At 39.4% G+C, this 60,948-nt stretch overlaps 1 protein-coding gene across 1 annotated transcript; it reads right to left on the reverse strand.

Moving 5' to 3' along the window:
• Nucleotides 1–3,530: 3,530 nt before the first annotated feature.
• MST1R (macrophage stimulating 1 receptor) lies at nucleotides 3,531–60,733 on the reverse strand. The gene is made up of 21 exons (XM_034440937.3): nucleotides 60,364–60,733; nucleotides 57,374–58,687; nucleotides 42,054–42,242; nucleotides 41,526–41,651; nucleotides 40,370–40,540; nucleotides 36,755–36,933; nucleotides 31,725–31,899; nucleotides 30,797–30,942; nucleotides 28,250–28,411; nucleotides 27,371–27,464; nucleotides 24,944–25,171; nucleotides 23,983–24,129; nucleotides 19,544–19,697; nucleotides 19,210–19,302; nucleotides 17,263–17,457; nucleotides 12,436–12,516; nucleotides 9,446–9,627; nucleotides 7,349–7,458; nucleotides 5,504–5,669; nucleotides 4,843–4,979; nucleotides 3,531–4,117 (listed from the first exon to the last, which is right to left on the reverse strand). The coding sequence occupies exons 2-21, from the start codon at nucleotides 58,577–58,579 to the stop codon at nucleotides 3,883–3,885; spliced, it is 4,176 nt and encodes a 1,391-aa protein (XP_034296828.2). The 5' UTR covers nucleotides 58,580–58,687; nucleotides 60,364–60,733; the 3' UTR covers nucleotides 3,531–3,882.
• Nucleotides 60,734–60,948: the final 215 nt, after the last annotated feature.

The following is a 60,948-nucleotide window of genomic DNA, read 5'->3' on the forward strand; positions in this document are numbered from 1 at the left end:
TGCCCTTATGACTGATTCCAGAAGCATTGCAAATCTCTCCCACTGCAGCTAGCAGGACTCATCTAGATAGGCCCACTGGCCAAGGGCTGAGAGGTCTCAACTGGTAGGCCCAGGGTGCGGACTTCTCCCACCCCAACACTCTCCTGGAAGGCTTGGGTCTTTTTCCCACCCACCCATGTGGATCCGCTTACCTTCCCTTTCTCTGCAGCTGCTGACAAGCACACCCAGTTGATGTGAGATGTAGCTACTCCAGAAAGCTAGCCAACACAATGTTTCCAATGGTGGAAAGAGCCTTAGAACATCAAGAAGGCTGATGGTCACCTTGAAATGTTTTAAGGCTCTTTCTACCTTCAGAAATATTTCAACCCAAGCCTTCCAGCAGTGGTGAATAGAGAGGAAGACCTGTGTGCCAATGAGTGCTGGTTCTCCTTGGGCCTCCCCCACGCCATGAAGCATTCATGAATGGTCACTTAATGACCCCAATGGGGAGAGCTGGGATTGCAGTTACTGAATGGGAGAGTCATGTGGGTGCCTCACTTAATGACTGCAATGACTTCTGACCCAAATTGTGGGCTGACTAATTATACTATACTTATAGAGCACTGTAAGAGATTAGGATTTAGAATCTGTATAAACTCTATACAGTTCTTGGTTTTAAGTCTTTCCTGAAATGTATACAATATGTTTCATTAAATAGATTTAAATTTACAGAAGCAATTTCAATAGATGTAACTTGATGGTTAAAATTAAAAGGAACATTATATTGACATTAATTTATATTTTAAAAGTAATTCCAGTATAACTTTCACCTAGACAACCTGTAATCCATTGGGACATTATTTCAGAGATTTTTCCTTATCTAGACCTAGACAGAGAAACCGAATGACCATGGATGGGCAAAAAAGCAGTAAGAGAAGGAACAACTTCTAACTTTCTGCTGGCTTCCTCACTGACTTCTCTTTTGAAAAGCTGGCAGGGAGCATCTTCCCTCCCTCCCTCCTTCCTTCCTTCCTTCCTTCCTTCCTTCCTTCCTTCCTTCCTCCCTCCCTCCCTCCCTCCCTCCCTCCCTCCCTCCATCCCTCCCTGTTCCTCTCCATTCCTTCCTTCCATCTCTTATTTAGGAAAGTGCAAGAGTCTGCAGGTCAGGGACAGCCCTGGAGGGGATAGTGGAGTCAGGAAAGGTGTGTGGGGATATGCAAGAGGCGCTACGCAAATTAGGGAAGGTGCATATGTGCTGTGCAGGTTGGGAAGTGTGCATGGGGACATGCAAAAGGTTCTGTATGGGTAGGGAAGACTCATGGGAGTGATGCAGGTCAGGGAGGTTTGTGGGAATATGCAAGAGGTGCCACTTTGGATAGGGCAGTGCAGGTCGGAAAAGGGACAAGGTTGGGAATCTGTATAGAATTTTTCTGTCAATATTTTGGGGGGGGGATGGTCAATATTTTTAGGGTTTTTTTCATTGTACAATCTTTGTTTTCTTGTGGTGATGGAGTATTGTACTTCACTATTTTAAAATACTACAAAATATGCTATTTCATTATATATCAGAATGCTCAGAGCATTATTTTTTTTAAAAAAAAAATCAGCAATAACATTTAGAGTTCAAGACCTGAGCTATATAAGCTTTGCAATCATTCTTCAAATAAATGAATATGATGCAGAGAACAATTGTTTTGGGGCCTTCTATCTCTAGTCTACCCAGGTGCTCCTTTGAATGTCTTTGTTACCTCATCTAAAAAAATTATTACTTAGTTCAGCACTACAGCTAAGGAGCTCATTTATGTTTCAAAAGCAAAGCAAACAAATATTGTGCCAAAATAAATGTGAGCACTTGCAGCACATTTGGGAATGTTCAGGTGAACGTTAAATTGGCCTATGAATAAATAGTTAATTTCCAACTAAAACCAATTTGATTTGACCACATTAATAGACTGATGATGACAGCCTCCCTTGTCAAATCATACTCATCTACTCCAAAGTTTTTTTAAAAAAGGTCTAGGATGTATCCCTCTATATGAATCAGGGCTGAGATGGTTGCCATGGAGGTTATGAAAATCTGAACCCACTTCGACCTTATATCCATGGAAATGGAAGAATCACAGCACTAAAATCCACGGAGATTTCAATACCAGCCCTGAGTGCAGTCCAGAAGTTAAGAAAAGGACATTCCTGGGAGGGGGGAATAGATGGACTCCCACATCCACTTGGTTTCTAGAATCCAGTCTTACCTCTAAGCCCCAACTAACCCTAGAATAATCATTGTTTAATTGTCCCAAATGATCATGGTACCAACACCACCCTTCCTTGTTGAACTGGTGAAGAACTTGCAACTTACATTCTGCTCATTGCTGCATCAGATTTTAGCAGCGCATGTTCAGTAATACAACTCTGCACATTCTTCCGGTTGGATGAGTCAGCTTCTGTACAGATTTATCAACAGCAACCCAAGTTCAAAGTGCCCAGTGATCTGTCTACCTGGGCCCAAAGATGAAGCCATGGACCTTCTCTTCTAACTGCCCACCCTGTGCCCCCCCCCGCATGACTGCAAACCATACAACATGTATGCCCTGACTTTGCCATCCTCAACTGAATTACTTCAACCCCCTCCCCAGCATTTTATCATTCAGCATCCTCAACACCCAGTGTACACCTCCATGTCCGGAGACTGTAGCCTGCAAGAACAGACCTTCAGTCCCCATCAGCCATACTTTTCCCATCCATCAACATGCTACTACTTCATGGGGAGAAGCCACTGCTTCTGAGAGAGTTGCCTTCTCTGCGACAGCTCCACCACCTCTTCCTACACTTCCTGGAAACAAATCTGTCAGTGTTTCAGATAGACTTCTCCTCCAGTGACATCAGGCAGTTCTTGTTCCTGCCAGTTTTCTCCTCTTTTAAAATTTCCCTCTCCATCCATTTGCCTACAGCGACTACCTTAACTACCTTTCTTGTCTAGTAGTTATTCCCCCTTCCCCTCTCTCCAATTCATAGTTATTTTCCTCTTCTGAATTTTTTTACTTTTTGACAGTACCATCATCTAACAGACAATCCTTCTGTCACCACTTTCCAACTCTGAACATGTTTTTTTCAAGGTTACCACAGACTTAAAAGGCTTGCTCTTCCTCAAGGCTGCTTCCCATGGGATATTTTTTTAGCTCCTCCATCATTTTTGACAGTTAACAGAAGATTTATGAACAGCAGTGAACAACATGCCACATCGAAACCGTGTTATGCCCTAACACAAGGTCTAAGACCAGGCTTTGAAAGGAGGTTGACATGATGTTCCTGGAGGAATTCTTCAGTGTTATAAAATTGGAGCAATGGAGTTTATCATAACAGTAGAGCTATTAAGCAGCATACTATAGCTTGCTTGTTTTCAAGTTAATGCAATGTGTGAACCTACCCATTAGGTTGTGCTATATGTAAAGGAGGCAATTGTGACTTATTTAACAAATCATGACTAAAATATTCTTAATAACGTATTAGATGAGAGTGGCTGTAAAGAGATCATTGCATAAAACAGCCTGATAGAAATTCATAACAGTAAATTTATTTTTCTCTATATACAGATGCAGCCACAGGCTGCCACATTAAATTACTTCACAGTAAAAACATATTCCCACACTCAAATCACCGGGTATTCTGAAAGCATCTCTTTCCTAAAGCTGTAGGGAACCTGCCCTACCTTTTACAGAAGGGATGGATTTATTTCCACCTTTTCTGAGCACAGGATTCGGCTCACAGAAGTCCTCAGATTACAGCTTTCATGAACTCACAGGATGAGCAAAATTTATCCAGACGTTCCAACGCCTGAACAGTCAAAGCCTATGAAGTGTCCTGCTTAACCCAGCAACGTGCATCCTGGCCTGTGTAAGGTATCACTTAACACACAGAAGCATCCTCTTCCTCACTCAATCCACTAGAATCAAATGCTTCTTCCTGGCTGATTAAAGGTGGAAAGGGATGGCCGTGATCAAGGTTGACGTAAGTGACGTTGAGGTTAATGTAATGGTCTCCCTTTAGACAAGCTAGAATATGCTCCACTTCTTTGATCAGGCTGGAAAAAGTTAGACGCTCCTCAGGATTTGGTGTCCAGCAGTTAAGCATTATGGTATACCTGTCCAAAATAAACAGAGTGAATTAAAGCTATGAAAACATCAACCTTGGCCTTCGTTTCTCAGGATACTGTAGTCGTGTACACCAGTGTCTATGTCACTGACATTCTCACAGTAACTAAAGGCAGAGACTCCCTTCAGTTCTGCGCTGTAGTGTTGTGGCCTTATCTCTTGACTTTTCATTCCTACAGGATTCTAGTCAGAGGTTTTATGTAACACTGTTCTAACTCAGCAGGTGAATATGCGACAAATATCATAATGATGCTATGGTGGATTAGGAGCCAAATGGGAATTGTTAGCACTGGAAAATGTAGAAAATGGACCCAACAAGTTATAATGAGGAGTGCAAAAGGGGAAGGATAGGCTAAGATCCAGGTGATCATGAGAATTTCATGGAATACTGCAGCTTCTCTTAAATTAGCCCCTTAAGATATGACCGCATTTAAGAGATACAGCATAGGTACTTCAGTGGGTTAATAGTTTGGGGAAAGCTGCAGTAAGAACACAAGTTTCAGCGAACTAAGAATGAAAAACTAATTAACTTTCCCATTGTGCTTTCTTTTTTTTTAAGTTAATGAATTGCAGTACTTAATTGAAATTTACAAATTAGTTTATCAATTAAAGTTCAGGAATCAGAAGACCTTTTCCGGTACTTCCCATACAGTTTCATCTCTTTCACAGTTCTCTCCTTGGCTAAGCTAGCAGAAGGGTCCAATTGAATACTCACAGAGAATCTGGGCAGTACTCAGGCTGGGGCAACCTTCTTCCTTGCAACAGGTAGCAGGTAATATCATAGGGATCCACTTCAGGATATGGAGAGGCCCCTCGTGTCATCAGTTCCCACATGAGGACCCCGAAGGACCACTGGTAAGACAGCAGAACAGGGAAAGTACAGACGTCATTATGAATGGGATGCAGAGAAAACGCAAGACGTCACTAGGGCAGGTAACATCTCCAGCCAGACTATTCCTCCTCTGCAAATTGCAAAGGGGAAAGGACTCTGTTGCATATACATGTCTTTCTGAGACTAGCATAAATTGGAGTCCAGGTAGATTCTCACACTAAGAAATGAGTGCTAGGAAAGTTGCACAGTCTTAGCAGGAGCTTTCATAATGGCCTATTTTACATATCCCTTACATAAAATTGTGGCTGTGTTGCCACAACACTTTAACAAATCAAGGCAAATCCAATTAATTCAATTCTGTGGGCTGAACAACACTATGAACCAAAATCTATTTATAACATCTGGGTTCAGCAAAACACTAACATGGAGTTGGCTAATTTGTGGTTCACTGTTTCCTGTGAATGCAGACAATGTGGCCAGGACAACAACAACTGGGGGCAATGTTTTAGCAGCCTGGGCATCGGGTGCTCTTGCTTGCACTTACTACATCTGACTTGGTGGTAAATTTTTGAATTTTCAGGCTCTCAAGGGCCATCCATTTGACAGGTAGCCTTGCCCTGCGGTGTTGCCGGATGCTGTAATATTCCTTGTCAAAGATATCTCTGGCCAGCCCAAAGTCTGCCACTTTCACTGTATAAGTCTCATCAAGCCTGGATAGAAAAGGAGAATGGGATTAGGAGCAATGCAGCAGTCATGTGAACTCATCTTATTTGGCACCATTAAGGAATTCCAGAACCACCCTGGCTTAGCATGTGACGAAAACCAGGCTGTCCCCCTAATAGAGATTATTGCTTAGGCATAGCATGCCACATGAACATGGCAATTGTATCTCCTACCCCCAACTTAGGCTTTACCCTGTTACATGCAGTCAGACAATGGCTGTTTGTACAATTTATTTAATCACATCTGTTAAAACGCTAGCAAATACGCACAGTCCTGGAAAAACGAAAATGTACCAACAGAGGAAGAAATAATTAAGAAAATTCTGGACTGTGCGGAGATGGACAAATTAACCAAAGAAATAAAAGAAAAGGAAGATACAGGATATTATCAAGTATGGAATAAGTGGTACAATTGGTTCGAGATTAGGGAAAGTAAATGTGAACAAATGATGGAGTGGAGAATGTGACAAATGCGTAAAATATTGTAAATGAATAAAATTAGATATAAAGGGACAATAAAGATAATGATAATAAAGGATGGGAAAAATGGGGAATGTATAAAGTAGAAAGTAAGAGGAACAAAACTGATATGTAAAAAGAAACACGTGTTTATGTTATGTATGTTGTGTTGTGTTGTTGTAAAATCAATAAAAAACTTAAAAAAAACACTAACAGGTATGCATCAAGCTAAACTTGGTTCATTTTAACTTTAGCTTGTGCTTTGTAGCTTAACAAACTGTGTGGATCAAACCCATTTGGTTATCTTATGGATTAGTGTCTTGTTTAAATCATAAAATTGTAGATTTTGAAGGACCCATTTAATCCTTCAAGTCCAGTTGCCTGGCTAGTGCTAGTGGGTCATTGATTCCACTCTCAAACTACAGGAAGTTTTTCCTAATCTGCCTTCTTGTCACCTCAATCCATTATTGGGTACATTGCTCCATAAGGGTATAAGAAAATTGGTCTCGACCTTTTTCTGAGTATGCCTCCTCAGATACTGGAAAAGTACTAGCATAGTGTCCTCTTCCCCCACCCCCCCTAACTAAACATTCCCATTTTCTTCAAACTCTCTTCAGAGAATTTACTTTCTATTTACCAGAAAAATAAGTCAGAAGATTGAGCATCTTGTATAAATGGTATAAAGTTCTGAGGGAAAAATCAATTGACCCAAAGGAGGAATCGAAACAAACTAGTTTGAAAAGTATTTCTGATAGACTGAGCGTGTCGATCAAAAGGTCGGCAGTTCAGCGGTTCGAATCCCTAGTGCCGCGTAATGGGGTGAGCTCCCATTACTTGTCCCAGCTTCTGCCAACCTAGCAGTTCGAAAGCATGTAAAAAATGCAAGTAGAAAAATAGGGACCATTTTGGTGGGAAGGTAACAGTGTTCTGTGCACCTTTGGTGTTTAGTCATGCCGGCCACATGACCACGGAAACATCTTCAGACAGCGCTGGCTCTTCAGCTATGAGCACTGCCCCCTAGAGTCGGGAACGACTAGCACATATGTGCGACGAGAACCTTTACCTTTTTATACCTCATATGAGGAGGTATATTTTCACACAGGCACCTGCCCACAGCACAAACAAACCTTAGCAACCTCTCTGGCTTGTCCTTGCCTGATTCCCCATGTTTTATTATTATGTGTAGATACACCCATGTTTGTACTTACATGCAGTTTCTGGCCGCAAGATCTCTGTGCACAAACTTCTTCTGGGCCAGATACTCCATCCCCTGAGCCACTTGTAGCCCAAAACCTATTAAATCCTTCACAGTGGGGTTCTAATGGAAAACAAACAAACAAACAAAACTGTCTGACACCGAGGAAACTGGAGTTTTCCATCTGGCTTTGAAGTTTATGCACCTCGAGAGAGCAGGGCTGCTCGCTTGTGGTTCCCACAAGATAACACAGCTGAAGTTAATTTCAAGGCTGCTTCAGATATTGGACAAATTTTCTAAGAAATTTGGCTGAGAAACTGAGTGTATCCCATTCACATATAATAGATGACAAAGAACCCACGCCTATAAATATAAACAGCGGAATTGGGGCCAGGGGAATCTTCTCTGCTCTGTGCACACGTGGCTAAGCAGACACTTGCTCACTGCTTGGCAAGATAGGAATAGGATGTGCATAATCAAACACCTAGACTTGAGATTGAAGAGTCTTCTGAAATTTTCTTTCATAGCTTACAACCTTCTCTTTCACAGTGTGCCTGCATGGCCCCCTAGTGATCAGAAGCATTCACTGTCTTGCACATATTCAAAAGAACATGTCCCATGCTTAACCTATTGTCCCTTTTCCATGAATAATGTTTTCATGTGATCCTGGATTTGAATATACTAGCTTCAAGGAAAATCTTGGGAGGATAAATATTGTTGTTATCAGCTCTGCAAAGTGTGACTGATATGTTTAAGCTCAAAAACCACCTGCAAGGGAAAATATCCATTTTTATCAAGCAAGAGGGAGGCATTTTTGAGCTGATCAGCAGTACATCACAAGTGGAAACTGACAACTGTCTAATATTTCACAGTATGTTTACAACAGGAATGAAATGAGGCGCAGAAAAGATGAGTTGGAAATTATTCCTTTTTCAAGGCCCAACTGCAATAAAAATATGAGGTGAAGCTTATATGGACAGTTCCTTAAAATAATGTGGTGAGAAAATGTTTATAAGATAAATTTTGCCACCGGCCACAGTGGCAATAGATTGGAGGCAGAAGAGAAGCCTGCCAACAGCAAGAATGCTACCTCTGTTTGTTTCTCTAGGGGAAAAAGAGAGACTGTAAGATGCCAGCATCTTTCAGCCACTTGCTCTGTGCCGATTAGATGGAGGAAGCTGCATCAGATATCAGCTCATGTTCCTTCTGTTCTACCTTTCTCAGAGTCAGCAGAAAGACCCAAAGCAAAACAATCTCTCTTCTGAAAACCCAGAGCTCCCATCTCGTTTCATCAACAGAAAGTACCACTAATAAGATGATTAGTTTCTTGTATGTGTCTTTCTGGAACCTAACCTAAAAGTCTTACCTTACAAAGGCTACAAAGCTATAGGATAGACTTAAGGACTTCTATCTGCTGCATCCAACAGCCAGCCCCACTCTCTGCACCAATATAGTGAGGTTTAACAGGAAGGGTGTGCAAAGCCTGCACTGATTTACCAGAAGGCTCTGTCAACTGTGTACCAGCACATGGATGAGGATGTCACAAACAAAACAAAAACACACCACAACTGAAAGAGATAAAAAAGGGCTGAATGCATCATCTCTGGGTAAGCTCTTCCTTAAAAACAATTTCATGTTGCAAAGAAGAGATAAGTAACTCCATACCAAGGGGCAATTCAGAAACAGGAAAGTGACTGACATTGAGCGCCACTCTGTCAGAGTATGAATGTTCATAGACTGGAATAGACATGGCAACAGGTCAGCCAATGGGGACAGTTTGGAAACTGAAACATAGTATTTGTTGTATGGGGCCATAAGAGACAGTTTGGAGCCTGGGTGTGGCTTAACTGTTCTGTATATAAGCTTGAGGGCACTAGCTTCTCCCTCCTCCATTTTGCCTTCTCCATCTTGAGCTTCCATTTTGTGCTGTGTTTGTACTTGCTATTCTCTTCTCGACAATGTGAAAAAACCTACAAGGGTATTGTATACATGCCTTATGTGTTATTATGCATATAAAGAACTTTTGAATCCTGCTGAATTGTCTGATTGTGTGTGCTGCAACAAACTCTGACACACACACACAAGGACCCCAAGATCTGGCACCACGTACCCTCTGCTCTGAACGGATAAAATGTCGAAGATCTCCATGCTTCATGTAAGGTAGAACCACCAGGGGGAGACCCTCCTTAGGCAAGGTGATCCCAATGAGAGAAAGGACATGGAGATGATGGAAACTCTTCATCAGAATCCCTTCCTTCAGGAATTCTTCCACTTCCTCCAAGTCAGTAATTCCTAAGAGGAAAAAATGAAGAGATTGGATCAATATTCTCAGTAGCAACTCCCCCTCCCCTCCAAGACTTAAGGAATTGTGAAACTGTGAACAAAAGTTTCTGAGAAGTGATCTTGCAAGCATATAAACTGGAGCAAGCAATCTTAGGGAAAAACAGCATATTGAAAGCCTTTTCGAACTTCCCCATTGGTAGAGGAAGTCTGCCAATGGGAATATGGATGGAAGATATTGCCAGAGTAAAAAACAAGCATATGTTATAATACTGGACTGGGTTGGCTTGTAGGCATCTCTACTTTTTATGTTTGAAAGGACTAACAAAGGACGAATGGCTCCACAGATTGCCTTGTGTTGATTTAAGGCTTAATTCAGATGATTAGAAACAGAGTATTCTTACTTCCCTAGGCCAACCCTCAGTTTAGAATTAATTCTTTCTCTCCTTAAGAGCTTCTTCAGAGATACGTTAATGGTGTTGTCTTACAAATACAAAGCTGTGAGCTAAAGTATTTGTTTGTTTGTTTGTTTAATCTTGCTGTTATTATTTTAAAGTTGAGTGAATTGGTACTTCCCCATTCCCCACTCCTATTGCTGTATTCAAAAACATTGATTGGTGGGGCATTGCAAACTGGCAACAAAACTCTGCTGCAGAAAATGCCATTAAAATGACTGATTAAGTAGTTTTAAAAATTAAGAGCCACTTGCCATGTCCTGGTTAATGTGTTATTTACCTGCCGATGTGCCAGAACAAAATGTGTTTCTCCTATTGTCAATTTCTCTATAAACTCTCTCTGGCTTGCAATCAAACAGCAGATTCTTGGATTTGGGCATGCATGACATGTTAAGCAACATTGATTACACCCTCTGGCTTTGTTATCCTCCCTCCACTGACAAGACATCACAAGACTGCTGGGCTTGATTGGTGCCTTGATGGATAACTGGACTCGTGGGGTTAAGCTTCTGTCAAAACCAGCATCTCCCCAAAACCTACTGAGCAGACAAAAAGCAAGCAAACCTTGTTATTTTAAATGTACCCCTTCCTGGAAGTGGGGATGAGTTAGCTGGTGTTAGTTAATAGTTAAACCTATTAGACTGACTTCGACAAAAAAAGCCACCAGAGCAGACAAGAGAGCAGGTATGCTATGCTTTTCGGTTAGCTGTTTCTTCAGAAGTCTGCTGGCAGCTGTGCCATATTTCCCCCTCTGGAAGAAAACAAATGGAGGAAGAAAGCAAACTGTTGGGAAGAAGTGGGCACTCAGCAGCTCAAAATGTCAATAAACACTTGGCTTATCCTGCCTGCTTTTTGGTCAGCTGACTTACACTGCTACCAGCAGCTACAAGTGTGACAGGCCCTGGAACTGCCATTGATTGTTGCTGGCTGGAGGGAAGAACACTGATTTAACACTGGTATATTTAAACAGGACTTAACGCTACCTCAGATATGAACTGAGGAAGAGGTAGAGGTGGGCTGCTGCTGGTTCAGACCGGTTCAGGCCGGTAGTTCCGACCACCAGCTGGGCCTGCCCACCGGCCCCGATGCTATCCCATCCTATATATCTCACTCTCTGGCTCGCTCGCCCTGCCCATGCAGCCCAGCTGATTCCTGCTCCTTGCCTGCTCTACTCACTGTGGCTGCCAAAGAAGGTGTGCTGGAAGCTGTGCGCATGAAATCGCTGTGTGTTTGAAGCCACGCGCAAGGGTGGAAGATGTGTGCGCAAGCGAAGCGCGCATGGGTGCAAGCGAAGGGCGCATGGGCGCATGCACTCACAATTTTGGTTCTGCACTAGGCGAACCGGTTGTTAACTTATGTGAAGCCCACCTCTGGGAAGAGGTGAAGACAATATTCTTAATGCTGAGAGCTGTTTGCATTAGTGACAAGACAAAATGGAAAAGGCTCTACGACAGTCTTCTCATGCTATGTTACAGAACAAACTTAAGAAGAATGCACAGAAACTCAGTGCTCCCCAGTCCCACTTTGCCTCCTTAAAAGTTATCTCAGAATTTATCTGGTAGTAAAAATGCCAGTCTTTGCCTTTAATACAGAATCTGCTTTAGTCTAGCTCTAGATGCATGACGTCTCTTTGCTCAGAAGAGTGGTAAAAACTTTTCATAGTATAACATAAGCAAGTAAGCAAACAAACAAACAAACAAACAGGACAGCACTGATGTCTGTAGAAGTTGTTTATGCCAAGAGGGAAGATACTTTTGTAGATAAGTATGTATGTATGTGTGTGTGTATATATATATGTTTGTAGATAAGTATGTATGTATGTGTGTGTATATATATATATATATGTATATGTAGGTCTTTGGTTATTCGGGTTTTCTCCCACGTAAAATTGGAGGTGTCTTGGCAACGTTTCGATGAAGTCTCATTCGTCATCTTCAGGCTGGCAGTTAAAAGGAAGAAACAGCTACGATCACACACATTGCTCCTAGAAGCACAAAGCCGAGAATACCAGCCTGAAGAGAAAACCCGAATAACCAAAGACCTACATACAAACACCCGCGAAAACCTCAGAAAACATATATGTATATATATATATATATATAGTGTTGATTCTTGGCAAAGGCCTAAGGGGGAACAAGAATTCATGGTGCCCTGGTTTCTAGCCTTATGCTTTAAACCACTAAACCAAACTGGCTCCTTATAGATTAAGGAACACTATTTTTTTGAAACAAGATATGATGGTGTCTTATACTTTATCATGAGCCTATGATTCCCTTGATTTCTTTTCTACGTTAATAAACTAGTTCATTAGTTACTAGTACCAGGTTTATTAATTAGTTTCATAAAAGGAAGAGGAATTACTTACGGTTTAGGGATTTAACAGCACACCGAATTTCTCTCTGGGATGAATCTATGTAAGTTCCATGGTAAACGCTCCCAAAATGCCCTGGATGGAAAAAAGAACAAGTTTTACACATAGGCACCAATATCGACATTAACAAACCCAGATGCTATGCAACTTCTCTCTGTGCTGGAGCCATCTTAACTTCAAACAACAATACTCTAAAGAGAATATAATTGTTTTAAGGGTTAACAATATACCGAATTTGAAATAAAATAAAAACAATTACTGTCAGAGACATACTGCCCTAACTAAAGGCAACCCAGTGCCAACACAATTTATATCCAACTATATCAATGCCCAATCATATTATTTGACTTAATAACATAAATTTGCCTCAGTTTTAAGGTATCTAATTTGCTTTTAATTTTTTCCAATTTAGTATGCCTACACATCATCATACTTTTGCCTGCTTGTATAGTCAAGTGCAATTGCACGCAAAAGTTTAAGCACCTTCATCAAAGTGTATGTTTCAGTGATTTCCTAAGTGAAAGAAATTAATAAAATATCTACCTTGTACAGGTAGTCCTTGACTTATGACCACAATTGAGCCCAAAATTTATGTTGTTAAGTGAGACATTTGTTAAGTGAGTTTTGCTCCATTTTACAACCTTTCTTACCACAGTTGTTAAGTGAATCCCCATTGACTTTGCTTGTCAGAAGATGGCAAAAGCTGATCACATGACCCCAGGACATTGCAACCGTCATAAATATGAATCAGTTCCAAGAATCTGAATTTTGATCACATGATCATGGGGATGCTACAAAGGTTGTAAGTATTGTAAGTGTGAAAAATGGTCCTAAGGCACTTTTTGCAATGCTGTTGTACCTTTAAACAGTCACTAAATGAACTGTTTAAGTGGAGGACTACCTGTACAAAGTTAAACACAACATCTTTGTGTATATTTTAATTTCATACTTATTATTTTTGCCTAGCTACTGTATTTACAGGTTCAAAATAAGAAAAGAGAATACGTTAAGCACAGAAATTTGGGCACACTTCCAGTTCATTTAATGTTATTTTTTCTTGTATTTCTCTACTGTAAACCTGTTAATAAGGTTAAAAAGGTGATTGATTCTTTTAGGTTAATAATTAGCCAGATAAAGACATGAACAAATATTTGCCCATTCTAATCTTTCAGATTGTGATTGTTATTCTGTCTACTTTCAACAACCATGGACTCTTCTATCAGTTCTTAGAACATCTATGAATGAAGATAAAATGAAAGCTCTAAAAAACCTCCTAAACATTTCTAATTACAACTGTCAAAACCATTGTTAGAAAAATGGAAATTACATGGAATAGATATAAGTCAAGGCAAGATCTGGAGGACCAAGAAGGTATCAGCTAGAAATGAATGAAGACTTTGTGAAACATAAAACAAAGTAGTAGGAAGGGAATAGAAAGGCTTGAAATAAAAATAGGATTTTAGGAAGTATAGTCATTTTAGTCATTTATGTTCAATGAAAGTTATTGCCCTTACTTAAATTCCATTTTAATCTTGAGATGAAGAAGTCATAATTATTTTTAAAATTGATGCCAACTGATGATTTGTAATAATTACTGTTAGATATTTTATATTTTTTTCTAAATGATGGAACCTATTCAATTTCTGTTTTTAAAGTTTTGATCTATATGGTAAAGACAGGCTATATAGTTAATATCCTTTTGGAAATCAAATAAATATGCATGCTCTCATTGAATTCTAATATGACTTTTGGATGCAAACCGCCAAGTCTTCGCCATTTCTCTTCCCCCCCCCCATTAACCTGTATTCTACAATCAATACCAATATAAACCCCAAAAATTACAGAAGGATTTAACCCTACTAACCTTATTATAAGAAATCACACAGTAGAAACATCACACAATAAAACAAATATGTGCATATTTAGACACATACACTATACTGCAGTTACTGAAAAGGTATTGTGGTGCTGCAAGAATGCAGGAAATAGCCATTGTATTTCAGTACAATACAGTACAATAAAAAAATAAGCCAAATTGGAGTTCTTATTAGAAAATACCAGACAGTGAAGAAATGTCAATCCCTATTTTATTTTGTCACATGAAATTGATTCCGGGGAGATGGTTTAAAATAATGTGCTCATTTAATAAAAGAGATACAATATTCTAAACAATATTTGGTATGAACTACTAAACAGTCCAAAATAATCTTTTGTAACTACCATACACAGGCCTATAATGATCTAAAGAGTGAAGAAATGAGGAACTTTAAAAGATGGAAGAACTAGGCATTTCCTGACATATGGATGCAGTGGAATTAATGGAATTGGCTGGAATTCATGTAAAATAAAGAGAAATGAAAGAACTGGGGCCTAGTTTGTAAGTAAATCCAGATCTCTAGACTTCGGAAAGTGCTTCTAAAATCAAAAATAGTAAACAAATGTGGTCAGTTTAAAAATAAGCAAATAACTAAAAACAACGAAAAAAAGTTGTGTCCGACAAACATTTCCTGTTCTTGATACTCAATCTTGTCAGATTGAGCAGAGAAATAGATATTTGTGCTCAAGAGCAGTGAGATATATTATGCAGTCTTTCAAATTGATTTAGATTGCAGTGAAGTACACTTTTGGACAAAGCATAAGAGTATGGCAACAACAAACACATTTTCTTTCAGTTCCTCTCACATTTTCACTGTGCTTTCCATTTTTATTTGACATCAAGACAGATTCTCCAATGAACTAGCACGGTATAAGCTAGTTCAGAGCAAACCTTTGATTTAATGGACCACTCAGGGAAACCAGTTGTCCTGAACCTGAATATTTATTAAATTTGAATCTAAAGTGTTTCCAACAATGTAAATAATTTATGCAATTAGGTTTTTGCCATAAATTGTGTCATTTGGAGTGAAATCTCAATTTCACAGACAATCCTTTATCTTCACCTCCAGGCCCTGAGCAATCTTTGTTGCTGTCATTCCTTATTATCCCATATATCTCAGAGGCTGCCACAAAGAAAAGGAAGTCAAAGTATTCTCCAAAGCACCTGAGGGCAGGACAAGAAGCAATAGGTGGAAACTAATCAAGGAGAGAAGCAACTTAGAACTAAGGAGAAATTTCCTGACAGTGAGAACAATTCATCAGTGGAAAAAACTTGCCTCCAGAAGTTGTAAATGCTCCAGCACTGAAAGTTTTTAAGAAGAGATTGGATAACAATTTGACTGAAGTGGTGTAGGATATCCTGCCTAAGCAGGGGGTTGGACTAGAAGACCTCCCTTCCAACTATTCTATTCTATTCTATTCTATTCTATTCTATTCTATTCTATTCTATTCTATTCTATTCTATTCTATTCTATTTGCAGTGAAGCAGGCTGAATGCATGCAGAAGAGTCTGGCTTCCTCAAAACCAGTCACCTCAACAAGTCTCTAACAATGTTGGTCTCTTTCTTGGCCATACAGAATTCAGCATCTTATCTGAACGGTATAGCTTGGTGATGGTAGGGGATGGGTGGTAAGTACAAAAATTGTGGCTTCAGCAAGTCAGAAACTGCACACGAGCTCTAGAAAAGTTTGGGGGAAGTGCTCGTCCCCCATGACTAGCTGGTTTTTTTTGTGTGTTTTTATAGTGTGTCATTCTTTGGGGGGGGGGGAAGTTCTGAGCACTTATGCAATTATAAATCCTGTAAACATTAACTTTTGCCTTTATATGGGGAAAATGACAGAGATCCTAGTTAAGACCTCAATTCCCACCCCACCCTCCATAACATATTCTGATGTGTGGATCAGTGGTGAAATCCAATTTTTTTTACTACCAGTTCTGTGGACGTGGCTTGGTGGGTGTGGTGTGGCTTGGTGGGTGTGGCAGGGGAAGGATACTGCAAAATCTCCATTCCTACCCCACTCCTGAGGGGAAGAATATTGCAAAATCTCCATTCCCACCCCACTCTGGGGCCAGCCAGAGATGGTATTTGCCAGTTCTCCAAACTGCTCAAAATTTCTGCTACCAGTTCTCCAGAACCTGTCAGAACCTGCTGGATTTCACCCCTGGGGTGGATTCTTCCCATTGGCTGATGAGGAGGAGGAAAGAGGGGAAGGCAGCAAAGCCACCAATCCACCAATGGTAGGAAAGTAAACCATCATCACAAGATTCTTCCATTCATCAGCAAGGCAAAACACAGCAGAAGTAAGAAACGGGTTTACAGTGGTAGCAGAGATTTTCATCCCAGCTGATAATTTGGATTGTAGATACTTGGATTGTGCTTTAAGTGGGGGCAACAGCCTCCAAACATTTTTTTTTCCTGAGCGTCTTGGATAAAGGGCTATTGTACAAAATGTACAAAAAAAATCAACTGTCACTTTAAATGAACAGTTTTTAGATTTAAGACATCTCAAAACTGTACTGGAAAGGTCATGTGAATGACTATCCAAGAGTCCTTGTTTAAGAAGTACCTGGCTCTTTTTGTCAGGTTGTCCTGTGGGAAAGACATATTACTAACCTGCTTTGAATAGCATGCCTGCACACTACTTAGCTTCTTTGTTTTTACTTGCCCTTCAAATGCTACTTATTCCTTGTGACTATGGCAATCCTCTCTTCTCTTCTCGCTGCTTTCCTGCTTTAGCAGGGAATTGGCTCAAAGAGGCTCAGATACTAATGCAGAGCAACAGGAAACAATCAAAGAAACATCTGGCAAAGACACTAATGAAGAGCAACAGGAAACAATCAAAGAAACATATGTCAGGGAGAAAGTAGCATTCTTTCAACACAGACAGTAGAAAACAACAGTTTTGTGTATTATTGCTGACAGGCACAGCATAAATGATACTTGCCTTTCCCAATGATCTGATCCTTGTGCAAAATCAGCTGCTTTTCTGGAATGAGGACATCTTTCACTTCTTCCAACAATTCTGGCCGAAAATTGTTAATGGAGTATGAAGGCACTCGCATGAAAGGCATAGCAGAACCGTCACTGCTGCCTGTGTAGGAGGCGCTTCCAATTCGCACTCCAGAAGAGCTTCTGTTTACTACAGAAATACCACAAAGAGATGGTGGAGAGATTATTAAACAGAATTCTTGTTTATATTGACCACCAGAAGGGAGTACATGAACAGTTTCACTCTATTTGAAATTCATCAGGTGTACATAGTCATTGATCTTGCTAAGGAGCTCAAACTCTCTTTTGGGAATCCAGACATTAGTACAAGTTCCAAACTGTTATATCATGTAAAAAAAAAGAGAGAGATTCCCCCCCCCCAATCTCTGACAACATGACATAATATAGCACTTGTTCCTCCTCTCTGTAGGTGAGTTTAAAAGTGGATATACCATTCTAAAATAAAATAAGATGGTGAGCAAAGTTCATTCATTGTCCATTTTACATTTTTCCCTTTTCTGAATCTTTGGCAAGGTAGTATCTGCAATAGTGGTGAATATCTGTAGCTCAGGTGTAGGATGAGGGTGAGGGCAGCGGTGAAATGCACTTACCTTCGCTACCAGTTTGGGAATGTGAGCACGCATGTGCACTCGCTACACTCACACTGTGCCTCTTCTGCAAATGCACAGAGCCTTCTGTGCATGTGCAGAGGGTCAAAAACAGGATGTAATGACGTCCCAGTGGGTGGGCAGAGCCTCCCACCGCCGGTGCTACAAAGAGCCGGATAGATCCAGCCGGATTTCACTGCTGGGTGAGGGTTTTTTTGTTTTATTTTGTTTTGTTTTTTATTTATTTGATTTATATGTTCTCTGAGCTTGTGGGTTGGTTTCTGAATGTTTCATTACCAAGTTAGGTAACATCTTCAGCAGAGTTTAGGGAATATCAGTGTCAGTGTTCTTCTGTTTATAAGGGCTTCAGGTGTGTGTGTGTCAAATGAGAGTCAGCTGTGAGTCATCAGTGAGTCTTGTGATAAGGAGATTATTTCAGGTCAGGGTCATTGGGAGGTGAACTTCTGGTGGAGGGGTTGGTTGAGGGTCAGTGCTGTCTCTGGTTGGCTGTGCGGTTAATTTGGATCCTGAGGGATTCATAGGTTGGTTGTAGGTCAATGTGTCCATTGATGGAATTGCTTATAGAGTGCCGGCCTTCAAGGAGCTCACAAGTGTGGTGGACGGTAGCATGGCCAATGATTTTTGTGTTGTTCCAATCGAATTGCTGCTGTTTGGTGTCAGTGTGGATAGAGATTAAGGATTTGAGATCATGGCGTTTGACTGACAGCCAATGTTCGTGGATCCTGGTTTTTAATTGTCATGATGTTTGTCCCGTGTAGAATTTGTTGCAATAGTTAAAGCTGATTTTGTACATTACATTGTTTATTTTATCCTTCTGTATTTTGAATACAGAAGGAAGACCTTATAAACAGAAGAACACTGACACTGACTTCCCTTAAACTCCGCTGAAGATGTTACCTAGCCTGGTAACAAAGCATTCAGAAACCAACCCACAATCTCGAGAACGAACCCTCACCCTTAAAATAGTATCTTTGCATTGTAATGAAATATTGCAGGTTCCTCCCATCAAAGTAACTGGAAGAATGAGGGCAGAGTTTTAGTATCAGAAGGGCATTAACTTATGTAGTTCTTGAGCAATGTATTTTTATTTATAGAAATATTTAGAAGGAATTATTCCTTTAGGGAAATATGTCAGTCTTGGGGGGGGAAAAGAAATAATAATTTAAAGAAAAACCCTCTCAACCAAACACATTTGTGTATCAACATATTGGAGCAGCATATTCTGTCTCATTGGCTCTAAAATACTAGTTCCAAGTCCTGTCATGAATTCTTACCAGAAGAAGCCACATATCCAGTATTAGAAGGAAGAAGAGGAATTCCGATTGTGCCCCTGTTGAGGCTGGACAGCCTTTCTAAATTCTCAGTTCCTGCAAGAAGAAAACAAAAAGTTTATCCAGCAACATTCATCTCCTCACTATTCTAGAGTTGGTCCATTATCCATTCTTCCCTTATTCACCTTGTGAATCCAGTGACCATTTTCTGACAAAGTGTCAAAATTAAATGCAAGCAGGTACTGCTATGACTGTGAAGAATGTATATGAAATAAATAAACACCTCTACCGACAGTATTTTTCTGGCCAGAAAGTATCATAAGAAACTTGCAGTTACCTGCCTTCTTCTTTTGAATATATTTCAAAGGTAGAAACACCAAACAGGAAAGGAGCAGAATGCCTAGGACAGCTCCCAATACAACAGCAAGGGGAGAGATCAGGGAGATTGAAACCACAGATCCTAAGTCTTTGCAGTTTCCATTCACACAGATCTACAAGAAAGAAAAGACATGTGATTATTAGCACTAACCAATAGCAGAATCTGGGTCTAGGAGATCAGAAGGAAAGAAGGGCATGGGAAATGGACAGCTGACATTTCCATCTTTGCACAAGAGGTTTAAATGTAGGCAGAAGCACTACATCACTGCTGGTGTAAAAGATGAGGTTGGTGATCATCTAGGTGGTGGAATTTCCTGACAAAGAATGGACATTAACATAGGGGAAGTAAGATATATATGCATACATATAGAAAATAAGATATTTGAAACAAGTGGAGTCAAAGGGTAAATTTGAGTTGATAAACTAGTGGTAAGGATTTTGGGAATGGAGAAAAGTAAAACAATTACTCTCTTTCAGCTCAACTCACCTTGCAAGGTTATTCTTGTGTGGAAAGGAGGAGGAAGGAACGAGTTTAAGGTATGTTTGCCTCAAAGGTATGTTTGCCTTCCTCCTCCTTTCCTCTTCCTTTCCTCCTCCTTTCCTCCTCTTTGAGGTATTTATAAAAATAACAAAGGCAGGATAAAAATAAGTGAAAATGATTTCTTACGAGATGACAAAGTGAAAGTAAATGTAGATTTTGAGAATCACTGAGAAACGTATTATTAAAAATATGGAATAAATATAAACCCAGACTGCTTCTAAATATATCCTTACTGACATCCAAAGAAGAAGCATTTTATAGAAGAGAAAAGGCAAATAAAGAATGATGGTTAACATATGAGGATTTATTAATACAAGAAAGAGAAGTTAAGATTAAAATAAGGGTATAATTATATAATTTTATAATCATAATTATATGATTATAAAATTATATGATTATAAAATTAAGCAGAAATGGCAAAGCTGACCAATTTGATCAGAGAAAAAACAATAAAGACTTTGGGTTGTTTTTGAAAGACTGGAATCCTCATGTGGACTTTTTGTTGAAAGAAGACGAAATTGAATTGATGATTTCAGGATTTGGGGATTAAAGAGGGACAAAGGGATCAGGAGAGGGCAGAAGATTAAGATAACAATTACTTGAGAGAAAGAAGGGCGGAAAGCATAATTACATAATTCCTCCCTTTCCCCCCCTTATTTCTTTCCCTTTTCTCTATTTCTTATTTTCTATCTTTGCTTTTGTTACACACACACACACATTTACAGGTATTATGTTTACACAAATATATTGTGTGTGGGTTTACAGAAGATATATACAGTATGGATGTATGGATGTATACACAAACACACACACATTCACACACACACACAAACTGTGAAGATAGCTTTGCACTGTTTCATCTGGAGCATGGAATGGATGATTGGCCATTCTCAGGAAATCATGTCCTGTCCTGCCTTCCTATTGCAGTGAAGGTGCCACTGTGCCTTGTAACATCTCCCATCCTTCCCATGTGATCTGAGGGGTGAGTTTACAATTCCCTCAATAGTGGGGGTGAAGAAGCAACAAGGGTGGAGTGCAGTGAATCCACAGTGTTTTTCTGCACTAACCCACTGCCCACATGAAATTGGGATCTGTTTAGGGTTAACTCACCAGCAAGGTGAAGACAAATGCAGAGTGACATGACTACAACGATAAAAATGTAAATGTGAAAAAATGGTGGTTTGGGGGAGATGTCCCCCATAGCCTGTGGCAATTATGTGAGAGGAGGAAACACCATGCCAGCATAGATTAATCCAGAAAAAGTTAAATTGGGTTGCCAGCTGGGCAATCTGGGAGGTGGGTAATGAGGCGATGAACGCATGAGCACTGTTGCTATTTTTCAGTGTGTGCAGAAAGCCAGAGAGCTGGAACTGATTGTATAACCAAAGGTTTTAGTACTCTTTGGAGATTTTCAGGATATTGTCTCCTGACTTGCATCTGTCTAAATTCACACTGATTGAGAATGTTAAGAATACAAAGTAAATTGAATATAGGAAAGGACTGTAGGGATCTTTAGCGAATCCAGGTTGGAAAAACAGTTTCTGGGTGACAAAACGCATCTAAGCATCAATGCCAAAGGAAGTCAGGAACTGTTCCCAATATTCTGCCATCAAAATGTGCATTTGGTGTGTACATAACTAATACATCCTTTAAAAATTTACCTTAATGGTCAAAATCAATCTGACCCTGAGTGCACAAACTATTAAAAAGTGGAGCCAGTGAAGGAACCAACTCTCTGAATTCCTCTGGAGTCCTTGGTGCTCTCTGAGCTTAGTGGTTTCATTAGACATTTCATTACCAAACTAGGTAACATCATCAATGCTAGATGGAATTCTTCTCCAGAGAAGAGAGGATTTGGGATTGCCCAGAAGACTCCTAACAAATGCTCCTCGTGATGGGACTGTAAATAAGTGGTCTCCAGCAGATTTTAGTGCTCTGAAAATCGGGAAAAACAGTTTTGGCCAAGTCGTGGCTGGATTCGCCCATTTTCACTCTTAATCATTTTTATTGGAATTGGCTTTTACATTGGTTTTTAGACACTAAGGACAAATTTTATTACACTGGATTTTTTTATGTAATTTTTTTTAAACTTAAAAGAAAAAAAAATGGAAATAAGCAGCAAAAGGGTGATTAGAATGTTGATTTGGAAGATTTTAAACAGACAAAAATATTTCTTGTTGTTTGTTTAAAATGCTATTAAAATATATGAAGATCTGTGTTTTAAGTGTAAGAAATCGCTTCCTGGGTAATGTTCGGGATGAAAGAAAAACACAATAAGATAAGACCTTGAGGACTGGTTACTAGAGACAATGAGAAGGAACTAGATTATAATTAAAGGAGAACTTCCACTAATACAGAACAAGGAAAAATATTTTAGCTCTGAAAGAATTTAAGGATATTTGGCAACAGTGTGGCCAGAACCTATTAAGTAGACTGTCTGATACAATAAAAATGGCCTTAGAAGAAGAGATAAAAGATGATATAGCTGAAAATCAGGATGCTTTTGATATGGATTTAAAATTGACAGGATATAAGAATGATATTGACAAAGATGTTATACAAAACTAACATATGAAACTGGCTGAGGTTTAAATAGTTAAAAAGGACACACAAATAATCAACCAGAAGAATGACTTGGATACATGGATCTTAACTAAGAAAAGTGAGTTAAAAAAACGATTTTCTTACTCAGGATTTACAATAGAGATGTGCTATATCTATGAAGGAATTCCTGAGAAAAGAAAATGAAAAAGAAAGAAGAAATCACTTTTGGGACATTACCTAAAAGGAATAATCAAGACCCTTAAAATAAAATAAGGTTTATTTAAATAAAAATAAATAAAAATAAAAGTGAGTCTTTAATAAAAAGTGAGTCTATTTGATCAAGGTTAGGTTAGCTTTTAATGGGTTTTTCTGAAGGAATAGGCTTTAAAGATTTGTCTACAGATAAGATGGGAAGCAGAAAGTTTTATAGTATTTTTAGAGACAGTGATAAGCTATGATATTATATTTGAGTGGAGATAAAGAAAAGATGACAAGAAATTAATTTGTAGTACACCATTTGAAGGAATTAAAGATTAATATTTCCAGTTTGTTGTTTCTAGTAGCTCTTAATGGATTTTTTCTTGATTAAGTTTGAATGATGAGGTTTCAAAGATTTGTTTATAGATATAAGATAAGGCATGGGAAGAAGAATTTTCTTTACGTGGTGACTGCGGTGAGGATTGTGTATGGTAAGCATTGGAAAGAAAAAGAGATACCGAGTGTTGAAGAGTGGATTTTAAAATTGACTGACTTAGCAGAGTTGGCAAAACTTGATTAGAGACAATGGATTAGACAATGTTATTATAAGAGACCAGAAGCTGTTTGTGGAATTTTTACATCTTAAATACAATAACAGATGGTTAACAGAGGGATTTGAAGATTAGGGTAATGTTTGGGCTAACTTGCTGACTTCTGCCCATGAGTTTTGCAGCTATGGGATAAGTGGATAAGAGTACACTCAGGTAGGCAGGACAGGCTGGGAAGGGCTAGGCCAGTGATGGCAAACCTTTTTGGCACCGAGTGCCCAAACTGGAGCGTCGGAAACCTGAAGACCAGGTGGCTTTGCACATGTGCACCGGCCAGCTGGTCTTCGGGTTTCCGGTGCTCTGATGCACGCAAAGAGCAGCTGGCCAGCGTGCATGGAAACCACAAGAGCAGCTGGCGACGGTGCGCGTGCCTGCAGAGAGGGCTCTATGTGCCACCTCTGGCACGCGTGCCATAGGTTTGCCATCATAGGGCTAGGCTGAGATTCAAAGGGAGAAAATCAAGTCAAAACAATAGTTCCGACTACAAAGATTTTTTTTTTCTTATACCTGTACTGGCAAACCACTCCCAGGGATGTTCAGGTGGTTGGGTATTCGGCAGATCACCTGATTCTTCTGTATACTGTGGTAGCAATCTGCACCAGCCACTGACACAGAAATGTTCATGCAGTCTGCCAGAGCATCCAGTCCCTTATGCTGTGCAGAGAAATGTAAAATACTTGATTATGGCCAAGGATCAATCATTAGCATTTTCTATTGGATTTATATCTCAGTTCTACCCAGTGTCCCAAATAATCCTGCACTGAATTCTACATGCACATACAAAAGAAACAGCTGGTGTTGTAAATTCTCAAATTACCTTAACTCCCTGCCTCCATTTGCTCGTTCTGTAAGTGAGGTCTTTTCTCACAATTATTTCCCCTTAATATCCAGCCCTTGGAGGACTATAAACTACAGTTCTTTCACATTTTATTTAATTAGTTACTCTCAACAATGTGCATTAGGGCTGTGCAGGCATAAAAAATTAACCAAAAGAAGTGCTTCCGATCTCAGAGTCCCTCTGTGTCTTCTCTAAAGCAGCCTAACCTTTTTTAGGGTGCCTCACTGAACTTTAAGGACCGTGCTTAAAGTAGCACCACCTTTTTTCAGGCTTACATAGACACGTCTGAAAAGTTAGGGGTGCTCTGTTCATCCAAGCCTGGAGTATCTCTTCCAAGTAATTTTTGAAAGATGCCAAATTCTAATATATATATATATTTGTATTTATGTGCCAATTTCTACACCGTGAATTGACTTGAACTTTCTAATGTTCATGCAGAAGAGCATTTAAGTGACTTAGCTAGCATAGCCCAAGTTACTGATGCTACAATGTTCATGCAAGTGTACCATTCAAGTGGACAAAGGTGCATACGTCCCAGACCAGCTGAACAGATTTGAATTAGCTCTCATTCTCCCAAGGCTGCAGAGCCTTCCTTGCTAAATTTCTTGGATAGGGAAGCCCCGTACTTACAGTGATCTCAATCTTGTCCTCTCCTCCTTGGAGTACATATAAGTGATCTTCAGAGGGAAAGAGATCAATGACTGGCTTAGGATAGTAGTGGATACGAAATGTCTTCTGGCCCAGAACTCCATCCATCAAGACACTCAAGTTCCCATAAATATTTCCCATTTTATTTTCAGATGGATAATCAGGACTTTGACACACCAACCTATCGGTGGACAGTGGCTTTTCACAAACCTGAAATGACAGAAATCAGAATACTTCCATCTGGCTTCGTTTCATCAAATTAATCCATGCAAATATATCAGCTTATGCAGAAGGTTACATTGTTTGAACAAACATATACAAAATGAAAAAGACCATAAAAGGAACTGCTATAGGAAGGTGTTCAGAATTTGAGAATATATCTGAACCTCTAGATTAAAGGAAAATTGTGTGACATAGAATTTCCTTTCCACTTTCCTTTTGGCTGAGTGAGTTTGCTGCCATCCTTGGAGCAGTTATTTAATTACACTGGCAAATTTAAAGGATTGAAAGAAGGCAATTAAAACCATAATTTAAATTTGCCAAGAGAGAAAAAATAAGCCTTATATTTCATTCAGATTTATCGTTGCTACTTATACTTATAGAACCATCAAGCTGGAAGAGACCTAAAAGGACATTTAATCCAGTTTCTATTCAGTGAGGTATTCACTAATGCATCTCTGACAAATGACCATCCCATCTCTAAAGGAAGGAGACTTCAGTGGTGGAGAACTATTTACATCTTTCCTATACAATGATGGAAACCCTAATTATTTAGATCATTGATACTGGTTATTGTAAAGGAAAAAAATTAGCATTTACAATGTATACAAACTGATTTAATATACAAATATCAGTCTATAAGAATGAGATGCACTCTTTTTAATAGTATCTTGTACTTTGGTAACTTCTTGGACGTGTGATTCTTGTCAAATCTGTGATATCGATTTTATTCCTCATATAATGGGTGAAAATAATTTCAACCTTCTTAGAGAAGATTTTTTTTCAATGTCTCTTCAACTGTGAATTCTCTTCTGAATTTAAGTATGAATCACAGAGTCATAGAATGGGAGGACTGGAGGTGCGTATATATTGCACATATCATTGTAGAATTACAGAATTAGAAAGAAGCAGTGTCCATCCAAGTTTTTGAAACAGACAAGTAATAGCGGGATTTCTATAGCACAAAGCTATTCTATTTCCATGTCCAATTAAGTTTTTTTCCCTTATCCAAAAGATTTGTAATGTAACACAAAGAATGTTTCAACAACATCCAGTGAGTTTGTTATCTGCTGAACAGATTAATCACAGTTTCAAATGCTACAGAATGAGGTCAATCATTTTATAATGAGTAGAATAAAAGCTAATTCACATGAAGTAAAAAGAATTTTAGAAGCAGCTCAAAAATGAAAATAAAGATGAAATCAAACTATACAGGGATGGGGGGGAAAGTAATAAAAAAGAGAAGTGACAAAATCATTGTACTAAAAATTGAAGAACTTTTAAAAGAAATGTTAAAGATAAAACCAAACATCATCTATACTTGGGGTGTCAGCTACAGCAAGATAGCCTTCCAAGTCCTTAAAAATTATTTAAGGATCGCCTTTATCTTGTACCTTGACACATATACAAACATGTACTTTTCTTGAACAACTTGCTCTTTTCCTAATCAGTTTCTGAGTAAAATTATCTCTGCACATCTTGAACTCTAGATGGTTCAGAGTAAGTGAGAACAGTTGTGCAAACTTTGCATCTTCCATTAGTTGGAGAACAAGTATCTGCAAGTGGAATCATGTTCAACTTCTCTAGCTTCTCACTTGTTTTGAGACAGTTAGGATTCTTTATTGTGCAGGGTGTCTATGCACCCAAAGAAAACAAGGGAGATGACATGGAGAAAAGCTTGCTTTCATCATAACTCTTTCATACCATTCTAATCTCAAACTGGATTAGAATGGCCAACTGGGACTCTAGCCATACTGGCTGGAGAATTCTGTGAATTGGTCCACATCTTACAGTTGTCGGGGTTGAGAAAGACTGGTCAAGACTGATTTCCTCCCTATGTATATTATAATTTCTTAAGGCACAAGAGTACAAATTCTTCACCAATTGATCTCTGGGCCAAGTTACTACTGAAAACGCCTACTAAGCCATTTTCTAGCTTTTCCACAGGTAAGGGAATTCTTTACTCCCAGAAAATGTAATAATGACTAAGGCGAAGAAAGCCTTGAATGGTATGCAGAATGCTAGCTACTCATAGTAGTTTTTATATGCAATGCAACCCAAAGCAGCACATTTATTCAGGCAATTTGCCATGAAATCCACAGGGAGTCCCTTTTGAGTAAATAGCTGAAGTCTTCATGAATAAATATCTACAATTCTCTTTCGCTTTTTCTCTCTTCTGAAAATACTCACTTTAGCTTTGCTTTGTACTCCAGCAGACTCAAATTGCAGTCTCATGTTATACACTGAATCCAAATTGGCACCATAAATGTAGATACTGGAGCCCCTGCAAGGAATTGGAAGGATGTGACATAAGAGCAAAGTCGTTCCATTCTATGAGTCCTGCAGCTGCATGTCAGTGATGGGTTCAGATATGAACATTATCCATGAGAAACTGTAATCCTGTATCTAGTTCCTAACATTACAGACCTGCACAGACGAGTCAGAAGCTCCCACCTTGCTAAAAAACTGATGCATTCCTAACTGAATTCACTGGAAATTGCTTCAGTACAAAGGATGGAGCTGCTGGGAAAACTCTTCTTACTTCCTTTGAATGAGACAGCTGCAGTGAAATCTTATCAATTTTTATTATCCATAAATGTTTATAAAACTGCAGTCTTAAAGGTTCAGGACACTAGAAAACTTAAATGAAGAGAGCGCTACATGATTCACAAAATATTAAGATATGGAAACACAAAAAGAAGAAAGGATATGCAGCTCAGTAGAAAAAAATTTAATACTCAAAGGAAGTAATTAAATAGTCTAAGTTATTTTTGTGGATATTTAACAAAAACAATCCAAAATAAAGATCTGGATTTATTTATTTATTAAATTTCCTGATATGTGAGAGTTTTGCACATTCTTCTGTAATATACATTTATTATACTGGTCGCCTTTTAACTTACATAGCCTTCTCAATGTATGCTTCTAAATATAAATTTATACATCCCACTATGATTTTTTTTTGTACGCAAGTTCCCCAAATATACACCCTTTTTAAAAGTATCTTTTACATGGGAAGAGTAGGATAGCCCCTCAGAAATCTGGGTGCAGAAGAAAAAGGAGACTCACTCATAAGTGCAGTTGGGAGTAATATCATATATCTGGGGGTCTTCTCGATACCAGAAAGGCTGAGGAGAAAGAAATCGCTCTTCATCTATTATCAGAAACACAGATGCATTGGTCAAGTTGCTTGAAGATGGGGTGGTACAAATTATGGCCTCCTCTCTCTGGCTAGGGAGAGGGGGAAAAAAAGCATGACAAAACTCTCCTTACCAATAGATCTTTTAGTCGTTTCCTCTGCATCAGACTTTTCCAGAAAACCCCATTCCACATGTCCTAAGACTGCCAGTTCAGAATTCCCAGCAAAAGCAGCTATAAAACCATCCAGTTGGGAATTCGGAGAGTTACTAATCTAATATACATCTGGAGGTACTGTGTTAGAGAATACCGTTCAACGTTTTCAACTTTAAGAACGTACTAGACAACCCATGATCCATTGGGTCATCGCTTCAGAGATATTTATTTATGTAAAGAGGAAAAAAAGAAATTAAAATTAGCTGAGTAAGTTTCATGGTATTTGTTATCTGATGAAGACTGAAGGATTTGAGGGTTCAGTACCAGGTTAAGGATACTGGGGAGAGAGAGGGAGGGAGGGAGAGGGAGAGGGAGAGAGGGAGAGAGGGAGAGAGGGAGAGAGAGAGAGAGAGAGAGAGAGAGAGAGAGAGAGAGAGACGGAGGGAGGGAGATATTTATACCCTCTGTTCGGCTTTGAATTTGAGCTTGTGTTCTGATTGGTTGTCAGACTCCCATGGGGCCATGCACTTTGTAGGTTGTCTGTGTCCCAGGCTTGGTTGAGCCTTGCTGTGTAATGTAATGAAGGTGCTTTGGGCAATTCCTATTATGGCTCTGCTTGAAGGAGGAAGATCTTTGTTATATAGAATAGACTGGTCCAGGCCTTAATGGCCCATTGACAAAGGTGGGGGGGGGGCTGAGTTTCTGCCTCCCTTTTAGGGGAAATATTCTGCCCTTTTAATATTTCCTAAAATATCTCATTTTCCTAAGAGAAGGGTGGGTGCTAACTTCCTACAATACCATCTCATATAGGAAGCACTCTACATATTTCTAACTAGCGTAACAGTATTAGAGGACCTTACCCAATAAACTTTGGGAACAGCATAGAACTTAGAAAGCTGGGTAATTGGTAAGCCTGCATAAAGAGGCATGCCTTATAAAGAGGCATGCCTTGCAAAGCTGCCTTCTTCTCGCCTCCTATGAATGCAACGTCAGACTGTCATCTTCATGACAGTAGCAAGACCCACATTCTTTAGTATATATAATCCTCTTGGTATCCAAAGGAAACCCTGAAATGTATGCCATTATTCTCCAGTTGTGCTGGATTCACTCAAGGATAAACACATTCAGATTTCCCCATGATTATAGAATAGGAAGAGTCACACTATCGCAATAACATGAAGGGATTATTTACAGGGTATCTGTGCCCTTGATAAGATTATATCTATATGTAAATATACTTGGTTTCTGTACCTTTGAGAAGCTACTGCTTTTCCCACGATTAGCCTAGGCAAGCGTTTATGAAAGAATGAATTGTTCTGTGCCTTCCCCCCATCCCCATAAACTAGGCTATGTTCTTAGAATACAATGTGATGAAATCTTATAAAGACTGGGTTGCCTGTCATTTGGGCTCCTGGCTTTGTTAAGAACTTGGTGATCATTGTATTTCTTTGCTAGTTTAATAATGAAACCAGTACTTGGATAAGTTTTTATTTTTGTTTTGTTTTCTGTATCTTGTTTCAGCTCCCTGGATCTAGTTTTTCATTTCTTCTGCATTAAGGCAACCCCCCCGCCCCCAGTTATATGAAACATTCTGAGTAATAGTTGATTGCTAATTAGTATGAATGATTACTTCCTCATTACAACAAACACTGTGCAATTCACTTGCTTTCCTACCAGAAACTGAGACTATGACTTATTTGGAAAGAATGAGACATGTAGGAGCAGTCATTATATTATAAATATAAAAATCCAGAAAAGAGCATACTATTCTATCATTAGATGCTAGATAATTTTAAAGATATTTCAAAGTTAAATACTGTCCACGTTTAGGTATTCAAAAAATGCAGCAATTTCCTATTCCAACTATTTCCTTTCTTGGGATAATATAAATGCAGTTTAGAGAGTAAAGAATCCTGATCACTATTGCCACAACACAGCATAGACAATGTCTTGATTAGGGTTTCCATACCTGGGTTGCAAGAATCCAGGATAAATGTTAGATGCAAGTAAACATTTCTTTCTGCACTCCCTGGGACCATCTAATGCGGGTCTATTTTTCCCCCAGCTCAAGTATGGATGTCCTAACCAGAAGAATCCAAGTGTTTCTAACCTTGAAGGGCCCAGTGAATTGCCAAGAAGTTTTTCTAGGTTCAGAATCTTTGCAAAAAGATGTCATACCTATCAGTTGGGTTTTAAAAACTAATTTAATTCAAAATTATGGCTACAGCTTTTATAACTCATTCCTCTACACCGAATATCCCATAGCCTTTCGATCCCGTTTTTATACACTGAAGCAAGAAGACAGCATTCTGTTTGTCATACCTTTTCTCACTGTCCACAGGACAATCTAGATTATTAATCATCACTTTCCTTGTGTCTCCCACAAAAAGGTTTTGTCCTCGGATAAAGATCTCTGTTCCTCCAGCCATTGGACCATAGGCAGGGTGAATGGAAGTTATGTTTGGCAGCTGTTGATGGTGAATAGAACAAACAGTAACACAATGCTCATTGCTTTGATGTAACCAAATATTTATCTGATTACAACATTATTATTAAAACCACTGAATTTACCTAATACTCGTAGTGTCAGACTTCGATGCTATCTCAAAATAAATGCATTTCCAAACTGCCAATCTTTAAGGAAATTTTCTCTTTATTCGAGTACAGCAACCGGATCATGACTTGTGCGGTCAGGACTGACCTTTGCCCCCCAATCCCTCCCTTTCCGATCCCCAATTCTCTGCTTCTCATTGGCTATCTTCCAAGTCACTCTCCTGACTTCTTTTCTCCTCAGTTCACAGGAATGTTCCCCCCCTCTTCATTTCCAAGGAGACCGAGCTTCAAAGGGATTTAGCAGGCAAAAGTTCAGGCTTTATCTCCCTTTTCTATGTCAGCGCTAAGACGCTGACACGTAGAACATTAAATCTTCTGCATATGTCCAATTATGGTTTACAGTCAAGACATTATAGTTTGAGCATTTTGGATAAAATTATAGGTAAACCCAGAAATTCTGCAATGCCAACACCCAACATTCCCAGTCTAACAGGCATTATGGGAATGATAGCTTAAAATGTTGAGGCTAGAAACTCCATCTATTTTTTTCTCCACTGACCTGTATCTACATCTGCTACAGAGCTTAACACTATCCATTGCTGAATGTCAGCGCATATCAGAAAATATTTATTACATCAATGGCAATTTATTGTAAGAAAATTAGCAGATACTCAAGGAGTAACTATATTAAACTCACCATAAATGTAAAACCACTGACGATTGAGGAGCCAGTGATATAAAATGGGCTTGTTGCATTCTCTATAATGGTCAGATTAATCTGTTGTGGTTCCATGACCTTCTCGATTCCCTTCGGTGACAAGATGCAGACAAGAACTTCAGCAAAATCCTTCCACTTTGGCACTTGGCTATACCTGGAAAGCAGGTAGTGTGAAGAAAGGGCAAGGAAAATACCAATTATGATAACCTACTACAATCTGAGGATTCTTCAGCAGCAAGCAATAATACCCTTTTCATAAATTGTGTACTATTAATTGGTAACTAACCTTGAGCTTAGCCTAAGATTACTAACTTTGGAATGATGTGCTCTAATCAGGTAGTAGAAATAGTGGAAAAGTCACCTCGTTCCATTCCTAGCTGGTACCAGGTATGTACTATTTGACTGTTGTAGAAAGGAACAACTTCACAGAACATTAAAGCCTTACTGCAGGAAAAGGATAGTGTGTGTGTGTGGGGGGGGGTGTACAGGGAGGGCTAGGAATCCAGTTTAAAGTGATGTGTCAAGGGTCACATACCAAATGTAGGCTGAGCCAGAAGAAAACTCAAATACTCCTGTGTGTCAGTGCACAGCATATACCACCTAGTCAACGGTTCTAATCAGTAGTGTGGAGATGCTAGCATAAGCATAAGCATAAGCTAGCATAAGCATAAAATGAGCACATCTGGAGTAAAACTGAATTGTGGCTGCACTTGCAGCATTCTGTCCAAAATGTGTCAAAACTGACCAGTACTGTCTTTATGATTAGCAGGGGATTCTGCATATGACATGGGTATGACCAGAGCTGGTAACTTAGTCTATATCAAAAACCCTTGACTGCCCAAAGCCATAACAGATAGTGGAGCTGAACATTTATGGGCCTATCTGGTGACAGCCCTTGCTTATGGATATTGTGATTTGAATTGTAACAGGGGATTACGATGATCTCATTTTACAATTCAAAAAGAAAGGAAGGAAGGAAGGAAGGGAGGGAGGGAGGGAGGGAGGATGGTTTTCTGTGAAATTAAGAAAAAATAAAGCTGTAATAGAACTAAATGAAGGTAGTTTGATCTTCTAGAGTGAAGCTGATAAATAAACGCAGGAAAGTAAGGAATAATAGAATTTGTGAGAGCACAAAGCAGACAAATTAATAGAAAACAAAGAAGCAAAAGTACTCTGGGACTTTAGCATTCAAACAGAGGCTTATCTGCCACATAACACCCCAGGCGTAGCAACACCCCAGATGTAGTGTTGATAAGAAAGACAAAAAAAGCCTAGATAGTAGATGTTGCAATGCCTGGAGACAGAAGAATAGAAGACAAAAAAATTAGAGAAAAATCACAAAATACAAAGACCTGCAAACAGAAACAGAATGACTGTGGCAAAAGAAAGCAAGGATAGTACCAAAAGTAATAGATGCTTTGGACAACATCATTCTAAAATAATGCAGTCTAGGAGAAAAGACCCTATTAAATAACATAATCAGATGGCTAAGGTCCATGACCCTACGCCTCATATCAGCAGCTGTGCCCTGTAATAGAGAGACTGGTAATGACATTCCATAGTTCTCTCATACATTCCATATATCCCCTCTCATTAAGTCTACTTTGTACTAGCATTCCATTAATTCCAGATTCTCTTGTCTCAATCAGGTATAGTTTGTTCCAAGAGCCCACTTATCATCAAATTGTCCTGGTTCCTCAAAATCTGACATAGATTTTGTTAATCTGGGCAATATCTATGCCAACATGACTTTCCTATTACATGTTACTCTCAATTTGAGATAAGTACTAAGGGGTTTTTGCCCAAGGACCCCTATCAGATAAGGAATTCTTGTGGCAGTATCGGTAATGTGAATGTATATGTATTGCTTAGGATGCCATGAGGTTGGCTGAGAACATTTGATTGATGTCCTGCAAATGTTAGACTGTTCAATGCAACAAAGAGTATGAATCTGAAAAGTATGTTTGGAATTGCCAAAAATATTTCTCTTCAAAAACTTAACAAGCTGTAGACCCATTTAGCTTTAGAGATTAAATGACATTAGACACCTTTCAGTTGAAAATTTCTAAGAGTTGGAAATAAATTTTCACAGTAAAGGACTTAGATTCACACTACCAGATGGTGAGATTTCTGAAATAGTCCCAACTTCAGGTCTAGATCTCCAATGTTCTACAATTGACGCAGTTTCCATCTTTTCCAGTGAAAAACAAAGGACCACAGTGGGAATAGCAGTGATGAGCTTCCATTCCAGCACAGATATAATAGGAATTCTCAAATTTGTAAATAATCAGTAGGGTTGATTGATGATTATATAAAGCAGTTGACCAATTCAAAGTTTATAAAGCATTTGGGATCAATGCTGGATATAGAAAACTGAACGGCCTGTAGCAGAGCATGATGGTTGTAAGGTATTCTTTCTTTGAAAAGACTATTGCTCCATGTAATCATTATAAATCCTGGATGATAATGGTTTCACATATCAAACATGCCCTCAACCTCAACACTATGGATCTGCCCAGGGGTGGGTTCTACTTATCTTTACTACCGGTTCGCAAGGGGGCCACAAGCGTGCTCTTCTGTATGCACAGAAGATCCCTGATGATGTTGGGGTCGGTGGGCAGAGTCTCCCGCTGGTTTTCTACCGGTTCTAACGAACCGGTCTGAACTGGGGGCAATCCAGCACTGGATCTGCCCCACTAAAACTCTACATATTATATTTAGGTTCAGGTTACCCCTTTTGAAAGAAGCCTGTCTCATCATTGGTTTCTTGTTTTATTCTGTTTTTTTTTTTATTGCAGGTCAACACTTACTATGGTGAATATGTACTGGGTTATAGAGGGTCACCTCTAACAATTCTTTGCACTTTTAGTGAACAGTAGAAACTGCTACTCATTTCCGCTCTGGGAAAATTGCCAGTGTGTAACCTCTGACACACAGAAATGTCTCCTGGCCTGATTTCCACATGAGGACTATAAGGCTGCTCTGGCACTGCAACATTAAGCTTCAGACTTCAACTCATAACTTCTCCCAGGCAGAAATGTTTAAGAGAATGAATTCCAGAAAATCCCTTTTCCTAATCCCAATTTCGTTTTTTGTATATGTGCACATAAACAGATAAAAATGCATACTTGTTTTAAAAATGCATACTTGTTTAAAAAAGTGCATCCTTCAAGGTGCATGTATTTATTCTTTTGATATGTTTTGCTTCGTAACTGAAAGAGTACAGATATACTGGAAGAGACAGCGAGAAGAAAATGCATAAGACAAAAAGGAAAAGATGCAAGACTATGCTGACTGAAGGGAGCTGTATGCAATGTTCCTCTTCCCATTTTCTCCCTCAGCAAAAGGAGGAGATAGGTTGGGCTGGGAATGGCTGGCCCAAATTTTCCCAATAAACTTCCATGGCTGAAGGGGGGAGGGGCTAAAACCTAAGTCTATCTGGTCCTAGTTGGACATCTTCAATGACTATACCGTGGTGTATATGAGCCGTGGTGGTGCAGTGGTTAGAATGAAGTACTGCAGGCTAATTTTGCTGACTGCCGACTGCCAGCAGTTCAAGTTTCACTGGTTCAGGGTTGACTCAGCCTTCCATCCTTCCAAGGTCAGTAAAATGAGGACCCAGATTGTTGGGGGCAGTATGCTGACTCTTAGAGAGAGCTGTAAAGCACTATGAAGCAGTATGTAAGTCTATTGCTATATCACCCCGATTCTCTTGTTGGCTTTTATATTCTATACTCTACAGTACACTCAATGAGATCCTGCATGTTTTAGATTAATACATTTTAAAAAGAGTTATGTTTTATTTATACTGCACTTCCTATCTAATGGTGCTTGGGGAATTATGAAGAAAACAACACAGACCCAATAAAAGCCCATTAAAACTGAGTGGCTGCAAAATTGTCATAATCAGTGGAAAGACAGACTCACACCTCCAGGGCAGATCTGCACAGCTCTGCCTCTTCCAGCACCTGTCCTTTGGTAGAGAATCCAGGGGCTTTATTTGGGCTTTCTTTTATCAAGGGAAATATGGCAGACTTCTCATAGCCATGGTAACATGGTAGCGGAAACGTATTATGTCACAAGTTGCTCTGCTCTGACCACTGAGCCCGCAAATGGTGCAACTTTTGCACTAGCATCAGATATCAAGATGAAAGCACACAATTATGTCATTTGATGTCACTATGCACACATTGTCAATAGCATAGCATAGCATAGCATAGCATAGCATAGCATAGCATAGCATAGAATTTTATTGGCCAAGTGTGATTGGACACACAAGTGCATACACTCTCAGTGTACATAAAAGAAAAGATACGTTCATGATCAAGAATCATAAGGTACCACACTTAATGATAGTCATAAGGAACAAATAAGCAATCAAATCATATTAGGAAACAGTCAATATAAATTGTAAGGATTCAAGCAACAAAGTTACAGTCATACAGTCATAAGTGGGAGGAGATGGGTGATAGGAACAATGAGAAGATTAATAGTAATGCAGACTTAGTAAATAGTTTGACAGTGTTGAGGGAATTATTTGTTTAGCAGAGTTTGGGAAAAAACTGTTCTTGCATCTAGTTGTTCTGCTGTGCAGTGCCCTATAGGGTCGTTTTGAGGGTAGGAGTTGAAACAGTTTAGGATGTGAGGGGTCTGTAAGGATTATGACATCCTCGCAGCTTGTGATGGATGCCACACTACCAAACTCTACTCTGGCCCACTGACAAGCCCTGTGACAGATGCTCCTTGGGGAATTGATATAGATATTTTAGAAAAGGGAAATGTAAATTCCCTGGATTCATTTTCCCTCCTGCCAAGCGAAGAAGTTATATAATTGACAAACAATACCCATCTCCATGTTTTATTCCCCCGCCCTTTCCCATGTATGTATGTATGCATGAAGTTAATTTGAAGAAATTCTTTTGTGAATGTTGGTGTATGAGCATATGCATGAGACAGAGTTAGGCAGAAACCAAGTGGGGAGAAAGAAGGGAGGCAGATTTTCTTCTTACCGGTTTGCTAAGCTCTCTTCAAATAGCACCCAGCAGGTCCTCTCTCCTACTGTAATCAAGTAGTCCCCAGGGCCTGAGTGCGAGTCAGCAGTGCCAGAGAAATATGGACGAGACTGAAACCCCCTGCCGCAGAGAGTCAGCTTGGTGCTGCCATACAGAGGTGCGTTTCTGGGATGGAACTGGGAAAGCAGATAACAATTATCATCAAGATTCAGAATCAGAAGAGAGCTGGAAGGGACCTTGGAATTCTTCTAGTCCAGCCTCCTGTTCAAGCAGGAGATCCTATACCATTTCAGACAAGTGACTGTCCGGTCTCTTCTTAAAAACCTTCAGTGATGAAGCATCCACATCTGAAGGCAAGCTGTTCCACTGGTTAATTGCCCTCACTTGTTTTCTTCTGCTCTGGTCATGATCAATTATCATTGTCAAACAGTCCTAAAATCTCACTATCTCCTGCTGAAATGTTAAATATTATGTCTCAAACTCAGTTGGAAGCAGCAGTTAAAAGGGCAGATGTATTTCTGCACAGAGAGAAAGTCCAGAGGAAATGACAAACTTTCTCCATATACCCTGTCTATCCAGTTATTGCGAAAGCTGGGCTATGATGCAATTCATTGGAAGAAACTGTCGTTATCACTTGCAATGGGGGAAGCTTGTATTAGTAAAACAAAACAAAACCAGAACGATTCAAGTTGATGCAGATAAAAATTGTGACCTAAGGCCATATCCCAGGTCGGTTTAACGACAACTACATATTTTTAAAGACAGGCTAGTATCAATGCTGCTGCAGATCAAATCAGCAAGAAATGACTATGCAAAAGAACTGCCGATTAGTCATGGAACAGACTTTAAACAAAGACGTTTCTCTCCTGCACATGCATGAGTATCAACATAGCCCCACCTGAATTTGAATTCTATTGCTATATTCAACCTAGAACTAAGGAGAAATTTCCTGACAGTGAGAACAATTAATCAGTGGAACAACTTGCCTCCAGAAGTTGTGAATGCTCCAACACTGGAAGTTTTTAAGAAGATATTGGACAACCATTTGTCTGAAATGGTATAGGGTTTCCTGCCTAAGCAAGGGGTTGGACTAGAAGACCTCCAACAGAGTCCTTTCCAACTCTGTTGTTCTCTTCTCTTCTAAATAAAATTCTCAACTAAAATTTGATTCTACATAAAACATTCTTTGTCTTTACTTTTATATAAAAAGGTTAGCTGTCCAAAGAAACAGAAAGTACAAATCATATAATAGTTTTCTTTTTATCATTCTACTTTAAGAAATATACAAGTGATCTAGACATTTCAGTGGTTTCCTCTAAGGCACAATTTAAATAATTTAGCTAATGGGCCCTTCGCGATTACTGTATATAGTATGTGAAGGTGAAAGTTTACTAGATTAAAATTTGTTTGGCTAAAGATTAACTCATTTTATTACAGACTATGACTAGTGGCGCAAACAGATAAAGCTACAGAAAAACTGCTTGAAACTGACTAGCAAAAGCTGTATCCATGCAACAATCTTTTGGTGCACAGTACCTCTCTTTTGGTGCAAAGCTTTTTAAAGTAAAGATCGCCTAGTTTCAAATAGCCACTGAGCCTTAATTTTTTTTTTTGCACTTGGAAAGACAGCAACTAAGAGAACAGTTATAGTTTCCTATTGCCTGCCAAGAAAAAGTCAACACCAAGACTCATTCGTTTTTATGACTGCAATACATTGGCAGCAATGATAATTTCTTATGTAATAGGCAACTCATACAAGTTTCTAAAAGATGTAAAGATTATGAATGTAACTTCAGGATAAGCAGAGAGCTGGCCAAGTTTGTAGATGAAAATATATTATTTAAATGTCAAAGAACACATCTGATTATGAAAACTTCCAAGAAGGTTCCATTTAAATTAGTACAAAGAATGCTGATTTCACAAATGCACTGATGGAATCCGAAGTATCTGTAAATACCCAGGGAAAGGATTTTGGAAGTCAAAGTGGATTTGTAATGAAGATGTCAATTTCATATGTAGCAGTTGTAAAAAGAACAAATTTCACATCCCTCATTATTAGAAAAAAGTTTGAAAAAAGAAAAGTCAGCACCGTCATAGTCTTATAGAAATCTATGGTATGCTTATATCTGAGCTACTGTATACAGTTTCAGTGGTAGCTGTTGAGAAACATTGCAAAGGAGGTGGAAAAAGTGCAGAAGAGAGCAATCAGAATGATTGTCTATCTTAAGAGGAGAGATTAGAGGATTTGGGATTCTTTGGAAAAACATGGACTGAGTGGGAACATGACTGAAATTATACACTCCTTAAAACATTAAGATCAGTGAAATTGATTAAAAGATTCAGAATAGACATTAAAAGCATCTCCCCCCTCCCAGTCGTGCATAAATATTCTTCCACAAGACATTGGGGAATGCCACTAACTTGGATGGCTTTGAAAAGAATTGGATAAATTCATGGAGGACAACTCTGTCAGGAGTTCAAGAGATCAATGTTGTCTTCAGGCTGCTGGCAGAGTACTTCCAAATGCTTATTATGATAGGAGAGGAATACATTATGTCTCCATCTCCTATTCATGAACATTCCACAAGGTGGACTAAGTTGAGCAGAACTTGGATTGGTTCTGTTGTTATGTTCTATTGTAATATTTAAATTTTTTTAATTTGTACTAAGTTTATGAATGTTTATACCTTACATCAGGGGTGTCAAACCCACGTCATCACGGCATCATCATGTGACGTATCATGACCTTTTCCCCCTTCGCTAAACTGGGCATGAGTGTGGCCAATGTATGACACAATTGGCCACAGGCCACAAGTTTGACAGCCCTACCTTAGATTAATATACAGTCCATTACATTGGATTTCATACCTTACTATTGGAAAACGGCCAGCCAGACAAGGAGGAGGGATCAAGCAGGGAATTACCGGTAGTCCTGAGTCATTGCACAGCCGCAAGAAATCCAGAACTGACCTACCCACTCCTTCACCAAGCTCCATGGAACCTTATCTATCTGTTCCCAAAGGAAGATAAGCAGTCTGGGGAGATTAATGTCAGGCGAAGTGACCAGATCCACACATGTAGAGTTCAAGCTAACTCCTGTATTACAGAAAGAACACAATCAATGTGTTCTGTTCAATGAATTCTATATATGTGGATTTGGTCACTTACATCTGACACATTATTTATTCTGTACCTTATATTTAGAGAAATTAATTCTCTCCTTTGACAAAGTTACAGAACATCTACAATGTACTAGAGCCAATTGTAGCAGAAGCGAAAGTGGAGAAAATTCAGAAGGAAGATAAAGGTTCTTTATGATTTGAATCCCAATCATCATAAAGGAGAAAGAAGAAGGAAAGCAAAGCAAATTTTAGCCGTGAAGTTCAAAAGGAAAGCATTTATCCAAAAGCACAGGCATTACAGCTCTCAGGATGTGTTTTATGACTTTAAAAAGACCATTTAACAAAAATATTGAAACAGACATTTAACAAGGAAAGTAAATTGAAATAAATCCCCAATACCAAATGACTTGATCAAGCATGGCTGTAATGGGTACTAGTCACTCTATTGGCATACTATTGGCTAATATTGTATAGTGAGAAATTTGCATACATCAGTGAGGACTGGAGGGCAGCTCTCTTGGTTCCATTGTTTCTTGCATTCCCCCTGACGGGTACATGAATCTCCGCACCAGCCACATTGCATGAAACGCTCTGCTTTCAGGCAGCTGAGGCACGTTAGGAAGTGGAGGCAGCCTGGACCAGTTTGGTTTACCCGGAATATCTGCAAAATGAACAAAAAATATCAAGATAAGTGACAAAAGGATTAACAGTCTTTTTCCCACAGCCCTAACTGGGGCTAATGCCCCAATCTATGAAAGTGTTTTTAAATCTTCCATCCGCCATAGGAACATTCCATAGAATGTTTTATAGCAGAAAAAAAAATATTTAAAATGTAAATATAATTTACTTCCACAAAGGCATGCCTGAAATATATATCTGGTATGCTCCCTGCCTATAGCTTGAATAAAAACAGCAGAGACACTGGCTCAAGATAGTCCGGGCTTCAGAAAAAAGGGTCATGGGTTCTCTGTAATTCTACCCAGAACATGGCTGAAAAATTAACTGGCAATGGATCTACAATGGAAATGGTGCCCTGTATTAAACTGATCTGCTTTGGGACCAGAGCAACACTTCAGTACCTCATGCCATTTCCAGTTCAGAAGATTTATTTCCAGAAACTTCCAATCTACTTCTAGAATGGCTAGTTTGGAAGGAGGTTCTGCATGGCTAGGAGAAAAATGGAATATTCTGGAATTCTCTGGGATGTTCCGTCCTTTCTTTAACTGGATGGACATCATCCCAATTTAGTATGTACAAATTCAATCATTACGATCCTGAGGTGGAAGACACCTTCTATCTTAATGTAACAAACAAGGTCCTTTTTTTTTCCTGAAAAGCTCACATGAAGCAGGGCAACAACAACATCAACGACAAATGCTTAGAATAGATTCAGGAAGCAAATAAGAGATTTTCCTGAGCTACATTCTGAACTAGTACAGAAAATCTCTGTCAATAGGTTTTGCTGAACTTACATATTAGGCACTGAATCTAGACACTAACAACCTTTGAGATTTGCTTGTAATGTAAAATCAATGCATCTTCTGAATAATCCTCCTCCTCCCAGAAATAAAAGGATCAATAATCCTACATGGTATGTCTCAGTCCAAAGCAGACTCAGTCTCCCTTGAGAACTCAACATGCCTCACCTCATTTCCTGTGGCAAAGAACAAAGAGTGATGCAGCTTGCCAATTTCTCTCAGCACTGGCAGTTTCTCTCCCAAAGAGAAGTTGGCCATTTCAGCCTTGTAGAAACTGGATCCATCAAGAACCATCTAGGAATACAAACGTATGCACACACAGAAATTTCCATCAAGAGTTGTCCATTAGAGATTGTGATTATAAAAGAATGTTGTGACTACATTTCCAAATTTATCTATGGTCTCTGCTCAGAAGCATGGGAAACTGAAAATATAGTTCTTCCTATCACTACAAATCTGATTTCCAACAACTCCAATTTAATTGCTAGCAACCATTTTCCATGCTTTTAATAATTTAGTTTTTCTGATCCATGAAGAATTCAATTCAATAGCAACTTCTGAAAAGACTACAGGGACCACAAGTTAGGATCAAGGAGATGACATATGCAACCTGGAAATTTTCAGATTGTGTACTTCTAATATAAACATTTGAGGTAAATTCATTGTATATGGCAAAGAGCTATAGCTTTAACTAACCTGTAAAACACGTCCTTCAGATGTGCCTAAATGAGCCACAGTAAGTTCCCCTATTGCAGTTACAAAGATAGAGGTCAGCAATACATCAGACATACGTCCTTGCAGGAGGTCCAGTTTGAAACCATCCATAGCAATAAAAGTAGGTTTTTTCAAGCAGCTGACGTCCACCACTGGGCCTGAGAGATTCATCTGTCATGGCAAAGATTAAAAAAGAGTTCAAACACCAAAGAAAGGACACCAAGAATTCAAAAGACCATTGTGTGTGTGTATGTGTGTGTGTGTGTATGTATACACACATACATAGACACACCAGTGGCGGGTTTCAAAAATGTTTACTACCGTTTCTGTGGGTTGGCTTGTGGGCGTGGCATGGCTTGGTGGGTGTGGCTTGGTGGGCATGGCAGGGGAAGGATACTGTAAAATCTCCATTACCTCCCCACTCCAGGAGAAGGATACTGTAAAATCCCCATTCCCTCCCCACTCCAAGGGAAGGTTACTGTAAAATCTCCATTCCCTCCCCACTCCAGGGGAAGGATACTGTAAAATCCCCATTCCCTCCACATTCCAGGGGAAGGATACTGCAAAATCCCCATTGCCTCCCCACTCCAGGAAAAGGATACTGTAAAATCTCCATTCCCTCCCCACTCCAGGGGAAGTTTACTGCAAAATCCCTATTTCCCCCCGATCAGCTGGGACTTGGGAGGCAGAGAACAGATGAGGGCAGGGCCAGTCAGAATTTTTACTACTGGTTCTCCGAACTACTCAAAATATTTGCTACCGGTTCTCCAGAACTGGTCAGAACCTGCTGAAACCCACCTCTGACACACACACACACACACACACACACACACACAAAACAGGGCTCGTGCAATGTTGATTTTATATAGAAGAGGGTGTGAGAATCAGGGTCTTATGTGAAAAAAGGACCCCTTCTGGATATGAAATTCTGAACATTTTATCTGTTGGGATTCCCAATTTTATCTATTGTACTTCAGTGCCATTTCTGTAAAGGCCAGAGAAGGTATAAGCACTTGAAATTCTACTTATTCCGGAAGGCTATACCAGTGAGGAAGTAATAAAGATCAAGTCTGTATATTTTCAAATTGGGTTTTGTGGAAGCACAGGTTTCCACAATCACTTGAACAGTTTCCTCGAGAGACTAAAAACAACTTTAAAAGTACCAGTCTTGGATACATATTCAGTCATCTGTTCCCACCTCAGTATTCCTCTTCCCATTTCACTGGCTGTAATCGGCCTTTGCAAGCAGTCCATACAAGAGGTATTGGCTAGCTCTCTTTAACGATCAGTCAAACCTTGTCTTCCCAAGATCTTATTTTCTTCTGTTCAATTATGTTTGATTCTTGGAGACCGCCCAGACAAGTTCCTGCAGTTCTTGTCCCAAGTGCACACACCCAAAACTTAACTTCCTGCCTACCCCTCAATTCTAAGAAACATCTACCCAGGTAGTCCATGCTTTCCAAAAAGCAGCTGAAGGACTTGAAAGCAGAAAGAACTACAAAACTGTTGTTGTTGTTGTTAGTTGCGAAATCGTGTCCCACCCATTGCAACCCCATGGACAAAGTTCCTCCAGGTCTTCCTATCCTCTACCATCCTCTGGAGTCCATTTAAGCTCATGCCTACTCCATTTAAGATCATGCCTACTGCTTCAGTGATTCCATCCATTCTCTGTCGTCCCGTTCTTCTTTTGCCCTCAATCTTTCCCAGCATTAGGCTCTTCTCCAGTGAGTCCTTCCTTCTCATTACGTGGCCAAAGTATTTGAGTTTCATCTTCAGGATCTGGCCTTCTAAAGAGCAGTTAGGGTTGATCTCCTCTAGGACTGACCGGTTTGATTGCCTTGCAGTCCAAGGGACTTGCAGGAGTCTCCTTCCAGCACCATAGTTCAAAGGCATCAATTCTTTGGTGCTCAGCCTTTCTTATGGTCCAACTTTCACAGCCATACATTGCAACTGGGAAAACCAAATCTGTTAGGAGTTTCTAACTTGCTTAGCAGCACAAAAGCAATCATGGTGAAGCCCTCTGTCCCTTTCTGCATTCTACATTGTAGTTTATATTTGCATGAATACATGTGCATGTCCCTAAAAGGTCTCCTTAATTATCAAGATGGTATCCTGTGCTAATCTATTTAGGATTAGTTCTATTGAGCTGAGTAGGAATTAATAAAGAAATTTAGAACTGCGCTGCTTGGCGACAGTGCATGTGGGCCTCTAAATTTTTTGGAGTGGGAGTTTCTTTGAAGTAAACATACATGAGAAGTTTGCTTACAGTACGCAGAAATGCAAATATAACTAAGCTGGGCTGAAGTGGCTTCAGCCAGGCATTCATAATGGAAAAAAAAAATCCATGCTATCAACACCTTTCCCATATTTATGTCTGCTAGCATATGGATTATTATTATTGTGGGTGTTTTTTATTAGACCTAAAAATATTTAGACATGAATCATTAAAACTGGTACAGCTGCAGACAGAACCCCCCCTCCCCCGTCCCCAGTGAAAAATAGTAAAAGCTAACTGGCATTGCTGCTGCTTCTCATGGGACAAATTCTGAGAAAAGATGTTCAAGCAGAAGAAACAGAAATATGACCTAAGATTTATCAATGTTGATTTTATATGGTCTGGCAAGAAAGGCGAATCAAATATACCATATGTGTTGAAAATGAGCAAATACAAGCAAAATTATAAAGATATCTGAGGGTAAAGATCCAGAGTATTTAAAAAGCAAATATGCAGAACTCTATTAAAAAACAGCTTTGTATATTTTTTTGTGTAAGAACATGAAAAATGCCCGAAATATTAACTTGTTTGGTTAAATATTAAGTTTCTGATTTAAGTCTTATTTTTATGCACTGGAAATGTTAATTTTGCATTTGCAATAAATACTTCTCATTCTATTGCCAATTTTCTATCACTAATGCTGCTTCTGGATCAGGAGCTACAGATATATATATATTTTATTAACAGTTTCCATGTCCCAAAAACATTTCAAAAACATCTTTGCATTTCGCTATCCTCATAGGTTAAAAATGTTGACAAAGAAATAGTCACTTTTCAGATGAGCATGACGATATCCTTAATCTATGGCAATGCTGGATGAAATAATTGGAAGTTGAAGTTCATCGGCATTTGGACTGGACTGCCACTAATTACTCACTTTTTTTAACCTACTTGTGGCTTCATTTAACCTTTATCTCGGGAAGTATATTCTACAGAGCAATTAAAAAACAGTCTCTGCTCTTAGACTTACAATCTAAAAAGATGTCACACATTCATGCACCCAAGGGTGCGGAAAATTGCTCTGTTTACTATAGCCTGGTAGCTCAACTGTTAAATGTCCTTCATTCATTATGCTAATCACCAATTTGGTTTAATAACTGCTCACCTAAGTTCACATAACCTATTAAGTCATAAATCCTGATCGTATCAAATCATATTGAATGGACTCACGCGGCATGCTAAATCAATTCCAAATCACCAAAGGAACACAGCTTGGCTTAGCACAATTGTGAGAACCCAATCAGTGTCTGATGTTACTGAAATCAACTACATGAAAGGAAGCCTAATTATACTCTCTCTGATCAAAGAACACGCCAAGCATAGCCAGATCACAATCTGCCTGAAGCAATGTCCCAGACTGAATCTTCTATGACTCCGACTTATAGTAAACAATACTGAAGGAATCACCTGGGAGAGGTTGATGAGATCATCTACGATACCTATAGCTATTGTGAATTCCCCTCTTTGAGACCTACACCTGCCTGAAGAATTTCTCTGTAGAAATTGGTTCCACCCCCACCCCACTTAAGTGGCTGCCAAAGCTGTGATGTCTCATGGAAGCTTCTTTATAAGCTACACTGATCAAATATCCTCAGTAACCATTACAGACAGTTAGTTTATAGTTCCTTTGACAACTCCTGCTTCCTCTTCCTTTCACTTTTTAAGAAAAGTACTTGGTAGGAAACTACCAAGCAGATTGAATTTTTTGCCTTGCTTGTGAAATGTTCTTAATTACTACGTGTACTGATTCTCCTGATTGTTCAACTCTGAAAAAAAGTTCCTATCCTAATATTCACAATCTTCACCTGTTCAGGCAAGAGGATTGTTAGTTGTTATTTCTCACAGAAGCAGTGGTGCTACAGAACTCCTTGAAATATACAATCTGGTGTTCGGGTTTAGCAACTTTAGCAGGTTTGTGCCAAAATACTTGTTTTGCAAATATTTTTCCTACTTTCCAGTCGACAGTTCCAAAAATGCTGCTAATCATGTCCCAGGGACATTTTCTTCATTGTGCATTTTCTTATGCTGCCAAAGCATTTCAGTCTTCCACCTTAATCCTGGATTAATATTTGTCATTCCTAGCACAAAAAAAATAACCAGATGCAGGCAACCCAGCTTACTTTAGCTGGGTTGCCAGCATGCCTGTAAACCTTTAAGCACATCAACAAGAGATCAGGAAGTTACTGGATGCACAGTATACACATCTTAAAAGAAAAAGTTATGCAAGGTTCTATTATGAAATGGAAAAGATATCTGGAATTTCATTCAGATTTATGAGATACAAGGATTAAAGCAAAGAGCAGTATATCCAACCTGGAAAAGGTGAAAAGTTCAGCCATCCAGTAAAGAGGGAAGAACACAGTACAGAGCAGATAAATGACAAATAGATTATGGCACTGTGTTAATGAAAAACAGAAATTGCAAAAGTATCCCATGAAGACCATTATTCAAATGTAACAGAAGCCACAGTTTCCTACTATAGGAAGTAGCTGGGACAAACCTCTGGGGTTTTGACTTTCCTGTTCCAGCCATCGAGCCCTCCTGTTTCATATCCATAAAAAGAATTCTAAAAGCATCCGCTGCTGAATTTAAATTAAGCAGAGTTCTTCATGATGCACAAATATTGGCGTGAGTAGTTTAAGATGGGTTATATAAACCATGGTTTCTTTAACCCAGGTTTGCCCAAATCATGATCTGTTGTGGGAAAAGACCCAAATGCCTCCAACTTCTTTTACATTGGAGGATGAATAAAGGAGATGGAATGTGCACTGCTCCAAGGCTTGTTGGAACGTATTAATAATTACTTCACCAGCATTTTCTGTTATGGCTGAATCATTGTGTAGGTGGACATGAATTTTCAGATGATCTGGAAAAAAAAAGGTCCCTAATTTGTCAGAGCTACTAGTCTTTTATCCCTGTTTTTCCTTACAGTCGAAACAGAAAGATTCCCTCCTGTTCATCTGATTTTATTTTCCTTTAAAAAAAAAAAAGCTATGCTTTGGACAAAACCATAGGCAAGAAAAGCTTTTTGGCTTCTTCATCCAATATTACAACAGTCTATATCAGCTTCATATAATGGAATCATTTCAGGACGAAGGTCTTTCAATATTTACTCTAATAGCTCACTCATTACAGCATGTAGATATAGCATTAGGTCACTCTGAGGCAGCCACATTAAAAATGATTAAAAATTATGTGAATATTTGATGTTTTGATAAGGTTATCTTGTAAAAGAATTATACAGATAGTCCTCAACTTACAACAGTTCATTTAGTGACTGTTCAAAGTTGCAACGGCACTGAAAAAAGTGAATTATGACCATTTTTCACACAACCGTTGCAGCATTCCCATGGTCACATAATCAAAATTCAGCTGCTTGGCAACTGACTCTTATTTATGATGGTTGCAGTGTCCCGGGGTCATGTGACCTTCTTACAAAGTCAACGAGAAAGCCAGATGCACTTACCAACCGTGTTACTAACTCAACAACTGCAGTGATTCACTTAACAACTGTGGCATGAAAAGTTGTAAAATGGGGCAAAATTCACTTAACAAATGTTTCACTTAGCAACAAAAAATTTGGCCTCAACTGTGGTCGTAAGTCGAGGACTACCTGTAGAAGAAAGTTATTTGTGAGAACCTTGGCTTTCTGAATGCATTTCTTAGAGTATCCTCTGCTAGAGATCATTTCACCTAAGTGCTCAGAAGGAGAAGGAGAAGGTGAAGTTACTTTTGGCCATGAAGCCTTTAGTTAGTAGCCCAGCTCTGTTGATTCAATGGCTTCACTTTTTTTCTTTGGCTTCCGGAAAGGTATGTGCTCTGAATCGTTCTTTGATTTGTTTCACACCCACTTGTACACCTTCTGGGTTTTTTTTCTTCTCTTCTGTTACCAATTCTAATGACTCAGAATTGATTGTATGGGAGAGGCAGCTCAAAGGAGGAGCCAGAAATCTCCCTCTTCCTCTACAATTTTTTCAAAATATAAGGGTCGGCAAACGTTTGCTTGGTAATCTGGACTCTACAAAAGAAACAGTGAATCTGACCCTGGCAAAGAAAGGGTCCCTTAGCTTCACTAATAGCTCTCGGTCCTCCAGAAAGAAGAAAAGGAAAAGTGGGCCTGAAGAAGAAACAGGAGAGATAAAAGAATCTTCCCTCCAAAGACCACCTTAGCTGAAGGCTTTGGGGTTCTGTTCCAGGGTTACTTCAGCACATGTTGCAACATGAGTTTTGCATCTCAGAATGGCAGCTGTAACCATGAAGGCAAAAGGAATAGGGTGGGTCAAAGAGGACATATCATGCTCTCATTCTTTCCGCAGAATAACTTATCTTGTAACCAGCCTTCCCGACTCTTCACCTTCATGCAGCCAGACATCTTTTTTTTCCTCCTCCCTTGTAAAATTTGCTGCTGCATTTCTTTACCCACAATCTGTCTTATGCCACTGCTCCCCTCTCTTTAAATTAGATGGCCATCTATGTGATTCTTGTTATTTAGGAGCCTCATTAACACATTGCTCTAAACTGGAATATGTTTTCCTTGTACGGGCTTAGATGACACGTAGTGTATATCCAAACAACTGAAGCTTTTTCATCAAACCAAGATTAAGACTGGCCTAGCACTCTGAGCGTTCAGTCTCTATCCTTTTGGCCCTTCCACATCACATCACATTTACTATTTTTAGGCTTCTGACGTTTTCCTAGAAATATGCTATTTCAATTAATTGATAACTTTTGTTGCCCTTTACTGTATTTTTTGCCTATCCTACTGGGTGCTTCTAAATCTTGGTTTCTGGTGTTATCAGTTGAAATAGGTTGTTTCTTAGTTTCTTGTCAAAATCTATTTCAATTATTAGGATCAGGAGCTTTTGAAACACCTAGTAAGAATGATGCTGCTGCAAACCTATTTGAGATCACTGCTGTTCTTCTTTCAAAAACTAAATCCAAACTTATTTTGTTTTGACATATATTTCAGTAGTGGGTTTCTACCAGTTCGCCCCAGTTCGGGCAAACCAGTAGTGGCGGCAGCGGGAGGCTCCGCCCACCCACCCGGATGTCATCACGGACACTCTGCGCATGTGCAGAAGGTTCTGTGCATGCGCAGAACATTCTGCGTGTGCGCAGAAGCTCAGCATGTGAGCAAGTAAGCGCACGTGTAGCGAAGGTAAGAGGAACCCACTACTGATGTATTTGCAAATGTTTGCAACTCTAATAGTATACCATTTATATAGGCAAACCCTCTTCAGGTATACAATCCCCTCTGGGGGGAGGACTGAGAAACTAGTAAAGATATATCATTGTAAGATGACAAGAGTTTTACTAATGGCTACAGTGAAGTAGTAAATGTTGGGAATAAGACATTTTTAGTGTATTTATAAAAACAGATGCCAAATGTTTTTGCGAATCGTGGCATGGGGTCTGGTTGTTTATGGGACCGCCTCTCCCTAAGAATATCTGCCCGTCCTACTAGATTGAATAGATTAGGGACGGTCCCAGATTCCTTCCCTGAAATCCTGCCACATAGTGTGACCTTGGAAGTGTGCTTTTTTTTGACCCTACCTGGAAACCTTCCCCCAGAAATTCAGTAGATACCCACCCTTTTAGCCTTTCAGAAGGCTAAGATCTGACTTTTAACTGAGACACTGCAATAGGATAGAATACAATGGAAAAAATGGAAAAATGGAAAAAACGAGGTTAACTGGAGCTTTCTGCAGGGCATCCTGAGAATATGAATAAGCATAGAATTTTTATTTTTATTTGATTGCTTTACTGTCTTATAGTTGTTTTACAGTTACTGGTTTTACTGTTGTTGTGAGCAACCTAGAGTTGTTTAAGATAGGCAGACATACACATCTTTTAAATAAAATAAAATGGGAAGTACTTGCTCAAACAACAGCTACTATCTGTGAATACACGAATGGAGGATTCTCTATTTACTGAGGGTAGATAAGTAGATGCAGAAGTGCATTGATCTTAAATGCCAAGTCTCAACAGCCGCATACTTGCTGTTAATACAGACCCAAACTCTTAGTTCCAGACTGCTTTGACATCAGCCTGTCCTTTCTCACCATGTCAGGCAGCTGCCAAATTAGCTAACTGGCCAGTCAAAGATTCATGAATGTATAACTTCCCATTGCTGCTGTTCTTGAAGATTACAAGCGGAAATTGAGCAAAGTAATAAAAATGTGCCTGCCATCTCTTTACTAAGTGCTTTCTTCCTTTTTTTTGAAATCAGGTTGTGAAGGGTTTCGCAATATTCTGATTCCGGCAGTCTGGTCTTACCCATGTTTTGTGACTAGTTGTTGAGCAAGAGTGTGGTCAGGGAAAGGGTAGGGTTCCATGATCATGTCCAAAGGAACTCTCACTGTAGGGCTGAGTAGCACCTGCTCAGATTCACTGATATAGAGGAAACTATTCACTGAGATATTAAGGTACGTGTGATATAATGCAAATGCGTAATGGGTGGGGAGAAGAGTTTTTGAGTTAAACTCTACTCCCCATGAATTCAAGGACATGTTTACATAGTTGTCTTGGCAACAGTATACAAGGAAGTACTTTGCCACTGCCTAACTCTGATATGTTTTCATCAATCTCCTACTTAAGCCTATAGCTCTAGGGCTATAGAAGCAGATAGAAAAGCATAGATATTCAAAGTTCACAATACTTCACAAGTATTTTGACAATAAAAAACAATTTTGCTAAGGCACACATGAAAGCCCTTCCCATTTTATTTAGCTGTGCCAAGGGCACTCAGCCTGTCCTCTTCTGAATATAACATAGCTGGACAATTAATATAACACAATATAGCTGGATAATTAATCCCCCAGTCATTGTAGATTTTCTGTCCTTCCACTGTTTACTGCACAAGACTAACTAACATCAGCATTCCAAGATATCTGTCAACAGAACAAAGTTTTAAGTAGATATAATTTTAGTTACAGGAAAACAATAAAGAACCCTCAAGTTTATAAATCCAGTGTTCTCAAAAATAGTAAATCTGTCGATACTTGAAAGAGTAGAGATTTTATGAAGAATATGTAGTAACACATACCTAAACACAGATATGTGTGCAAAGATATCTTGCAAGAAAGACAGCAACAACATACAGTATGTTCAGATACAAAGCAGGTCTCTGACATTATCTTTAAGGATTTTTTTAAAAAATCATTTTTTATTTTAATATCATTATATCTTCAAGGAGAACATCTTTGCATTTGGACATCTGCCTTAGAAGTTTAAAGGTAAAGAATGTCCATAAAGAGATACTACAAGGGAGAGATGTACTGTATTACAAGAGGTTGAGTCTACTTTTCTGCTTTGAGTTCTTTATTCTGCCACAGATGCAGAGAGCTTTTCTGTTGATGCCACCTGAGTTTTATTTATTAAACAAATTTTATAGCCCTCATAGTCACACATCAATTCAAATAAATTAAAGGGGGCAAGTCTTTATTACAATTTATATTGTTATAATCTGTGGTGGAAGAAGCAAATAGCCTCTGATCTGGTCCTTTGTGGCCTCTTTCCTCATTATCTAGCTACACTGGGCTAAGACAAAGCCTTGGGGATGCAGGAAATTTCTTCTATAATCACAAATTACCCAGATTGATTCCAAAAGGCAATTCTCTAGGAAATGACTGAAAAATCTCCAGGAAGGCGGATACATTTTGGGTCATAGCAATGGTGATCAGAAACTGTTGAGACCTAATAGAGGTACACTGAATTCCTGCTATGAATAGGTTTTTTTATTCAGTATATTTTGTATTTTAATATTTTTTTTCTTTTTTCAGTCTACAACTTTATATTCTTCTATAAAATATTCCTAAGGAGCTCCCAGTTATTTAACCTACAAAAATATATATTACAATTGTTAATGCTTAATCATTTTCAAAGCAGGCAGCTGATGGACAAGTGAGGCTGAGAGTCAGAAAAGGCCATAAAATTAATGAGAAGGTATTGACATTTGAAATGGAAGCTATGATAACAAATGGAGATAATACAAAAGCTCATTTGTGTTCTTCTGAAAAGTGGCACAGATTATAGCAAGAACCTGGAAACAGATTACTGTGACTTCTTTGAGTTCCTTTGTACATCAGCAAAAGAATGCACAGGTAATAAATCCAAGGTAAACAGTAATTTATTTTGTGGGAATTAAAACTACAATGCAAAATACTAAGCCTATAAGCAAACTTTCTTTGCATTTCATCCTGAAGGCATAGTTTCAACTATGCCAATTATTTTTTTTCCAACTTTTAGAAATATGAATTTAGGCTGATATAATAGACTACAGTTAAGCAATCCTAACTAAAAAAAACAGAATCTATTTATTTTTGATATTTATATAGTGCCAAATTAAACTATAACTTAAATCCCAAATTCAGAAAATTAAAAATAAAATTATCAATTTAAACAGAATTTAAATGGCAACAAAAAAATGAAAAATAGTGCATGGCAGAAAAGCTGAGTCTTAATAAATGTCCTCTACTTGACAGATCTACGTGGATCACATGAGACAATTGTGTTTTGCTTGGGTTAAGTTTCAGATTGTAGAAGAAGGTTTCTCTGCCCGCCCCCCCCCAAGTGGATCACAGAAACTAAATCACATTTATGTGAAGCCGCTGGGTGAGATCATCCGTGGTTTTGGGGTGCAGTGCCATCTGTACGCTGATAACACTTAGCTGTACATCTCCATCCCAGACCACCCCAACGATGCCCTTGAAGTGATGTCCCGGTGCCTGGAGGCCGTGCTGGACGGGGAGGAACAGACTCCAACTCAACCCCTCCAAGACTGAGTGGCTGTGGTTGCCGGCGTCCCGATATAGCCAGCTGGTGCCATCGCTGGCTATTGGGGGCGAGACATTGGCCCCCACGGAGAGGGCGCGTAACTTGGGTGTCCCCCTGGACACACGGCTGTCTTTAGAAAAGCATATGATGGCTGTGGCCAGGGGGGCTTTCTATCAGGTTCGCCTGATACACCAGTTGCGCCCCTTTCTGGATTGGGACTCCTTATGCATGGTCACTCATGCCCTCGTCACTTCCCGCCTGGACTACTGCAATGCTCTCTACATGGGGCTCCCCTTGAGGAGCACCCAGAGGCTCCAACTGGGGCAGAATGTAGCCGCGCGGGTACTTATGGGGGCGACATGGCGCTCCCATGTAACACCTCTCCTGCGTGAGCTGCATTGGCTTCCAGTGGTCTTCCGGGTGCGCTTCAAGGTACTGGTTCTCATCTACAAAGCGCTCCATGGCTTAGGGCCCAGTTATTTACGAGACCACCTTCTGCCACCGATAACCTCCCACCGGCCAATACACTCCCACAGAGAGGGTCTCCTCAGGGTGCCGTCAGTCAGGCAATGTCGACTGGCAACCCCCCGGGGAAGAGCCTTCTCTGTGGGGGCACCCACCCTCTGGAATGAGCTACCCCCAGGGATACGACTGATCCCAGACCTCCGAACCTTTCGCCGGGCTCTGAAAATGTTTTTATTTCGGCAAGCCGGGCTGGCTTAGAATTTTTATTGGTGAATTTTATGGGTAAGGGGTTTTAAATTGGGGAAAGTCATTGGATTTAATTTTGTTTTAAATGCATTTTAATGTTTGTATTGGATGTTTCTTAATCTTGGCTGTTCACCGCCCCGAATCCTTCGGGAGAGGGGGCGGTATAAAACTTTAAAAAATAAAAATAAAATAAAATAAATAAAGTCACACTATTTCTACAGTGATTTAAATTTAGGGGTTTTCCATGTCTATATTGTATTTTCCAAACTAGTCATGCTATCATCTTGATTGCTGCTGATCTTAAAACTCAGAAAACAGTCTCAACCCATCAGCCTTCCCCTCCAGTTGACCAACAGGAAAGAGCAAACAAAAAGTTATCTGTCCTACCCTTGAACTTTGCAGAACCTGCCAAAACAATGTTGCTCTTGCCAAAACTCCATAATATGTGAAATTTAAAAAAAAATGTATGTTAGCAATCTCTCCCTGGCAGGTTTCAACCTATCCATTTGGTACCAGGAAAAGCTAGCGGTACCTAAGTATCATGCCATCACTGAGTTTATAGTCCTCTTAGTGATATGTTGAAAAATGACCACTACAGGAGAGTGTGCAGCTGAGGGACAGGTAATAATTCTTATTTAAAGAAATACTATGCTAGGAGGCCTATTACTGGTACACTTTTTCCTCAGTGTTTTAATTTATTTTCTGTCACCATTCCATTTGAGAGTACAGGATGTAAGAGATTATAAGGCAGACAGTCTTAGAAAAACCTATATGAGCATGACAGGAATAGGATTTACTTTCCAAGTCCTGGAAAAATGCAGCACATTTAAAGCATATTTTTAAAAGCCAAAGTTAGTTGGAAAATAATGGACTAATCTCTTTTTGTTTTCCAATTTGCTATTGTGGTAATTTATAAAAGCCATGAATCTTGGATCATATAGTCATCCCAAAAAACTGATTTAAATATTTAGAATTCTTGATGGAGTAAAATGTTTGCTTTTCCTCTCTGGGTTTGTTTAAATAGTATAATTGGAATGCTAATTTCTTATTTATTTATCCCTATTACTTTAACAGAGTTTTATCCAAAAAGCACAGAAAGGCAAAAAAATAAATAAAAGTTGAAATTATATAAAACTGTTAAAAGTATGTTAAAAGTATTTATCAAAACCCAACTTTAAAAAATATTTATTTTCCCTGTTCTGCGCAGACTCAGTTTACATGTTCCTGGTAGCTTCTTTCTTCACTCAACAGAAGGCTCAAATTTGGGCAGAAAGTGAATCACAACCTGGACAGATTTCCCCTTTGGCTCTTTATATAACTGTCTCATTTTACTTGGACTTTTGGAAATGGGAAAACAGAACAGCCGAGATGCCTGACTTCTTAGGTCAATCACTATTCCCATAGTACCCACCAACAGATTGTTTTTGTGGAAAAGGAAAAAATGCCAGAAGTGGTGTGTGAATCGGCTTTCGTCTTTGGGCTGCCATTACTTTCATATTTGCCCTTAAGCTTATTTCTGGTGCCAAAGAAAATTGCAGCATACGTTGAATACCGGGGAGAAAGTAGCAAATGTGCCTTTTAAAATTTCTGTTCTCCCCATCTCTCTGTTAAATCAAAGAACCCAAAGTAGAAGTAGAAGTATATAGCCAACAATGTATAGCAAAAGTCGGGAAGGAAAGATTGCACAAGAGCCATCAATTTTCTCACTACCTACTGGGATAGAAATAGGTGTGGACCTGGATTCCAGATACCAGCTATCAGCTACCACTGAATTAATAATTTTATCTCCATGGATGTATTAATGTTTTACAGAAGGGATAACACTATTGCCAGACATACATTTACTACCAACTAACATCAATGTTACTGATCTTTTCTGAAAGAAACATGAGTCTACATTTTACCAAGGTGTCATGAAAATGCGGCAGGCACTAAAAGATGAGACAGATATACTGGATGCACAGAACACAGAGCGTGGAAAGAATCTCAATTAATGGAAAAGAAATTCAAAGACTTGTAAAAAGATCATCTATTATCTAAATGATTTATATAATCACCCATCTAACAATATATCTTCTTTATAATAGCAGCCTGAAAATAAAGTAACTCCACAAGCTATATAATTACAGTATTATCCCCTTTCTATAAAAATTTAACATGTTCTTTCATATTTTATTATTGTGTCAGTAGCAACTCATCTTCCATTCATTTATGCACATGTTTGAATGACTCTCCTTTCCTGATGAAAGATGAGCAGAAATTGCATTTATGAAATTATAAATCTTCCTTTGGTCTAGAACCGTGATGGTGAACCTATGTCACGCATGCCAGAGGGGGCACGCAGGGTCCTCTCTGTGGGCACGCGTGCCATTGCCAGCTGCTCTTCTGGTTTCTAGCACGCGCATGCGCACCAGCCACCTGGTCTTCGGTTTCTGGTGCTCAGGCACGCACAAGCTCATGCGCGTGCAAACACACTTTCCAGTTTGAGCACTCAGTGCTGAAAAGGTTCGACATCACTGGTCTAGAAGCAACATTATTATATGTTCACATAAGGGCTCCCAATGTATCTTAACAATTTCCAGTAATCATTAATCTCTCAGCAAAATTATAACTATCTGTAAGACATTTAAAATAAAGGACAATAAAACAAATTTATCTTGGCATATAATTCCTTGAGTAGAGGCCATGAAATTACTGCATTAATATAGACCCCTTGGAATACTTTGTGGAAAACTAACATAAGAGGGAAGTTGGGTTTTGTTTTTTGTTTTTTTTTAACTGAAAATTAAATACTTTAATTTAGAAGAGGCTATTTAGGAAAGGTTTGATACAGTGGCACTCATAGCCTTAGCTTACAAGGGTACACTCAAAAAAAATGAGAAGTATACTTCATTGAGGATACTGCTATGATCGGCAACTCAAGATCAAGTTCTCCCTTTCCCCCCCTATAATTATAGGACTATTCTCTTTGATTGTGACATTGTCATAACTACACAAATAGACTAAAATTTCAGAATTTCCAGCCAATCATATCTGGAAAGCACCAAGTCGGGAGGAACAAATTTTTAACAATCTGGTAACTAACATTGAACTATAGGTAATGTGTAGCTTTCAATGTCATGATTTGCAAATGTTATCCAAATAAAGAGGGATCAACAAAAAGGTTATTTTGGACTGTACATAAGGTCAAATTATGTCATTTCAGAAGTGTGTTGTGACAGACCAAGATGAGATTTGTACTAGAGTTCAAAACTAAACTCACCTGTACTACTAATGCTCAATTAATCCCTCTGCTGCCTCTCTGATACTTGTACTGAAGTTTTGGTACCAACAGCACCAAAATCTAATATAAATCTATAAATAAATCTAATAAAACATAAAACAAAACAGCACAATTTTTATTTATAAAAATTTGGCATATTTGGGTTTTTGTTTTTTTTTAATTGTAATAACTCTACTAAAATAGCTATCTCACTACCCCTAAGAAATCTATATAATATACAGTATATATGAAAGCAGAAAACTCTTGATGAGGACTCACATTATGTGGGCAGTACTCCATGTGTTGATAAAACGTTAGTCCTCGAAGCATCTTGTCATGAACGTCCAAACTGCAGCACTTCGTCATCCCTGTTTCAATAGCTTTATTGATCATATGCAGAGGAAAAGCACAAACGCCCGAGTACTTCTGAGGCACTTTGCTGTCCCGATGGCTTTCAGCAAACACACCAAAGAGAACCAGTTCTCTTTCACTGGTACCGATTGCTTGAGCCAACATGGAACCAGGATTGGTAGCATGAGCTGCCTGCAAGACATTAAAAACTACATCTTTAGGCATTATGCTCAGGCTCCTCTTCCGCTTAGATTGAATGCGACAATCCAAGTTCAGCTCTCGGTACCTGTGAACCTCAGTCTCTTCAGTGCTAAGTCGTCCTATCCTAGTGTGGTATGAATTGGAAATAGGATCTTCCCTTTGGACTGTCAAAAAATAGACAAACTTCTGGTATTGAAAGGAATACACATAGTGAATAGAGTATGTGTCTTGATACTCCGGCAGCACAGTTAAGGAGTGGAAAGGATAAGCAAACCCATCCAAAGTACTCTTTGGTCTCCGTATTGACACTGATTTGGGGCTGTATGTGTCTGCTATGGTTGTGTTGATGGTAGATCCAATATAAAAGTATGAAGCAGATCGCATATCAACAACTACAAGTGTTGTGCCTAAGGGACTGGCCACACAGTCTGGACACTCAGAAGGCCTGTTCTGCTCAGGCGAATACAAGCAGGAGGTTTCCCCAAGCAAAACAATGTCACCCTGTATCTCAATCCTATGCTGGAAACAGATGCCATGTTGAGAACTTCCACAACTGTAAAGCCAAGGTTCAACAGGATCCATCACCAAAACTTTGTTGTCTGTGTTTTGAAAATCCACTGGCCCTTTCACTGGACAGAGAGCACAGATCTCGCACTCAGTACTCCCCCAGGGCCCAGTCACTAGAGTAGACAGAATTTTCAGTTCTGAGTTCAATGTGTAAATCTTATTCTGAACTGCAACAAAAATAACATTACCAGGCTCATAGGTAACCATATTCTGGATCGCAGACGTAGCTCTGAACGTAGGGAAGTCATATTTTACTGTATAATCTCGGGTCAAGTTATAGGAGATATGTTGGCATTTCCAGGTCTTCCCAGTGATTCTTATAGGCAACAGTCCAAGAATGAAGCAAACAAGAAATGATATGCCCATACTAAGGAGGTAGGAGTAAAGCAGAATCCTGTTATCAGAAGCTACCTCAGCTTTTCTGTTCTATGTGGCTCAGCAATCCATCCAGAATACTCTACCATTGCATTACAGCTGAAAAGAGAGAGAGAGAACATGGATGAGTGATGCTGCATGGAAAAATATGACATTTGTCTTTCCTTTTAACAGAATAACAAAATAACAGAGTTGGAAGGGAACTTGTAGGTCATCTAGTCCAACCCCCGCCCAAGCAGGAGACCCTACACCATTTCTGACAGATGGCAGTCCAGTCTCTTCTTGAAAGTTTCCAGTGATGAAGCTCCCACAACTTCTGAAGGCAACTTCTGTTCCATTGGTTGACTGTTCTCACTGTCAGAAAATTTCTCCTTATTTCTAGGTTGAATCTCTCCTTGATCAGTTTCCATCCATTATTCCTTGTCTAGCCTTCAGGTGCTTTGGAAAGCAGTTTTACTCCCCTCCTCTCTATTACAAACCCTCAAGTATTGGAATACTGCTATCATGTCTCCCCTGGTCTTCCTCTTTGCTAGACTAGCCATGCCCAGTTCATGTAACCGTTCTTCATATGTTTTAGTCTCTAGTCCCCTTTTTCCTGAGCCTTTCAAATAATTTTCCCCCAGTTATCATTATATGGCTGAAGGTTCAAACCACAAAACAACCCATAACTAAAGTTTTTTTTTCACAGAGGATTTTTTGATTTTACACCTAAAGGCTCACCGCTCTTGTGCAAGATTTATGTACTGTAGATGTAGGTTATCAGTAAGCAGTCATGCAGGGAGAAGCACTGCCGATGTTGAAAAAGGAACTGCACTCTAGGTAAGTTTGCATTTCCTATCATCTCTTATTTTTAGATTGGTTCCAATCCCCTCTAGGCAACCTGTGTTGATAATCCGGGATACATAAAGTAATCTAGGCTGTACAACCTGCCTGGAGATAGTTTGAGATAAGACATTTATATCAAAGCAGAAAAGAAAAGAGTCTTGTATTCCTTTGACAAAGGAAAATGAATGGTTTAAGTAAAGGACTAACAATTCATTGCTCAGTGTAAGAATCTGTTTTACGGGCAGAGTTGGGTTAACTGTAGTTGTGTCTTACAGCTTACTCTATGGGTATCCCAAGCATTTTGTTTTTTAAATAACAAGCTAGTTGGTTGAGCAGAATGAAAACTTGGCTAATGTTCTTATTAGGAAAATAAATATACAGTTGCAAGTCATTGGGAGTTTGGCGGTTATTGTTATACCTGGCACTTCTCTAGAGTTCTGATTATACAAATAGAAACTGAATTTAGTTTTTTTTTTTTTACACCTTTTGTGGACACTAAAATCATCAGCCATCAGTGTGGCAGATGAACACACCTCTGGCTGTTGAGATTTTCTCTCTGAGAAGTTACCTTCCTTAACTTCACCAGGTTAGGGTATTTTTGCGAACCTTTCTGTGCGGCCACCTGGTCTAGGGTAGAGAGGAAAGCGGAGGGAGTGTTCAAGTGCCGTCCTCCTTCGATTCTATCCGTGTTCCCCCATCCCACTTCTTTCTCCTCATCAAAGAAAATCGGGAAATCGAAGAAAGCGATAGGCTTTTCATTGGAAAGGCACTTTCTCGTTCTTGAAAAGAAGTTTTTACAGCTTTTTAAGGCCGGGGTTCTAGAAGAGAAAACCAGCCGCGTCTCGAAGAGGCGAGTGGAGAAGTAACACGCGCTGGCCTCTATAGCCAGCCTCGACCCCCGACGGCCTCCCCCCACCTCCCCTCCAGCACTCCCTCGCCCGAGGACTCACCCGTCGACGCGGAATCGAGGAGTTCAGCGCTCGGCAGATACTTGACCGGGAGGCTCCTAGGGAAGAAGGCAGAATCGGGACGGAATCGGGCGGAGATCTAACCCGCCGGGCGGAGCCAAGGCAATTTCCCCTCCTCTTCCTCCTCCCCTCCACTTGCCGCCTCCAAAAATTCCCAGGCTGTTCCCATTGCACCGCGTCTCTTCTGCTGGAGGCAGCTTGGGACAACCTGCTTTAAAGTGTCTGCCTTTTGCTTAGAAGGCCATTGCTTTCCTCCGACGGTAACTCGGACCCGCTAAGGCTGCGAGCGGGATCTCTTTCAGCAGCAGCTCGAGGTCCCGCCGTCTTTCGCCCGAAGTACGATGCTGACGTCAGCAGAAGAACGTGCTTTAAAGGATTAAGGAGCTGGGATTGCTTCAGACTCTGAGCACGCCCCCCCCTCTTCCCTTTAGGCACAAGCTATACAGCATCTCTCTCTCTCTCTCAGAAACTTCTCTGGAGATTTTATATCGAGGCTCTAATTTCTACCGGCTTCCTGGAATTGAGAGTTGGCGAAAACAAGCTATTTAATCTTGCATCTCTCGCTGT

This window comes from Pantherophis guttatus, chromosome 2, assembly GCF_059756535.1.
Source record: "Pantherophis guttatus breed Tessera chromosome 2, ASM5975653v1, whole genome shotgun sequence".
Classification (NCBI taxonomy): Eukaryota; Metazoa; Chordata; class Lepidosauria; order Squamata; family Colubridae; genus Pantherophis; species Pantherophis guttatus.

Excerpts from the sequence above, each read along its gene's own strand:
- MST1R (XM_034440937.3), bottom strand. The coding sequence starts at position 58,579 with ATGGGCATATCATTTCTTGTTTGCTTCATTCTTGGACTGTTGCCTATA. Across the intron at positions 27,465-28,249 it reads ACTCCCAACTGCACTTATGA|GGGCTCCAGTATCTACATTT; the intron begins GTGAGTCTCCTT and ends AATTCCTTGCAG. Across the intron at positions 4,980-5,503 it reads TTACCACCAAGTCAGATGTA|TGGTCCTTCGGGGTCCTCAT; the intron begins GTAAGTGCAAGC and ends CTGTCTTACCAG.